Source organism: Engystomops pustulosus, chromosome 4, assembly GCF_040894005.1.
Source record: "Engystomops pustulosus chromosome 4, aEngPut4.maternal, whole genome shotgun sequence".
In the NCBI taxonomy this organism is placed as follows: domain Eukaryota; kingdom Metazoa; phylum Chordata; class Amphibia; order Anura; family Leptodactylidae; genus Engystomops; species Engystomops pustulosus.
This window is the reverse complement of record NC_092414.1, coordinates 14,358,875-14,430,963: the sequence shown is the minus strand read 5'-3', so window position 1 is coordinate 14,430,963 and position 72,089 is coordinate 14,358,875. Positions and strand designations below refer to the sequence as shown.

Genomic DNA, 72,089 nt, shown 5'->3' with positions numbered 1-72,089 from the left:
CGCATTTCAGGAAGTCCAGCACAGATGCTGCCACTCTCAGGGCAGCGCAGCGCCGCCTCCAACTGCCCGCTCACCGACTGTTGTGCGACGTGCCCACGAGGTGGAATTCAACATTAACCATGTTATCCAGAGTTTACCAGCAGCGCAGAGCGATTGTAGACTGCCAGATGTCAACTTCCACCAGAACTGGTAGTCAGGTCAGTCAGCTTCCTCAAGTCTACAATGAGGAGTGGACGTGGATGTCTGATATCTGTCAGGTGCTGAGTAACTTTGAGGAGTCAACACAGATGGTCAGTGGCGATGCCGCCATCATCAGCCTCACCATCCCGCTGCTTGGCCTGTTGAAAAACTCTCTGGTCAGCATGAAGTCGGAAGCTTTGCGCTCCTCACAAGAGACGGGGGAAGAAGATTCCCTTGTTGATAGCCAAAGCACCCTCAGGTCTGTTTCTCAGCGCATATCGGAGGAGGTGGAGGAGGAAGAGGAGGAGAATGTTGGCGAGACAGAAGAGGGGACCATTGTTCAGTCTTTCACTGTTCAGCGTGTATGGGCAGAGGAAGAGGAGTTGGAGGAGGAGGAAATGGGCAGTCAGGCCAGTGAGGGGAGTGAATTCTTGCGAGTTGGGACTCTGGCGCATATGGCAAATTTCATGCTACGCTGCCTATCCCGTGACCCTCGCGTTCAAAGAATTTATTCCAGCACTGATTACTGGGTATTCACTCTCCTGGACCCACGGTACAATCAAAATCTTTCCACTCTCATCCCTGGAGAGGAAAGGAGTGTGAGAATGCATGAATACCAGCAGGCCCTGGTGCACAAGCTGAAACAGTATTTCCCTTCTGACAGCGCTAGCGGCAGAGTGCGTATTTCTGCGGGACAAGTAGCGAGGGAGAGTAGGCGAGCATGCAGCTTGTCCAGCACTGGCAGGGGTACGCTTTACAAGGCTTTTGCCAGCTTTATGTCACCCCAGCAAGACACTGTCACCTGTCCCCAGTCTCGGCAGAGTAGGGCTGATCTTTACAGAAAGATGGTGAGGGAGTACGTAGCTGACCATACCATCGTCCTAAATGATCACAGAGCTCCCTACAACTACTGGGTTTCAAAGCTGGACATGTGGCACGAACTGGCGCTGTACGCCTTGGAGGTTCTTGCCTGCCCTGCCGCTAGCGTCTTGTCCGAGCGGGTTTTCAGTGCAGCTGGTGGCATCATCACCGATAAGCGTACACGCCTGTCGACTGACAGCGCTGACAGGCTGACGCTTATTAAGATGAATAAAGCCTGGATTTCTCATAATTTCCAATCTCCACCAGGTGAAGGAAGCTCAACCTGAATAATTTATGCACTCCTCCTCCTCCTCATTTTCCTCCTTCTCCTCCTCTTTGTACACTAAAGCAGAGGAAACTGGCTATTTTTTGACAGGGCCCACTGGCTCTAGCTATAGTACTTTATGCATTTAATTTTTCTGGAGGGCCACCTACCCGGTCCTCTGTTTTAAACAATTTTTGGGAGTGCCACATACAGGCACTCAATCTATTCAATTTTTCTGGAGGGCCACTTACCTGCTCCTCTGGTTTGAAAACTTTTTTGGACTACCACATACAGGCACTCAATCTATTTCATTTTTCTGGAGGGCCACCTACCTGCTCCTCTGGTTTGAAAACTTTTTTGGACTGCCACATACAGGCACTCAATCTATTCCATTTTTCTGGAGGGCCACCTACTTGCTCCTCTGGTTTGAAAACTTTTTTGGACTGCCACATACAGGCACTCAATCTATTCCATTTTTCTGGAGGGCCACCTACCTGCTCCTCTGGTTTGAAAACTTTTTTGGACTGCCACATACAGGCACTCAATCTATTTCATTTTTCTGGAGGGCCACCTACCTGCTCCTCTGGTTTGAAAACTTTTTTGGACTGCCACATACAGGCACTCAATCTATTCCATTTTTCTGGAGGGCCACCTACCTGCTCCTCTGGTTTGAAAACTTTTTTGGACTGCCACATACAGGCACTCAATCTATTTCATTTTTCTGGAGGGCCACCTACCTGCTCCTCTGGTTTGAAAACTTTTTTGGACTGCCACATACAGGCACTATCCAAATTAAATTGCCTCCATAGCAGCCTCCACACGTTGTCTCCATTGCTACCTCCAAAAGTCGTCCATATAGCTGCCTCCATACAAACGAGGTGTGTCAGGCACAAATTTGGGTTGTTTTCATGGATTCCACATCAAAGTTGTTAACTTTGTCGCCACCCTGCTGTGTTATCCACAAAATATACTGGCAAACTTTTACCATTTAGGGATATTATTTCAGCGCTTCTTGCGCATCTGTTTACATTCTCCTCATCCGCCATATCCCAAACTTATAAGAACGCTACTACACTTAACTTGGTGCAGGCTGGGACCGAGTCTGACCCTGGGGCTGGTCATATACTGCCGACGCCGAGGATTGCGGGGCCTACCTCGGTCCAGGTCTCAAAGGCCTACTATACCTCCTCCTCCTCCCACCCCTCCTCCACCTCCTCCTCCTCCGAATTACCATCCGTGGGCATGGCGCCATCAGTCGGTAGCTCTAGGCACAGCAGCAGTGCCGTCGCTAAGCGACAGCAGGCGGTGCTCAAACTGCTGAGCCTAGGCGATAAAAGGCACACCGCCCAAGAGCTATTACAGGGCATTCCACATCAAACTTGTTAACTTTGTCGCCACCCTGCTGTGTAATCCCCAAAATATACTGGCAAACTTTTATCATTTACCGATATTATTTCAGCGCTTCTTGCGCATCTGTTTACATTCCCCTCACCCGCCATATCCCAAACTTATAAGAACGCTACTACACTTGATCTAAGTGCTGTTTGGGGAGTAGCCTAGAGACAGGGGCTTGGATTGGCGAAAGCTCGCCTGGCAGCGGAGCGCCAGCTCCATGCCAAGATCCAACTAACATAGTTTTAACTGCAGCACCTTTATTCTACTACTAGTTCACTGCCTCCATACATGGTCCCCTTATCAAACGAGCTGTGTCAGGCAGAATTTTGGGTTGTTTTCATGGCTTCCATGTTAACTTTGTCGCCACCCTGCTGTGTAATCCACAAAATATACTGGCAAACTTTTATCATGTACCGATATTATTTGAGCGCTTCTTGCTCACCTCCTTTGGTTCCTCTCTGCCACCCATTGGTTTGAAGCCTGAGTCCATTTAGGGTATGTCGCCATGACACTCTCTAGCCTTCCGCTGCTGCCGCTGCCTCTGCATGCCGTCCCCTATAGTGTCAGGGTCAATTATTGGATGTTTTAGATGCTATCTAGCTTCATTCTGTCACTCTGTCATGGCCATGCTGTTGCCCATAATTTTGGCATAATGGTGCGATTAAGCAGCCTCAGAGGCATCCATGCATGCTGCCCCTGCTGTTTCCTGTCCATTTCCGTGGTGTTTCCATCCTTTTCTGAGGTTCCCAGGTGTTTGGCCAAGCTTCCCTGTGCAGAGCCTTGGTCCCTTTGAAAAATGCTCGAGTCTCCCATTGACTTCAATGGGGCTCGTTATTCGAGACGAGCACTCGAGCATCGGGAAAAGTTCGTCTCGAATAACGAGTACCCGAGCATTTTAGTGCTCGCTCATCTCTAATGGTAACCCCAGTGTTATACTTGCTGAGGTTACACTAGTACATGATGTGTGAGGTGTATGAGGTGACAGCAGATGATATAACATGGTAACCCCGGTGTTATACTTGCTGAGGTTACACTAGTACATGATGTGTGATGTGTATGAGGTGACAGCAGATGATATAACATGGTAACCCCAGTGTTATACTTGCTGAGGTTACACTAGTACATGATGTGTGAGGTGTATGAGGTGACAGCAGATGATATAACATGGTAACCCCAGTGTTATACTTGCTGAGGTTACACTAGTACATGATGTGTGATGTGTATGAGGTGACAGCAGATGATATAACATGGTAACCCCGGTGTTATACTTGCTGAGGTTACACTAGTACATGATGTGTGATGTGTATGAGGTGACAGCAGATGATATAACATGGTAACCCCAGTGTTATACTTGCTGAGGTTACACTAGTACATGATGTGTGATGTGTATGTGGTGACAGCAGATGATATAGCATGGTAACCCCAGTGTTATACTTGCTGAGGTTACACTAGTACATGATGTGTGATGTGTATGAGGTGACAGCAGATGATATAACATGGTAACCCCAGTGTTATACTTGCTGAGGTTACACTAGTACATGATGTGTGATGTGTATGAGGTGACAGCAGATGATATAACATGGTAACCCCAGTGTTATACTTGCTGAGGTTACACTAGTACATGATGTGTGAAGTGTATGAGGTGACAGCAGATTATATAGCATGGTAACCCCAGTGTTATACTTGCTGAGGTTACACTAGTACATGATGTGTGATGTGTATGAGGTGACAGCAGATGATATAACATGGTGACCCCAGTGTTATACTTGCTGAGGTTACACTAGTACATGATGTGTGATGTGTATGAGGTGACAGCAGATGATATAACATGGTGACCCCAGTGTTATACTTGCTGAGGTTACACTAGTACATGATGTGTGATGTGTATGAGGTGACAGCGGATGATATAACATGGTAACCCCAGTGTTATACTTGCTGAGGTTACACTAGTACATGATGTGTGAGGGACTGTAGGGACTTGTAAACTTAGCCCAAAATATTCAGGCTCTTGACCCGGAAATTTTAAATCCTCCAAAATTAAACCAGCCATCAATGGACACCACACCATGTTTCTTGTTGTGGGTATGTGTGTGGGGGGGAGCACAGCATTTATTTTTAGAGAAACAATTAATTAATGAAATAACCAATAGAAAAAATGCTAAATAGTTGGAACAAAATTCATGCCCATCCGGGCCCTTTGCTTCTTCTTGAGCAAAAACCTTTCACCGGAATGGCGTCAGACGTCATGTGGGCACATTCATCTCGCCTTCGGGCATGTGAAAATCCGCCACGGAGCAGCCTCTTAAAATGAACACCGGCTGCGACCCCCCACACAGCCCAAGGTGATGCCTTCCTCAGCCACATTCCAGAAAACCGAGCAAAATCATGTCTGAGCCAATCGTGTCCATATTAACTCCATCCACCATTAAGGGATAACAGTTGTCCCTTTCTCTGCCTATAGAAGCCACATGTGTAGAGATTCTTATATAAAGAATGTTACCAGCTCTTCCGATTGCCTTATGATCTCTGACTCATCACCAAAAGTGCAGACCATGTGACATTGACCTCAAATGTGGTAAAACGAGAGAACTTCCTTCTTGGAGGAGTTCCCCTTCTTTGACCCGACTGAGGTTGTTACCCCCAGCAAAATTATCACAACCAAGTTTTCTTGCCCGATTTGACTGATCTGCACTATTTCTGCCAGGACCTGGTACCATCTTATTATGTGTATACCGCGCCAGAGCACCCGTGCGTATTGACAGTAATAAGTTCACTCCATATGGCCGAACCGACATTTACCGCAACGCCGAGTGTAACAAGAAAAACCCCAACTAACCAAACAGGCTGAAAACCTGGAAAATTAGAAAGTAAAACTATGGGAAAGGAGGGGAAGCTAAATTAAATTAAGGGGTTAAGGTCTGGCCTAATGAAAGATTAAAACAATTGGACTTCCATTTGACCAGGAGATTTTATACCGCAAGAGTGGGCGGTGGTCGCTGCACCGATGTGGAAGGATTGGGTTACAATTCTTGTGGATTAGAACCTAATAAGGTCGGGGTCTTAATTGAACTGGAAATGCATAAGAGGGGGACGCCTGACTCATGTATGAAGAAATTATTACCCGCTGGGAGAGGCCGCGCGCCATAACCGACATGGGACACTGGACCTGGAACACTGGGCTGGGTTAAAAAACGTTGGCAGGACATACCGACAGGTGACCTTCACAAAACATCGGGTCTGAAGTATCTGATTTGGACTTTACCGAGGATTGGAAAGGGATAATATCCGTGCAAAAATCTGACCCGAATTAACCTACTAAAGGGACTAATCCGACAATGTGGAGAGACCGAAAAAGGCTATGAAAAAAAACGCTTTAAATGGGGATGACAAACGCAAAACCAATGGTCTACGGGAATCTGGAGTGTGGTGCAAGACTTCCCAACCCTTTTACCATTTGATTTAAAGGCTAATCCTGCTATGCCAGCTTTTTGCCCTGTGATAAGAAAAAGCCTTGCCTTTTATTAGAGAATAGCCCATCTAGGGTGTAAATAAAGATAGAAGACATCTCCACAGGTTTGGTACCGCCAGGGAAAATTAACCATTAGCTCCAGGCTGCTGCGTATTTCTACCACCTTGACTCCGATAATGAATTATTCATCAGGTGCTCTAGATATTCCCGACCAGATTCCATAAATAGTGTGGGAATTCCCGACCAGATTCCATAACTAGGGCATTCCCGACCAGATTCCATAACTAGGGCATTCCCGACCAGATTCCATAACTAGGGCATTCCCGACCAGATTCCATAAGTACGTGTATCTCTAGAATATCTGGAACTGGGAACGAGACAGGGCATTGGCCATGTCATTCACAGTGTCAGAAACATGTCTTGATATCTGCCAAATGTTGGATTGCGGGTAGCGCTGCACCAAGTGTAGAATCAGCAGTAACACTGTGATATTGTCTGACCAGAAACGGATCTCACAAGTAACATAGGAGGGGTCCCCAAAGTTCAAGAGCTATCACCAGCGGGAATAGTAGCCACAGGGTTAGATTCAGTGTGCCTTTTTGTCTAGGGATAAATCAGTGTGGGAACACGCTGTGCGTAGAATTCAATTAATTAAGGGGAGGGGGGAAGGGAGGGCTGCTGGACTAATTACCAAGGTGAGTGCCAGGGCCTGTCCTATGCTGCGCAGGAATCCATCACCTGCAGCCGGCATTTCTTCTATCAGATGAGGTGAGGATCACTGGGTAGGGTGGAGGGACCGGGTAGCTGGCCGGCTGCTGCTGCTGATGCTGGCCGGCACATGGGATGTGGGGGCCCCCGGGATGCGCTGCAGGAGGGGGGGGGGCTGATGCAGCCGCGTGGCTCTGTAGCAGGGCATTGAGCCATGCAGACTCTTCAGCTGCCACTCTTTCCAGCACCTGGGCCTCCAGGGATTCCATAGTGAGGGTAGGCAAAAAGAGGGGACAGAGGGGGAGATCAAGACTTCTCGCTGCTTGGTCCTGGGGGCAGAAGGAAAGAGGCCCCTCCACATGCCCCCAATGCTTTTAAAACCACGGGGCGGGTCCCAATCCCGCCCCTATTTGGGACCGCCTAAAGAAGGGGCCAGTCGCCTTTTTAGCCGCCTTCTGCACCATCACTGGAAATCCCCAGTCCACCTGTAGGGACCTCCCTGATGAGGATCTGATTGAAGGGGCAGATGTACCAGACGTGGAGCAGGAGGAGAAGGCCCTATTATCAGTGTGTACAGTGCCTGATATAAGGGGTGCTGCCCTGGATCACCCAGAGATGGGTATCACCAAAGAAGACATGGAGGTAGTGAAACAGCCAGTAGAGCAGTCAGTGCCCGTCCCTTCCCCTGCCTCAGCACCTACCACCGGGGATAATAATTATGTTGTTAAAAAGAGAAAGAAGGACAAGAGCACCCGCAAACCCGAGAGTGCATGGACCACTGTTCAAAAACCCTCTAAAATGAGAGTGGAGAGTCAGGCTGATGTCACTGTGACTACTAACTGGTACAGTGTACTATCAGAGTCAGATGAAGATGAGGAATTATAGAGAGAACTGAAGCACATGAGGGAGGAATATGATGATGATGCAGGGGGAGATCCTCCAACAAAAAGGAGACCCTTTCATGCCGAGTATGGGATATGGAAGCCGGTAGTCAGGAAGACAACTCTGACTCTGATTTATGATGATGGAGATGGTCTTTCTTCTTCTTCTCCTGATGGTACACTTTCATCATAATGTGGTCACCAGTAACGTGAATGGCATTAGAGCTAGGGAGACCGGACATGTTGTGTACGAACATCTGAAATATCTCAAGGCTGATCTATTTTTTATACAGGAGAAAGGATTGAACACCTTAGGTCTCATACGAGAGGTGGAGAGAGATTGGCAGTCTGGTCCTTCCTTTTGGTCGCTGGCTGTGGAGCCTTATGCCGGGGTCTCTATCTTGTTTAACACCGACGATGTCACCGTCCACAGGCTCACCGAGATATCGATGGGAAGGTGCCTGCTGCTAGAGGTCACCATCAGAGGTAGAAGACTCCGGCTCATTAAAATCTATGGCCCACAGACAGTGACCGAAAGGACTCAGCTATTTAATTATGTAAAACCATATCTGTTCACACCAATTCCTGTCATCATGGCCGGGGACTTTAATGCCACCACTACCACCAGGGACAGGAACAGTAGGCCCCTTACCAGGGTGTACAGGGTGGTAGGAGTCCTAAGTTCACCTACACTTGTGCAGGACGCAGTAGTAGGATAGATCTTGCTCTGGTGAGACCTACTGAAACCATCAATGAAAGAACAGAAAGAACAGTCCCATATTCGGATCACTTGGCCTTATACTTTTGTTTGGGTGCCAATAAGTATCCTGAGGCTGGTAGAGGGCTATGGAGACTTAATTGTAGTCTACTAGATGATAACTCGGTCCAGGAATACATTTCATCTTTTTTGCAGCATCAACTGGACAGAGTGGATTTTTATGACAACATGGCCGACTGGTGGGAGGACGTCAAGGAGGAGATCCGGTCCCTCTTACAGAGATTGCCAATTAACTTATACCTGTGCAGGACGCATAAGTAGAATAGATCTTGCTCTGGTGAGTCCTACTGAAGGTGAGAGAATGGAAAGGAATCTCCCTTATTCGGATCACTTGCCGTTATATTTTTGTTTGGGTGCTTCTAAGTATCCTGATGCTGGTAGAGGGCTATGGAGACTAAATTCTAGTCTATTAGATGATAATTCTGTACAGGAATACATTTACTCTTTCTTCCAGAATCAACTTGACAGAGTGGATATTTATCGTAACATAGTTGAGTGGTGAGAGGATGTCACGGAGGAGATCCGGTCCCTCTTACAGAGACTGTCAATTAAGAAGGGGAAAAGTAAGTACAGCCAGTATCTGAGACTGCGTAATGAATTGGAGTCACTCTATTCGGCAGGTCAGGATGACCAACAAAGGATTGACCGGCTGAAATCTGAGATTAGACAGCATCAGTACAGTAGGTACACCTCCCTGGTAGTGGAACGTGACTACGGAACCCTTTTTACAAGAGGCTCGGGAAGGAATCCTGGGGGTGGTGAGATCTTACTCTACGGACTTGTTTCAGAGGAAGGCTTTGGATAAGGAAAAAATGACCCAATCCTCGTGGATATTTACAGAAATTTTATAGAAAATCACCTGATGCCTCCATCCATGAGGGTCTCATCGCTAATTCTGCTGTCCAAAGGTAAGGAACCTAGTGACATGAAGAACTGGAGGCCGATCGCCCTCTTGTATATTGACAGGAAGATTCTGGCAAAAATTCTATTCTCTAGATTAGTCTGTTTGTCCCCGGCACTGTTGGCAGGCTCTCAGTACAGCACAGTAAAAGGACGGAACATCTCTGGAGCAGTCATCTCCATAAGATGTAAAGCTCTGAGGTGTGGGAGATATGTAGTAGGTCTGGACCAGGCTAAGGCCTTCGAAGGAGTTGATCATGAGTATCAATGGGCAACTTTATCAAAGTACGGTATTCCGGGAGAATTTGTGGATTGGCTCAGGACTTTGTATAGAGAGGCTGAGAGCTTTCCTCTGATCAATGGTTGGCAGGGGGACACTTTCAGGGTAGAGGCGGGGGTGCGACAAGGTTGTCCTCTGAGTCCACTGCTGTGCTTGCTATCGACCCGTTCCTGAGATCACTGCAGCGGTGTGATTTTCAGGGGGTGCCGGTCCCCCATTGCTTGCCCCTGGATGTTGTTGCCTACGCGGATGATGTGACTGTGGTGATATCTGAGCCTCGTGAGGTGGAGATGTTATCTGCAGCCATCAGAAGCTACTCAGTGACCTCCGGTTCTCTGGTTAACCTTGAGAAAAGTCAATCTTTCTGGACATTGGATACTGCTCCTGACTTTGATCTGCCACAGTTTGCAAAGGCCTCCACCCATATTAAAATCCTTGGGGCCAAATGCGGGAGGGAAGATAATTCCACACTAAATTGGGAGGAGAAGTTGGAAGCCGGAAATGCAAAGGTTCAGCGATGGAAGAACTGGAGGCTGACCTATAGAGAAAGGGTTACCCTGATGAAGACTTACCTGGTCCCTGTCTTCCTCTGTCTCTGTCGTCTTTCCTTTGCCAGAATCTTTCTCCGCTAGGCTCTTTAGCCTGTTCTTCCAACTATTATGGGGGAACAGGTTGAACCCAGTAAAAAGAGGGATCACCTACCTGCAGAGGAGAGAGGGTGGGCTGGATATGGTAAATCCAAGGGTTTTCTTTGACTCCTTGTTTCTGAAAGTTAATTTTGGTTGCCTGGACTCAAATAATGGTCTCCTGTGGGTAAGTAGTGTCAGGGACTGGATATTGCCTTTTGCAGAGTCTTGTGTGCGAGGAGGCAGTCTCAAGAGGGGCCGATGGACTCCTGGCTTCCTCCCCCAGTATCTGGAGTATGGGATACGATGTTTAAGGAAATGGGGCATTGAAAAGTCTTTTATTGAAAGTAAACCAGGAAAGATCTGTACTCCAGAGTCTGTAGGACTTTCTATTGCTTACAGCTGGCACTTCCAGACTGTCCACCACCACCCTACAGGACAGTCTAAAGTTTCTTAATGGTCAGAGGCTGCCCCCCAAGTTCGGTGACATTGCCTGGCTGTCATTACAAGGGAACTGTTTGTGAGGGGGAATCTAAAGTTCCTGAGTGTGGCTGATCGTATCTGTCCCCTCTGGTGTCAGACAGAGGAGACTATAGTTCATTTTATCTCTCAGTGCTGGGGTGGACGGAATATCTGTCATGACATATCCACCAAGATAAGAATCCCATCACTGCAGTCCCTCAGGTACCCAGAGATCCTCTATGGCGTGACACCTACTGTACATAACATCAACCAGGAGACCATGTATATAGAGATCCAGGTCATCAAGTATTACCACTGGCACATGAGAACCAGAGTGTCCATCCATAGTGAGGACTTCTACCATAATACGGCCATAGAATGACTTCTACATAATCTGGTCATTAGACGTCAGGAAAAAGGGGCAGAATATAAGACTTTGCAGGAATATTCATCTGGAGTAAAATCTGTCTGATACATTTGTTTTCTTATGTTTTTCTTTGTTTCCCTTTCAGCCAAAATGGACTCTTAAGTTACATTTAATATAAATTTTATTTTATGAACATGTATGATTTATACTGAATGATCTATGATTTATTTTGAAGGAAAAATTATTTCTGTATTTATGTTTGTTTTATACTAATAAAAATTGCCCCCTATGTACAAGAATAAAACTACCATAATACTACCCCCTAGGTAGGGGAATATAACTACTATAATACTGCCCCCTATGTACAAGAATATAACTACTATAATACTGCCCCCTATGTACAAGAATATAACTACTATAATACTGCCCCCTATGTACAAGAATATAACTACTATAATACTGCCCCCTATGTACAAGAATATAACTACTATAATACTGCCCCCTATGTGCAAGAATATAACTACTATAATACTGCCCCCTATGTACAGGAATATAACTACTATAATACTGCCCCTATGTACAGGAATATAACTACTATAATACTGCCCCCTATGTACAGGAATATAACTACTATAATACTGCCCCCTAGGTACGGGAATATAACTACTATAATACTGCCCCCTATGTACAAGAATATAACTACTATAATACTGCCCCCTTTGTACAAGAGTATAACTACTATAATACTGCCCCCTATGTACAAGAATATAACTACTATAATACTGCCCCCTATGTACAAGAATATAACTACTATAATACTGCCCCCTTTGTACAAGAGTATAACTACTATAATACTGCCCCCTATGTACAAGAATATAACTACTATAATACTGCCCCCTATGTACAAGAATATAACTACTATAATACTACCCTCTATGTACAGGAATATAACTACTATAATCCTGCCTCCTAGAGGTGAGGTTGTGTGTGGTGTGAGCTCCTGAACTCTCTCTATGTCTGGAGCTAGCCCAGGGCGGGGCCACCCTGGGTGGGGAAGCTCCCCATGCAAGGCCCAGGCTCCAAGGCCTAAACCAGCAAACCAGCCAGCTAAAGAAAGGGAAGAAAATCCCAAAGTGAATCAGAATGTAAGCAGTGTCAGCAGTCATGTAAAGAAAGTCTGTGTGGAAAAAGATGAAGCAAAAAGTAAGAACCTGGTGAAACAAGCTGCCAGTGTGGGAACACCTGTGAGCAAAAGCAGGATGTTGGAAAGTCCAAAAGCAAGTACTATGCAGAGTGTGCAGCAGCCTCTATCCCAGGCCTCAGGTGGACAATCCACCTCCACCCCGGGCGGGCAGAGGAGGACATCTCTTGAGAGGCAGACAATCCAGGAGAACCTGAAGCAGCGAGTGATGTTACCAGCTGAGCGCACCAGGTCTGGGGGAATGCAAGCTGTGAAGGAGATGCAAGGCGGCCATGAGGAAAGACCCAAAGGTGCTACCAGTGTGATCTCTGCAAGACATCTGGGACCCAGTCGCCCATCAGGAGATTGTGCCCCAAGAGCAGTGACAGCCACCGTGACACTCCAGGAATCTCAGGACTTTGTGCAAAAATCACAGAGTTCGGTGCAAGGGAAGAGCGGTGGTAGTGCACCTAGAGGAAGCATCACAGTGAGCAAGCCACAACAACATCCCAGCAGCAAACTGCAGCCCCCAGAGCCATCACCAGAGCTCCAGCCCCCAGAGCCATCACCAGAGCTCCAGCCCCCAGAGCCATCACCAGAGCTCCAGCCCCCAGAGCCATCACCAGAGCTACAGCCCCCAGAGCCATCACCAGAGCTCCAGCCCCCAGAGCCATCACCAGAGCTCCAGCCCCCAGAGCCATCACCAGAGCTCCAGCCCCCAGAGCCATCACCGGAGCTCCAGCTGGCCGGGCAGATACCAGCACTGGTGAGAAAGATGCAAGCCTTGAAAAAACAAAAGCTGTACCTGCAAAAACAGATTGATTGATTGTACGTATATGCTAAAGACAGCAAACCCAGGGAAGCAGAACCTGCTGAACAACAAGCTGGACTCCCTGGCCAAACAGCTTTCTGATACTGTGCGGGAGATGGAGGCCACTATTGAGCAGATGGGACCAGTGGGAGAGACCTTCAGGAACCAGCAGAGGTTTGAGGGAGACCAGGCCTCAACATCCAGGTCTGAGACCCCACAGCCCCATGTGAGACCCATTCTGCAACCAGCAACACTGCCTTTTGAGGAGGGAGAAATTTACAAAAAGAGGCAACAACAGCCAAATCCTGCAGCAGCTCCCAGTAAGGTACTACAAGTCCCAGCAGTCCCTAATGAGGTACTACAAGGCCCAGCAGTCCCTAAAGAGGTACTACAAATCCCAGCAGTCAGTAGACCTGATATCAGCAGTGATGTGAAGGAGACACCACAAGTCCCAGGAGACAGCGCACTGCAGGAGGACTCTGGACTCATACCTGAAGGTAACACTGTATCTGTACCCCAAGGTATATCTGAGCAGGACTGTGAGGTGCAGGATACATCTGAGCAGGACTGTGAGGTGCAGGATACATCTGAGCAGGACTGTGAGGTGCAGGATACATCTGAGCAGGACATTCAGGGCTGTGATCAGCAGTCCTGCAGTAATGATGATAAAGTTGCTGATATGCCTGATATTGCTGATGTCTCTGTTGTTGCTATTTCTGATGTTTCTGTGTGTGATAATGTCCCAGCTGAGGAGTCATCCCAGGTACAGTCTATGGCAGCTGGTGACACAGAGAGCCCCGATGTTGTGGAGGGTGCGGGACTGTCAACAGCTGAGGAGTTCCCCCCACTAGTTACACCACAAGCAGCAAAGCCCCATGGTCCGGGTGGTCACCAGCCCCATGGTCCGGGTGGTCAGCAGGGCCCTAGTGCAGATGGTCCACAGCCCACACATCCCCCACAGCAGCACAGGGGTCAGTCATCAGGGAATGCGTGGAGTCGGGGTTCCCCATTTTTCTCCTCCAGCACCCATTACACCGGCCAGGCCTTCAAGAGGAGGAATGTTGTCAGGTTTAGGCATAAGGGGGCTAAAGAGGATCTACCTGACAGGAGACATGTGGTCAGGGAGATGTTGTGCACCCAGATGGGTTTCCAGCCTGCCGACATCCTGGCCGTAATAAATCTGCCTGACAGACAGGGGTATGATATCAGCTTTAAGCTGATGTCTAATCTGGACCGGTTCTGGGCTCAATGTCCCCGATACAGAGATACTGAGGGGTGGAACAAGTTTAGTTTCATTCCCATCTCCAAACCAGATACAGCGGTTGTCACCATCATGTTCTGGAACGAGTCTGTCCCCCCTCAGGACATCATCATATGGCTCAGCAGACATTGTACCCTCATGTCAGACATGACCAAGACCAGGGATGAGGATGGAATATGGACCGGGGGGTGGAGGGTCCTGGTTAAATTACATCAGAACCAGAACATCACCCATCACCTCCCCAACTCCTTCTTTATCGGCAGAGAGAAGGGTGTGTGCTTTTATGTCGGTCAGCCCAGGTTATGCTTTAGGTGTGGGAGATCTGGTCATGTGGCGAGTAACCGCACCACAATGAAGTGCACCCTGTGCGGGGACCTGGGCCATGTGTGCGCCAACTGCCAGACCATAAGATGCAACCTTTGTGGTCAGATCGGTCACCCCCATAGGGACTGTCCTGAAGCCTGGCACAACATCTGTAGGGACCTCCCTGATGAAGAACTGATGGAAGGGGCAGATGTACCAGATGAGGAGCAGGAGGAGGAGGCCCTATTATCAGGGTCAGTGTGTACTGTTCCAGAGACCCCAGATATTAGTGGTACTGCCACGGACCACCCAGACACAGGTAATATTGAGGGGGACATGGAGGTAGTGGAGCAGCCAGTGCCGGTCCCTTCCGTTGCCCCAACACCTGCCACCAAAGAAAATAGTGGTGTTAAAAAGAGAAAAAAGGACAAGAGCACCCGCAAACCTGAGAGTGCATGGACCACTGTTAAAAAACCCTAAAAAATACAAGTGCAGAGTCAGGCGGACGTTACTGTGACCACTAATAGGTACAGTGTACTGTCCGAGTCAGATGGGGAGGAGGAGATAGAGAGAGAGCTGAAACGTATGATGGAGGAGTATGATGACGACCCAGGGGGAGATCCTCCCACAAAAAGGAAACCCCTTCATGCTGAGTCTCAGTCAGTTTGGGATATGGAAACCGGTAGTCAGGAAGACAACTCTGACTCTGACTTATGATGATGGGGATTCTCTTTCTATTTCTTCTCATGATGGCAGGCTTCCATCTTTCTGTGATCACCAGCAATGTGAACAGTATTAGGGCTAGAAGGACCAGACATGTTGGGGGTCATTTACGAAGGGCCCAATTCGCGTTTTCTCGAAGTGTTACCCGAATATTTCCGATTTGCGCCGATTGTACCTGAATTGCCCCGGAATTGTGGCGCACGCGATCCGATTGTGGCGCATCGGCGCCGGCATGCGTGCGACGGAAATCGGGGGCGTGGCCGAACGAAAACCCGACGTATTCGGAAAAACCGCTGCATTTAAAAACCGAAAAAGTGTCGCTTGGGGAGCGCTTACCTTCACCTGGTCCAGCTCGGTGCATTCACGCGCGTTGAGATGCTTTTCAGCGCAGCAGCGCCACCTGGTGGACGGCGGAGGAACTACCTTCATAAATCCCGGCCGGACCCGAATGCAGAGCAGAGAACGCGCCGCTGGATCGCGAATGGGCCGGGTAAGTAAATCTGCCCCGTTGTATATGATCATCTAAAGCAGGGGTCTCAAACTCAATTTACCTGGGGGCCGCTTGAGGTAGATTCTGGGTAAGGCTGGGCCGCATCAAGTTTTCCACACAAAATGCACTTACAAAATAGCATTATTCAGATTCAAATGTCATGGCGTCTCCCAGCGCAAGGAAAGCCCCGAGCTGGGAGACATGTTTTTTCTCTATGAACGCGTCCTGTGCACCGAGGGGTCCCAAGCTCCTACCGCACTGAGCCCAGTCAGGGACACTCCATCGCCCCCCTCCCCCCCGGTACTTGCCTCCCCGTGTCCCTCCCATCGAAGAAGATGAAGTCGCCGCTCTGACCTGCACCAAGTGCGTTCAGAGCGGCGACTTCATCTTCTTCAAGTACCGGAGGGAAGGGGATTAACCGGTTACGGGCCCTTTCCTGTTTTTTCATGTCAATTTTTCACTCCCCACCTTCAAAAATCTATAACTTTTTTATTTTTACACGTAAAGAGCTGTGTGATGGCTTGTTTTCTGCGTAACAAATTGCACTTCATAGTGATGGTATTAAATATTCCATGCCATGTACTCGGAAGCGGGAAAAAAATTCCAAATGCAATGAAAATGGTGAAAAAACGCATTTGCGCCATTTTCTTGTGGGCTTGGATATTACGTCTTTCACTGAGCGCCCCAAATGACATGTCTACTTTATTCTATGGGTCGTTACGATTAAGGGGATACCAAATTTGTTATAGGTTTATAATGTTTTTTACAAAAATTAAAACCTCCTGTACAACAATTATTTTTTTGATTTTGCCAACTTCTGGCGCTAATAACTTTTTTATACGTTGGTGTACGGAGCTGTGGGTGGTGTCATTTTTTGCGAAATTTGATAATATTTTCAATGATATCATTTTTAGGACTGTACGACCTTTTGATCACTTTTGATAGATTTTTTATATTTTTCAAAATGGCAAAAAAGTGCCATTTTCGACTTTGGGCGCTATTTTCTGTTACGGGGTTAAAAGCATTGAAAAAACGTTATCATATTTTGATAGATTGGGCATTTTCGGACGCGTCGATACCTGATGTGTTTATGATTTTTACTGTTTATTTATATTTATGTCAGTTCTAGGGAAAGGGGGGTGATTTGAAATTTTAGGTTTTTTTATTATATATATTTTTTTTTTTAACTTTTTTGTATTTTTATTTATACTATTTTTCAGACTCCCTAGGGTACTTTAACCCCAGGTTGTCTGATCGATCCTATCATATACTGCCATACTACAGTATGGCAGTATATGGGGATTTTCCTCCTCATTCATTACAATGTGCTATCAGCACATTGTAATGAAGGGGTTAAAACGAAATAGCCTCGGGTCTACGGAAGACCCGAGGCTACCATGGAGACGGATCGCCGTCCCCCGATGACGTCACGGGGAGCGGCGATCCCAGGTAAGATGGCGGCGCCGGCAGCTTTGCCGGCAGCCATCGCTGTCAAAACACCCGCGATCGGTACTAGCACCGATCGCGGGTGTTACCGGTAAGCCTTTGCTGCAATATGCAGCAAAGACTTACCGGCTATGGAGAGGGCTCGGCCCGTGGGCCCTCTCCATGCAGCGTGACCTGCCCTCTCCATGCAGGTGGGGGCCGCAAAATATTGTCCCGCGGGCCGCAGTTGGCCCGCGGGCCGCGAGTTTGAGACCCCTGTACTAGAGGCTCCACCCCCAGGTGCATGATAGGCCTGATATACTAGAGGCTCCACCCACAGGTGTATGATGGGCCTGATAATAAAGGCTACGCCCCCAGGTGTATGATAGTTCTGATTACTGTATCCAGCTGTGAACCTGTGTGACATCACATGACCAGGAGCTGGTTTATCCCCTCAGGAAATAAACAATGAGGCTTCTATAGAATGACAGCAAGCAGAGATCTAGAAAACCAACAATATGTTAAGCAACCATCATAATTTTATCTACTTAACTTTTTATTTACCAGTTTTCTCTCAGGAACTTGCTGTGAGGAAGTGATGAAGGACTGGACGATCTTTATACAGAATTTATAGACGTTTATTGATCAACAGGAAAATAAAGGAAATAATGTAGAACCAGAGACACATTTTATGATGGTTTCTCCCACTTCCTGCCTCCCCCTAATATCTTTATAGAACCTTCCCCTACACATAATGCAGCATGAAGGGGCTCGGTGAAGGTGGTGGTGAAGGTGTGTAAGTGTCTGATGGGGTCACACAGCTCATAGAAGGACAACTCCCCCGCCTCATAATCCAGACAGATCCGGAATCTATCACTGGAGATATTGTGAGGTAACTGGATCCCATTACTGTCATGTATCACATAATACTCATTAATAAATCTCTGCAAACCCCAGGACTTGTTATTATCTCCAATACATGACTGATCTCCCCTCCTGTCTATACTGGGATAACACATCCCGACCCTCCACCTCCCTGATCTCCTGCTCTCCACATCCCAGTAATGTCGTCCTGAGGTAAATCTCCGGCTGCTCATCACCTGCTCATAATCCTGGAATCTCTCTGCTGTTTCTGGACGATTCTGCTTCTCTTGTGTCCTGGTTGCAGTTTTCAGGTCGTCTGATATATGGAGATTATTATGAGCCGTGTTTACATCCAGTAATATGTCTGCAGGACCCTCCACATAGATCCTGCGCCTTATACCTGATATTATGTCACATAATGTGTGTAATGTGTCTGAGATCACAGTCACATCCAGACCATCTACATCATGGCGCTGGTTATCATGTCCCCCTGTGTCCTCATCACCTCCCCCCTCCTCAGGATCACACAAGTCACCTGTGTCTGGTTCCTGTAACACAGTCAGTGGATCAGTCATGTTACACAGCTCCTCAATGTGCCTCATCTTCCTGGACAGCTCGTCCTTCTGTATCTCCAGCTTCTGGATCAGAGCAGACAGTGAGAGGGACTTTTCCTTCTCCTGCCTGGAGATGTCACTCAGGACCCTCTTCTCCAGGTCGTCCAGTCGTCTCCTGATGTCTATAAACAGGGCAGTGACTCTCTCAGCTTCTCCAGAGGCTTTTTCTTGAGCTTTTCTCCTGCTCTCCTCCAGACTCTGGACTCTTTCTTCAGTCTCCTCCCTCCTTATGATCAGTTTCTGAAGAACATTTCTCAGTTTCTTCTTCTTCTTCTTAGAGGCCTCATCCAGCATCTCCACCTGGTGTCCCCGATGTTCTCCATCCAGTCTGCAGGACACACAGATACAGATGTTCTCCTTAGTACAGTAATACTTTAACACTTCCTTATGGACAGAACATTTCCGGTTCCCCGGGGACGTGCTGGGGTCAGATAAGACGTGTTCTGGTGACTTGCTGTGGACTTTCAGGTGTTTATCACACAGAGAAGCCTCACAATGTAGACAGGACCTCACAGCAGGTACAGGAGAGTCCACACAGTAAGAGCAGAAGATCCCGGTTTCTCTCGGTGTTGGTTGAGTAGTCAGTAGATTCTCCATTATCTTCCGCAGAGCTAAGTTCCTCATCAGTGCCGGCCTCTCCTGAAACTCTTCTCTACATTCAGGACAGGAATAACCCCCAGACCCGTCCTGTGTATCCAGCACACGATCAATACAGACCCGGCAGAAGTTGTGTCCACATCTCAGCATTACAGGATCTGTATAAGTGGTCAGACAGATGGAGCAGTCCAGCTCCTCTCTCAGGTCGGCAGACGCCATGGCTGACAGCACAAACCAGCATAAACATAACAGAATTGTTCGGCACCAGTTTGGTTTGGTTTGGGCAATGTGGGGGGCTGGTTGACCTCTGATGACCTCTGAAAACTTTCATTAATTTCTTAAAAATGATAGCGGCACAAACGGAAATTGCTGCTGCACAAACCAGTACAAATGTAGCAGAAACGTTTGACACCAATTTTGCTTGATTTGAACAAGGTGGGGGGCCAACTTCACTCAGGTCCTTTCACCACCGCACACATGTGGAGATTCACAAACCATGCTGTAGTGGAGTCTGCACAGTTTCAGGGGCACTTTGAATTTTTTTTCTAACCTCTGCAGCGATATCAGTCCCAGTATCTAACCATTATAATCCTCTCCACTGTCAGAGAGGAGGAGCTGGAGGCTCATCTAGATGCTGTGTTCATACATTGTGCTAACATTCTGCTAATATTCAGTTAACATTTTACACTGTGTTTACAAAAATGCAATGTTACAAATTGTGATGCGATCAGGATACAAACGCTATGGAAACGAAATGCAATGTAAGCGCTAATGTAATGCAAGTGCAATATAAATACAATGTAAACGCTATGTAAATGTAAACGCAAATACAGTTTAACTCTTTCAGGATTACGACCTTTTAGGGCTTTAGGACCAAGCCTGATATTTTTTAACCCTGCCCTGTGTCATTATGAGAGTAATTTGGAACGCTTTAACATATCCAGGGGATTTTGAGATTGTTTTCTCATCACACATTGTACTTCAAAGTAGTTTAAAATTTCGGATGATATCTTTTGTGTTTAGTTATGAAAAAATCTGATATTTTGCAATAAAATCTAAAAATTCTTCATTTTCAAAGTTCAAAATTTTCAGTTTTTCAGGCAGATAGTCATAGCACCCAAACCACTTCATAACTAACATTTCCCCAATGTCTTCTTTATATCGGCCTGGGCTTTTTATTCATCTTTTTTTTTTCTAAGTGGTTGGGTTGTTCAGAATTTTGTGTGCTTTTTTAAAATTTTTTATGAAAATCGCAAAACCCCATATCTAGAGGCACCTGCTCAGCTTTAGGAGACTTCGAGAGGCCTAAATAACAGTAACATTCGGTAAATTATGGCATCATAGAAACTAAACCCCTCAATGTATGAAAAATCAACTTTAATAAGTTTGTTAACCCTTTGTTAACCCCAAAAATGGAGGCGGAAGTTATAAGCTGTAATTTATTTACAATACATTAATTTTGGTCAAGAATTAAACAGTCAACATGTATTAACCCCTTCCCGACATTTGACATAATAATACTGCATGGCGGGAGGTGCGTTCCCGCAAAATGCAGTATTATTACGTCATGCTTCTGGCATTGCAAAATTCTCTAAGGGGTGTGTGTTCAAAAATTAGGGTCACTTTTCGGATTCTTATCTGTTTTATACCACTAGGGTTCTCCAAATGCATGTCAAACATTTCTGTCAAATTTGGCTTCTAAAAGGCAAAACATTCCCCTTCCCTTTTACTGTGCGCCCATACAACATTTTATATACACATGTGGGGTACTTCTACACTTGAGAGAAATAGGTTTACACATTTTAAGGGGTTATTACATTTTTTTTATCCCTTGTGGCTATAAAAAATTAGGGGTACAATGAAAATGTTCACCTTTGTCCTATTTAAGCCCTAATTAAATCAAACACCTATATGGACAAATACTCATATTACACCTTACTAAATTCTCTAAGGGGTGTGCTTTCCAAAATGGTGTCACTTGTTGGGGTTCCGCTCTGTTTTGGTACCACTACGGCTCTCTAAATGCATCTTGACACATGTAAAGGATGTCTGTCAAATTTGGCTTCTAAAAGGCCTACGCCCCTCTTTCCCTTCTGAGCTTCACTGCGTACCCATACAACATTTTATTTGCATGTGTGGGGCAATTTTATACTCGGGAGAAATGCTAGTACACATTTTTTGGGGTTATTTTATCTTTAATGCCTTATGGGATACAAAAATTAGCCGTAAAAGTGACTTTTTTGGGAAAATGTTCATCTTTTTCCTTTTAGGGACCTAATTGAAGCAAACACTTGTGGGGGAAAGTACACATATTACACCTTGCTAAATTCTCCAAAGGGTGCACTTTCCAAAATGGTGACATTTGTTGGGGTTCCCCTCATTTTTGGTACCACTAGGGCTCTCCAAATGCATCCTGACACATGTAATGGATGATTGTCAAATCTGGCTTCTAAAAGGCCAAAGCCCCTCCCTTCCCTTCTGAGCCCTACTGTGTACCCATACAACACTTTATATGCAAAAGTGGTGCAGTTCTGTGCTTAGGAGAAATAGTTTTACACATTTATGGGAGTTGTTTCATCTTTTATCCCTTGTGGCTTACAAAAATTTGGGGTAAAAGTGACTTTTTTGAGAATATTTTCACCTTTTTTCCCTTTTGGGGCCTAATTGAATCAAACACCTGTTTGGGCAAATACACAAATTACACATTGCTAAACTCTCCAAGGGGTGTACTTTCCAGAATGGTGTCTCTTGTTGGGGCTTTCCTCTGTTTTGGTACCATTAGGGCTCTCCAAATTCATCCTGACACATGAAAACTTTTTCAGCCATATAGCCCTGCAAAAACGAAACAACGCTCTTTCCATTCCAAGTGCCCCCCTGTGCCCGTACAGCAGGGTACAGTGACAAAATGGGCATTGGCATGCTCAGGAGGAATTGCCCTAAACATGGTAAAATGCATTTTCCTTTTTAACCCATTGTGAAGGTGCAAATTTTAGTGTTCAATGAATCTATTGTAAGATAAAATTACATTTCTGTAATTTCACTTTCATTTATCTTTCACCCTCATGAAACGCTCAAAGGGTTAACAAAATTCCCAAAGGTTGTTATGAATATTTTGAGGGGTGTAGTTTCTAAAATGGTGTCATTTGTGGGGGTTTTCTATCATGTAGGCCTTATAAAGTCACTTCTAACTAAACTGACCCTCCAAAAGTAGGTTTTGATGATTTTCGTGAAAATCTGAAAAATTGCACCTAAAGTTATAAGCCTCCTAGCATCCTAAAAAAAGGAAAAGATGTTTGAAAAATGATGCCAAGTTAAAGCAGACATATGGAAAATGTTAGTTATCAAGTTATTTTAGTGATATGACTAACTTTCCAAAAAGTAGAAAATTTTGAATTTTGAAAACATTGTTTTTTTCAAAATTTTTGGCAAATTTCCATTTATTTCATAAATAAATACTAAACATATTGATTAAATTTCTCGACCAACATGAAGTACAATGTGTCACGAAAAAACAATCTCAAAATCAACTGGATATGTTAAAGCGTTCCAAAGTTATAACCACTTAAATAGACACATGTCAGATTTTAAAAAATGGGCCGTGTCAGGAAGGTGAAAAGTGGCTTCAGCGTTAAGGGGTTAAAGATATCTCGTTTCGGGGCTCCAAAATCATAGTCCTCCCAGACCTGGCGGGGAGAACCCTACAACTGCGGAGGGCCCTGCGCCCTTTGTTAGCGGAATTACAATCCAGGGACATTCCCTATAGATGGGGCGACCCGTTCCAATTGATTGCAAAGAAAAATGGGAAGTCGGCTGTTTTCAGAACCCTTGGAGACCTTCCGAAGTTTTTGGGGACGTTTGAGCTGCCACAGATAGCCTTATCTGAGTGGCCTATTATCAACTCGGCGCCGGTGCAGCCGCCTTGGGAGAAATGGAAGGAGGCACGCAGAAAAGGCTCAGACAGAGTTACAATCTCATCTTCTGGACCCTGAGCGGTTTACGTATAATCTATTACCTGATATACGATATACGTTATATTTATCTAAGCAATATGCCTTAGCTTCTTTTATTGTGGTTTTATAGTTTTTCCTGTACCTCTTGTATCACCACTGATCTTGCTACCCTCGGGGGCATGTCTGGGGTGATTGTAGTTATTCGTTATCTCAACTTAGTAGCGCTCTATGTATTTTTCCTTGTAATAGGATTACACTTTGTAGGCGGAGATGTGCCGGGAGCAGGGGCGGACTGGGAATTTAAAATGGCCCTGGAAAAAACTATAAAAGTGGCCCCATTTTATGGGCGGAGTCAAAACAAGTGGGTGTGGTCAGATAATGTGGATGGGGTTATAACAGACAAATTGTTGGTAGATGGCATTACTGGAAAAGATGTTCTTGTTTTGCATTAAGTGAATTTAATGTGCAAAGAATGTGACCTGTCGATCAGTAAATGATGCAAACACACGACCCGATAAGCCTTAAATACCTTTCCCCTGTGCCATACATGTACAATTCAGAGAAAGAATATATTGATACTGCCTCCTATGTACAAGAATATTGCTACAGTAACACATTTCGAATAACACATTCAATCCTGCCTTCTATATACAAAATAAAACTACTACAATACCTTCTCCCATATACAAGCCAACTACTATAATACTGCCCCCTATGTACAGGAATATAACTACTATAATACTGCCCCCTATGTACAAGAATATAACTACTATAATACTGCTCTCTATGTACAAGGATATAACTACTATAATACTGCCCCCTATGTACAAGAATATAACTACTATAATACTGCCCCCTATGTACAAGAATATAACTACTATAACACTGCCCCCTATGTACAGGAATATAACTACTATAATACTGCCCCCTATGTACAAGAATATAACTACTATAATACTGCCCCCTATGTACAAGAATATAACTACTATAATACTGCTCTCTATGTACAAGAATATAACTACTATAATACTGCCCCCTATGTACAAGAATATAACTACTATAATACTGCCCCCTATGTACAAGAATATAACTACTATAATACTGCCCCCTATGTACAAGAATATAACTACAATAATACTGCTCTCTATGTACAAGAATATAACTACTATAATACTGCCCCCTATGTACAGGAATATAACTACTATAATACTGCCCCCTATGTACAAGAATATAACTACTATAATACTGCCCCCTATGTACAAGAATATAACTACTATAATACTGCTCTCTATGTACAAGAATATAACTACTATAACACTGCCCCCTATGTACAAGAATATAACTACTATAATACTGCCCCCTATGTACAAGAATATAACTACTATAATACTGCCCCCTATGTACAGGAATATAACTACTATAATACTGCCCCCTATGTACAGGAATATAACTACTATAATACTGCCCCTATGTACAAGAATATAACTACTATAATACTGTCCCCTATGTACAAGAATATAACTACTATAATACTGCTCTCTATGTACAAGAATATAACTACTATAATACTGCCCCTATGTACAAGAATATAACTACTATAATACTGCCCCTATGTACAAGAATATAACTACTATAATACTGCTCTCTATGTACAAGAATATAACTACTATAATACTGCCCCCTATGTACAAGAATATAACTACTATAATACTGCCCTCTATGTACAGGAATATAACTACTATAATACTGCCCCCTATGTACAGGAATATAACTACTATAATACTGTCCCCTATGTACAAGTATATAACTACTATAATACTGCCCCCTATGTACAAGAATATAACTACTATAATACTGCCCCCTATGTACAAGAATATAACTACTATAATACTGCCCCCTATGTACAAGAATATAACTACTATAATACTGCACCCTATGTACAAGAATATGCCTACTATAATACTGCCCCCTATGTACAAGAATCGAACTACTATAATACTGCCCCCTATGTACAAGAATATAACTCACTATAATACTGCCCCCTATGTACAAGAATATAACTACTATAATACTGCCCCCTATGTACAAGAATATAACTACTATAATACTGCCCCCTATGTACAGGAATATAACTACTATAATACTGCCCCTATGTACAAGAATATAACTACTATAATACTGCCCCCTATGTACAGGAATATAACTACTATAATACTGCCCCCTATGTACAAGAATAGAACTACTATAATACTGCCCCCTATGTACAAGAATATGCCTACTATAATACTGCCCCCTATGTACAAGAATCGAACTACTATAATACTGCCCCCTATGTACAAGAATATAACTACTATAATACTGCCCCCTATGTACAGGAATATAACTACTATAATACTGCCCCCTATGTACAAGAATAGAACTACTATAATACTGCCCCATATGTACAAGAATATGCCTACTATAATACTGCCCCCTATGTACAAGAATCGAACTACTATAATACTGCCCCCTATGTACAAGAATATAACTCACTATAATACTGCCCCCTATGTACAAGAATATAACTACTATAATACTACATATATAAACAGAAGCGAACATGAAAAAAATCAGTATTTACCATATACAGCTACAGAAAACACATGAGATCCTCACCTATTGCATCCAGTGACATCAGGTGACGTCTCCTCGGATTGTTCTCGTTCCTCTTCTTCATTAGTTCCGCCATCACCTTGTCTCTTCCTCCAGGTACACAGCATTCCTGCAGAGTTTACCACACAGACGTCTTATGTTCTGCGCTTTCCCATTGTCCCTTCTTCTGCTACCACTAATACTGTGCCCCAAATACTGTAATAGAGCCCCCTGAAATATTAGCACCACACAAATAGTGCCCCATAATGTAACATACTGTAATAGTATAGGATATTTTATTTCTTCTTTCTCTCCTTTAACCCCCTTAACCCCCCCCCCCCCCACCCCAGTATTGATAGAGCTCCGACTATGACCCAGGCGTAATAATAATGGCCCCAGCTTTCCCCAGTCATAAAATGAATGCCCCCAGCCTACCCCAGACATAGAATATATGCCCCCAACCTACCCCAGACATAGAATTAATGGCCCCAACCTACCCCAGACATAGAATTAATGGCCCCAGCCTACCCCAGACATAGAATTAATGGCCCCAGCCTACCCCAGACATAGAATTAATGGCCCCAGCCTACCCCAGACATAGAATTAATGGCCCCAGCCTGCCCCAGACATAGAATTAATGGCCCCAGCCTGCCCCAGACATAGAATTAATGGCCCCAGCCTGCCCCAGACATAGAATTAATGGCCCCAGCCTGCCCCAGAAATAGAATTAATGGCCCCAGCCTGCCCCAGACATAGAATTAATGGCCCCAGCCTGCCCCCGACATAGAATTAATGGCCCCAGCCTGCCCCAGACATAGAATTAATGGCCCCAGCCTGCCCCAGACATAGAATTAATGGCCCCAGCCTGCCCCAGACATAGAATTAATGGCCCCAGCCTGCCCCCGACATAGAATTAATGGCCCCAGCCTGCCCCCGACATAGAATTAATGGCCCCAGCCTGCCCCAGACATAGAATTAATGGCCCCAGCCTGCCCCAGACATAGAATTAATGGACCCAGCCTGCCCCAGACATAGAATTAATGGCCCCAGCCTGCCCCAGACATAGAATTAATGGACCCAGCCTGCCCCAGACATAGAATTAATGGCCCCAGCCTGCCCCAGACATAGAATTAATGGACCCAGCCCGCTCCAGACATAGAATTAATGCCTCCTGACAGCCCCAGATATTGAATAATGCCCCCCCGCACGCCCCAGACATATAATTAATGCCCCCTGCCAGCCCCAAATATAGAATAATGCCCCCCCCCCCGCCAGACATATAATCAATGCCCCTTACTAGCCCCAGATATAGAATAATGCCCCCCCCCCCTCAGACATATAATCAATGCCCCCTGCCAGCCCCAGAAATAGAATAAGGCCCCTCCTTGCACGCCCCAGACATGTAATCAATGCCCCTTGCATGCCCCAGATATAGAATAACGCCCCAGACATATAATTTATGCCCCCTGCCAGCCCCAGATAAAGAATAATGTCCCCCCTGCCCCAGATAAATAATAATGTCCCCCCCCCCGCCCCAGACATATAATTTATGCCCCCTGCCAGCCCCAGATAAAGAATAATGTCCCCCCCCCGCCCCAGATTAAATAATAATGTCCCCCCCGCCCCAGACATATAATTTATGCCCCCTGCCAGCCCCAGATGAAGAATAATGTCGTCCCCCCCCGCCCAGATAAATAATAATGTCCCCCCCCGCCCCAGATAAATAATAATGTCCCCCCCCCCCCCGCCCCAGACATATAATTTATGCCCCCTGCCAGCCCCAGATAAATAATAATGTCCCCCCCCCCCGCCCCAGATAAATAATAATGTCCCCCCCCCCGCCCCAGACATATAATTTATGCCCCCTGCCAGCCCCAGATAAAGAATAATGTCCCCCCCCGCCCCAGATAAATAATAATGTCCCCCCCCGCCCCAGACATATAATTTATGCCCCATGCCAGCCCAGATAAAGAATAATGCCCCCCCCCCCCGCCCCAGACATATAATTTATGCCCCCTGCCAGCCCCACATAAAGAATAATGTCACCCCCCCCCCCCCGCCCCAGATAAAGATTTAATGTCCCAATTCTATAATTTAAACAAAAAAAACCCCATAATACTCACCTCTATGGCGCAGGTTCGTCTCGTCCCGGTCTTCAGCAGCTTGGTGTAGAGGCGCGGGATAGTGACGTCACTGCTCCGCGCCTCTCACATCAAGCCGCGGAGCTACATGGAGGCAGACTGACATCTGGTAAGTGTCAGCGCTCCTCCACTGAGTGTATACACAGACGCAGAAGCAGCAGTGCTGCGCTGCGTCTGTGTACTAATCTATAGTACCTGCATCGTACGATGCAGGTACTATAGATTAGATGAAAAGTTGAAGGGAGGGAGGGAGTGCGGACCGGGCCCCGGACGAGCTCCGCACCGGCCCCACACCGGCCCAGGACCGACCGGCCCACCGGGAAAATTCCCGGTGGGTACTATGGCCAGTCCGCCCCTGGCCGGGAGTCTCGCCCCCCATCGGTCTCCTCATCTCTCCCTTAGGGTTGCGGTGCTGGACACCGCCTTGGCTATTTATGCCTTACCTTAGTTTGACTAGGCCCACTAGGGGCCTGGGTTGTATATTGTATTTTACAAGTTTTGTTTGTTTTGGTCCCCCCCCCCCCCTTTTTTCCTCCCCAGCTCATTCCTGGCCTACCCCCCCCCCCCCCCTTCACTGCATCATCTATTCATGCCTAAGTCCTTATCTACCTAAGCTATGGTTGTACTAACCTTTTGTACATTTAACACCAGGGGTCTCAATAAGCCAGAGAAACGGAGCCAAATACTATATCGTCTTCATAAGCGAAGAGTACTAGTGGCTATGTTTCAAGAGACGCACTTTAGAGCGGATAGCATTCCTAAATGCCAGAGCAAGTACTACCCAACTTGGCATCATTGCCCGCACCCCTCTCGGAAGGCTTGTGGAGTCTCCATAGCCTTCCATAAGTCGTTCCAACCATCCATTATGGCCTGCGAGGTCAACCCGGAAGGCCGTTACTTATTCCTAAAAGTTGACTTACTGGGAAATATTTTCACGTTTGCCAATGTTTATTTTCCCAACCAGGGCCAGGTTCCCTTTGGCTTGGGAGTCCTGAAAAAATTGGCTGCCTTTTCCGGAGGATCCGCACTGAATCTAGGAGGCGATTTCAACGTTCCCCTTGAACCTTCACTGGATTCGTCCACAGGTAGGTCCTCTCTTTCTCACTCGGCATTACGTAGGCTGAGACGCTCTTTATTAAGCCTTAAATTGGTGGATTTATGGAGGGTACTTCACCCCGGGGTCAGAGACTATAGCCATCATTCCCAAACTCATAACAGCTACGGTCGTTTAGACTATCTCTTTGTGTCACATCAATTGCTAGACCGGGGGCCTAAGAGCTCTATTGATTCCACCCTCTGGTCGGATCACGCGCCCGTTTATGGGTGGCTAGGGCACCTGGGTAAACGCTCCAAAGAATTCTCATGGAGATTAAATGATAATTTGTTAAATGATTCCCTGTGTGAAGCTGAGGTACGTAGCGTAATCATGGAATTTATCTCCACACGACAGGCCCAACACCTTCCAATGCCAGTTAGATGGGAGATATTGAAGGGCTCTATCCGAGGGGTGTTTATGGCACATGGGGCGCGACTTAAAAGGAAAATTCATTATTTTCTGAATTAGGCTCCAAAGAAACCACCATAAATCTTCCCCTACCGACTTGTTGAAAATGGAAATTTCAGTCATTAGACACAAGATCCTCCAATTACTAGATCAAAAGAGTCTGTGTTTTAGAGATAAGGTTAAAAAAGACTACTTTGAGTAGGGAGATAAATGTGGGAAATTGCTTGCCAAAACTTTGCATCCTAGGGCTCCGCAGGCGCCAGTTATGTCCTTATATTCATCTCAGGGTACTATAGTAACTCTCCGAATGAGATCCTTCGTGAATTCAGGGGACTTCTACTCTGCTCTATACGATCTGGGTTCATCCTCCAATGTTCCCGCCCAGTTAGAGAGAGAGATTTCAGATTACCTGGAATCACACTTCCCGAAAGCCATCTCCACAGAGGAGGCTTCTGCAATTGATAGTGACTTCACCTCAGAAGAAATTCTGCAGGTAATAAACTGAAAGTGGGCAAAAGTCCAGGGCCAGATGGCTTCACGCCTAGGTTTTATGGAGTATTTGGAGAAGTCCTTGCTACACCTTTAACGGACCTTTTCAATTCTATAGACATAGACAGTCCCTTTGATCCTCAATCCCTTAGAGCCCACATTTCAGTAATACCTAAACCGGGTAAGGACCCCAACCACTGTGGTAATTATAGACCCATCTCCCTGATCAATATTGACCTCAAAATTTATTCTAAGATTTTGGCCATGCGCATATCCCCATTAATTCCAAATTTAATTCACCCTGAACAGGTGGGCTTTGTCCCGGGTCGGGAGGCCAGGGACAACACCCTAAAAACGCTCACCCTGATCTCGTGGGCTCGGCGCTCGGGCACCCCTTTGTGTCTGCTCACTGTGGATGCGGAAAAAGCCTTCGATAGGGTGCATTGGGGGTTCCTGGAGGCCACGCTCACGAGGTTGGGCATGGGAGCAAAGACAAAGACCAGAATAATGGCTCTCTATACAAATCCATCGGCTTGTGTTAGGGTAAACGGCTCGGTTTCATCCCCCTTCCCCATTCGTAATGGCATGAGACAGGGGTGCCCATTATCCCCCCTTTTGTATATTCTGGTAATGGAATCATTGGCATGTGAACTTCGTGATAACCCATCCGTAAGGGGTATAGAGGTCAAGGGGAAACCATATAAGCTCTCACTGTTCGCCGACGATTTACTCATTTATGTTTCTGACCCGGCAGTTAGTTTACCCAATATTATGAGTGAGTTTGAGGCGTACAGTAGAGTAAGTAATTTTAAAGTAAATGTTCAAAAATCTGAGATCCTGAACATCAATATCCCGACTGCCTTGGTCTCCTCCTTGTCCTCCTCCCTTCCTTTTAAGTGGGCAAAAGGCCATATCAAATATCTGGGTGTGTACATACCTTCTGACCCGAACCAAATTTACGCTTTAAACTACGCTCCCCTGCTTAGGAATATAGAAACTGACCTCAAATCATGGAGCTCTCTTTCCCTATCCTGGTTTGGTAGGATGAACACGCTTAAGATGGACACTCTGCCCAAGATCTTATACATTTTTCAGACTGTTCCCATAGACCTAAATACCGTGTTTTTGAATCGCCTTCGTAAACTAGCCACTAAATTTGTTTGGAGGGACTCTCCCCCTAGAATAAAACATAGTGTTTTTACAAGACGTAAAGAAGAAGGGGGGGCAGGTCTCCCAGATTTTTCACGCTACCATAAGGCGACCATAAGTAAAGTAGTAATGGATCTGACAAGCCGCAATAGTGGGAAGTTATGGGTAGATCTGGAGTGTTCCCTCCTCGGCGTGGGTCATCTCCCAGACCTGTTCTGGCTTCCCCCTAAGAATGATTGGGATTCTTACAATATTTCACCATTAATGGTACGCATCTTAAAAGTGTGGGGTAAATTTGCAGCCAGGGTTAAACTTATTAATGTCCCTGGTCCTTGTTCCCCGACTCTGGGACTCCCCGGAATCCCGACAACCTTAAAAAACTGTCCTCTGTTACTAAACGACAATGGCCGTCATAAAACTCTGGGTGAGATACTTTCCTCAACAGGGATACGACCTCTAAATGACATCCTGGGAGACAGGAGACCGTACCCTGGGGTATGGCTACACCAGGGGCGTCGCTAGGTCAAAAGATCCGGGACTCGTGCCCCGGATCTTTTGGCTGGAGCCCCGGATCTCCCCTGCGCATCCTCCTCTCTCTCATCACGATCTCCACAGATGGTGATGAGAAGGAGTGCAGTCACTGCTTTCCCCAGCAGGGGCTGCAGCCTCTGGAGGAATAATACTCTGAAGGACCTGTGATGATGTCATGGATGGTCACATGACCTGCCGGGGAAACACACAGTGAACACATAGACCTGCATCATTGAGGTAAGTGGGGCTGTGTGGGGGACATTACCATACCTCCCAACTTTTGCATAGGAGAAAGAGGGACAAAATGGCGGCGCGCGAAGCGCGCGGCGACGATTTTTTTACCCACAGAAGCCACACCCTAGCCACGCCCACTAACCACACCACTGCTCATACCTCTAACGCATCCACTGACACCAATGTATATATAACAGCAATATACATATATATATATATATATATATACACACTGATTAACCCCACTGGCACCAATGTATATTTATGTATATAATTGGGGGGCATATTCCACTCCCCCTAGACAACGAGCGTTCCCCCCCCCCCCCTAGACAATGAGCTTGTCCCCCCTAGACAACGAGCATATCCCCCCCTAGACAACGAGCTTGTCCCCCCCCAGACAACGAGCATGTCCCCCCCCAGACAATGAGCATGTCCCCCCCCAGACAACGAGCATGTCCCCCCCCTAGACAACGAGCATGTCCCCCCCCTAGAAAACGAGCATGCCCCCCCCATGGCTGCGTACCCTTTTTTGTGTGTTTGTGTTATTTGTGTCTTCCAGGACCGTGCCTGCTGTGGACTACTTCGGATTCGAAGGATTACGTCGATGACCGACATTTCTAACAAATAAAATGGTCAACGAGGGTGTGTCTGCGTCCTTTGTTCAATTAAACTTATATTTGTTAAAAACGGTGTGATTATTTATTTTTTTGCGACACTCTTCATAGTTTGCCATAGTAGTGGTGCCGGCTAGGTGACGGTGCTCATTACTAAGGGCTGGCCTTAGTGTTTGCCTTAATTTTTTTGGCAAATTCACACTAACGCCCATACCATTACCCCGGTACCCACCGCCACCAGGGGTGCCGGGAAGAGCCGGGTACAAACCAGTACCTGACCATCTATAGATGGTCAGGTAGTGGGGCGGCTGCAGACTGTTATTGTTGCGCTGGAATAGCCCCCTAACAGTGGCCTATCCCAGTTCAGTAATGGCAGGCTGCTGCTGCTTTTTTGTATCAGGCTGATTTGAACAATAGGGGGCACCCCATGCCGTTTTTTCTTCAAATTTTTGACAAAAATATGCATGGGGTCCCCCCTTTTAAGGGGGCTCCCAGGCTGTTTCGCTCATTTTTTCAAAAAAATGGGGGGAAAAAAGCGGTGCCCCCTATTGTTCAAATCAGCCTGATACAAAAAAGCAGCAGCAGCCTGCCATTACTGAGCTGGGATAGGCCACTGTTAGGGGGCTATTCCAGCGCAACAATAACATCCTGCGGCCGCCCCACTACCTGACCATCTATAGACGGTCAGGTACTGGTTTGTACCCGGCTCTTCCCGGCACCCCTGGTGACGGTGGGTACCGGGGTAATGGTATGGGCGTTAGTGTGAATTTGCCAAAAAAATTAACGCTAACACTGCCGCGCTGTACACTACAAGCGCCGGACCGCTCTCAAAGTGGCGTATTCATGAGGGGGCGGGATTGTGGGTATGACACGCGGCAGTCACTGCCGGCCTATGGAACGAGCGGGGAAGAGGGACCGCCCCCTCATGAATACGTCGGACCCCTTTGAGAGCGGTCTGGCGTTTCTAGGGTACAGCGCAGCAGTGTTTGTTAGTGTTATCGGAGGTTTCCGGTAACGCTATCAGTATAACACCGCTGCGTCTGTCTTAGCACTAGGAGCTGCTTACTTTAGTAACATCTCTGGGTGCGATCACACGGTGCGTTTTGCCTGCGTTTTCATTGCATACAACATACAACAGCTGAGGAGGCGATTTGCCTAATTACGTTACTGTTTACGTTTGTTAACACATGCGTTGACATTGCGTTTAGAGTGCATTCTGTAAACGGAAATGTTAACAGTAATGTAATTAGGCAAATCGCCTCCTCAGCTGATGTAATGTGTTTCAAACGCAATGAAAACGGAACCAAAGTGCAACATGTGAACGCGCCCTCCTAGTGCCGTCTTTCAGGGTGACAGGTCCTCTTTACACAGCTCCGCACACCGAAGTATAGAAAAGTTATTGGCCCCAAAATATGGCAAAATTAAGAATTTTTTTTTCTACAAAACATTTACAATTTTTAAAAAATCTACTAAAACACAATAATTCTTCTATAAATGTGGTGTCTCTGTGATTGTACTGGCCAAAGAATAAAGCAGAGGTGATATGTGGGGCGCAGTGAAATCTGTAGAAACAGGGAACAAAATAAAGTGGCGCAAATGTGTTTTTTCACCAATATCGCTGCATTTGGATTCTTTCTCGCTTCCCTGTACATGGCGCGGAATATATAATACCGTTACTAGAGAGGACACCGTGTTACACAGAAAACAAGCGCACACAGCTCTGCACATGGAAAAATAACAAGTTATGGACATTGAAAGTGAGGAATGAAAAACGGAAACGCAAAAATAAATAAGGGCCTGGTGGTTAAGGGGTTAAGTCACATCTAGTAAAATAAAGCAGAATAGCAGGCACTGGGGGAGGGGTTTAGTTGGCAGGGGGTCTATGGGAAGTGAAGTACTTCACACAAGAGCTGCCTATGCAGACACAGCAGTCACAGATACCTGACACCATGGCTGCTGCTCCAGCACACTCCCGGCTCTGCTACATGTGTTCTTCCCGGCTGTGAGAGGGGGGAGGAGGGGGAGGGGGCAGGGAGCTGATACACACTCACTGATAAGAGGCATCGCAGCAGGCATATCCTCAGTGGAGGGGGCGGGGCCAAACTCGGACTGATGGGAGGTGCTGGGCTGTGCTCACACACAGAGCCCCATCACAGAAGGCATGTCGTCACACGGAGGGGGGGGGCCAAACTCGGGAAAGGGGCATCATGATGAGGGGGAGGTGTGACTGACTGTGCCGAAGACCAGATCGTCACAGCAGCGGGAAGATGCCTACCCCGCCTCCTGGCTTCACTGCAGCCATCCAGAGAAGGAAGTAGGTGTCGGGGGCGGAACACAGATGGAGGCGGGACATGTCAAGCCAGAGCGGAACACAGCGGGGAAATACGTGACAAACCATCAATTGACCCCCTTACTGGGGGTGGCTGTGTGGGGGACATTAGCTACTGGGGGTGGCTGTGTGGGGGACATTAGCTACTGGGGGTGGCTGTGTGGGGGACATTAGCTACTGGGGGTGGCTGTGTGGGGGACATTAGCTACTGGGGGTGGCTGTGTGGGGGACATTAGCTACTGGGGGTGGCTGTGTGGGGGACATTAGCTACTGGGGGTGGCTGTGTGGGGGACATTAGCTACTGGGGGTGGCTGTGTGGGGCACATTAGCTACTGGGGGTGGCTGTGTGGGGGACATTAGCTACTGGGGGGGCTGTGTGGGGGACATTAGCTACTGGGGGTAGCTGTGTGGGGGGACATTAGCTACTGGGGGTAGCTGTGTGGGGGCACATTAGCTACTGGGGGTAGCTGTGTGGGGGCACATTAGCTACTGAGGGTAGCTGTGTGGGGGCACATTAGCTACTGAGGGTAGCTGTGTGGGGGCACATTAGCTACTGAGGGTAGCTGTGTGGGGGCACATTAGCTACTGAGGGTAGCTGTGTGGGGGCACATTAGCTACTGAGGGTAGCTGTGTGGGGGCACATTAGCTACTGAGGGTAGCTGTGTGGGGGCACATTAGCTACTGAGGGTAGCTGTGTGGGGGCACATTAGCTACTGAGGGTAGCTGTGTGGGGGCACATTAGCTACTGAGGGTAGCTGTGTGGGGGACATTAGCTACTGGGGGTAGCTGTGTGGGGGACATTAGCTACTGAGGGTAGCTGTGTGGGGGACATTAGCTACTGGGGGTAGCTGTGTGGGGGACATTAGCTACTGGGGGTAGCTGTGTGGGGGACATTAGCTACTGGGGGTAGCTGTGTGGGGGACATTAGCTACTGGGGGTAGCTGTGTGGGGGACATTAGCTACTGGGGGTAGCTGTGTGGGGGACATTAGCTACTGGGGGTAGCTGTGTGGGGGACATTAGCTACTGGGGGTAGCTGTGTGGGGGACATTAGCTACTGGGGGGGCTGTGTGGGGGACATTAGCTACTGGGGGTAGCTGTGTGGGGGCACATTAGCTACTGAGGGTAGCTGTGTGGGGAACATTTTGGGTGTGGTAGATGTATGGGGGTCATTGCTTTGTGGCTGTGCGGGGCACGTTACTGGGGGGCTGTGTGGGGGACATTTCTTGGGGCGTGTTCACACGTTCACACTAGGACAGGCCTCAGTTTGATCTCATTTGCGTTTCTAGTGAGACCAGTGTGATGGGTAACAAGCTCCTGGTGTTTAAATGCAGCCTTACAGTATTTGGGGGAGATTGATAGGGGCGGCAGCAGGATAACACTGTCCAAGATGTAGGGACAATGGGGAACATAAGATGTGGTGATGCCTAATGGAGAAGATGGAGGAGACGTCACCTGCAGTCACTGGAGGGAAAAAGTAGGGATTTCTCCTGTGGTTTCTGTAGCTGTATACACTGTCAGGTTGTTATTGGCACAAGCACATGTGAGGGGGTTATGTACAGGGGGGGCATTACTAAAAGTCTGATACACATGCATTGGGGCTCGTGCCCCGGATGTTTTTCCACCCTAGCAACGCCCCTGGGCTACACTATTTACAACTACGAAGTGCTATTCAGGCTCTGACCTCGGGGGGAACCCTGCCATCCACATCTACGGCATTTGAATCTATTTGCAGTTCAGGTAAACCGGTGCCTCATGGAGCGTCTCTAGCCTACGGGATGTTGTCTGGGTGTGAGGGGGAGGACCTGGCACTGCCCTACATGAGGGCCTGGGAAGCGGAGTTGGGCAAATCTTTCACTAAAGAACAGTGGGAAAAGTCCCTCCTCCTAACACATAAGATGTCGGTGTCTAGCAAAATTCAGGAGACTTATTTTAAAATTCTTACCAGGTGGTACAGGACCCCCGTTCGTCTGCACAAAATGTTCCCTTTGGTTTCTCCTACCTGCTGGCGTTGCCACACTGAAATATCTGGTGGGACTGTGGAGTGGTGGCAGCAGTCTGGAATGCCATCTGGGACCTTTAGGGCGCGGTCACACGTTGCGTTTCGTCTGCGTTTGTAATCGTTGCGCTTTGCTGAATGCGTTTCTAAACGCATGCGTTTTGAAAGCAGGATGCGTTTTGTTCATTTGAAACGCAGCCAGTTTAATTCCCTAATTAGATACAGGTGCGTTTCAATAATATATTACAAACGCAGGGAACAGCTTTTTGCCTGGACATCGCTGCGCCCCTTACTGTGTGTACAGTGTATTACATAGTGGTGTTTTCTCTATTCTTTCTGGAATAATGGAGGATATGCCCCGGGTCTCCCAACAAGCTGTTGGAGCTTTTGTTGCTATTTATTTTGGGATGCAAAGTCGGCGAAGGCGTCTGCGTCTGGTAATGGTTTTTTTTAAAAATTTTTTAATTTTTTTGCCTCTTTGTGTATATTTTTATATATATATATATATATGTATATATTTATTTTCTTTTTTAATTAAATTTTTTGGAAAATTGATCAGCTAAATCAGCAGAAAGCACAAAGAAGATACTGGATTCATCCGCTCCTGCAACTTCATGATACTCATGGAATTTTTGTAAAAATATTCAACACACTGGGGGTCATTTATTAAGGGCCCGATTCGCGTTTTCCCGACGTGTTACCCGAATATTTCCGTTTTGCGCCGCTTGTACTTAAATTGCCCCGGGATTTTGGCGCACGCGATCGGATTGTGGCGCATCGGCGCTGGCATGCGCGCGACGGAAATCGGGGGGCGTGGCCGAACGAAAACCCGACGTATTCGGAAAAACCGCCGCATTTAAAAACCGAAAATGTGTCGCATAAGGACCGCTTACCTTCACCTGGTCCAGCTCGGTGCATTCCGGCGCGATGAGTTTACTTTCAGCGCAGCAGCGCCACCTGGTGGACGGCGGAAGAACTACCTTATTAAATCCCGGCCGGACCCGAATCCAGAGCGGAGAAGCCGCCGCTGGAACGCGAATGGACTGGGTAAGTAAATTTGCCCCACTGCGTTGGTAAATAGTTTACTTTATCTCCTTTTTTGATCTAGTTTTTATTTTCCTTAATGTGTACTTATTTTCACTTTTATTCAGCTACCCTGCAAAATTTGTTTCATATACTCGGCTTTCCGTGGAGCAGTTCGATTACCTCCTTGAACTCTGTCGTGCAAAATTAACACGGCAAGATACTGTCATGCGTCAAGCCATTGCACCTGAGGAACGCCTGCTTATAACTTTAAGGCAAGTTCTACTTTTATCATTTTAAATAAATGTGCTAAATGATATATATTCGAAATGTAATTTTTTTTTTTTTTTTGACAGATTTCTGGCAACAGGCGAGAGCTACTCATCTCTCCACTACCTCTTTCTTGTGGGTAGAAGCACAATTTGCAAAATTGTAAAAGAGACAAGTGTGGCTTTGTGGGACATTTTGCAACCTATTGTAATGCCCATTCCAAATCAGGATTTTTTAAAAAAAATTGCACATGATTTTTATGTTTCCACAAAATTTCCCAATTGTATTGGTGCAATTGATGGAAAGCATGTTCGTGTGATCCAGCCTCCAAATTCTGGCTCTCAATTTTATAATTATAAAAAATATTTTTCTTTAGTTTTACTGGCCATTGCAGATAGCAAATTAAATTTCATATGTATTGAGATGGGTTCGTATGGGAGCACAAATGATGCACGAATTCTTGAGAGCAGCCACATGGGTCAGAGTTTTTTGACTTCTCATTTAGAAATTCCCAATCCTCAGCCCCTTTCCCCAAATACACCTCCCTTACCTTTTGTTTTCATTGGTGATGAAGCATTTGGGATTAAGTCGCAGTTGATGCGTCCCTTTTGCAACCGTGGTTTAACTGCAAGCAAAAGAATTTTTAATACACGCTTATCTCGCGCAAGGCGTGTGGTTGAATGTGCATTTGGTCTTTTGACCAATCATTGGCGGATACTACGCACTGCAATGTGTTTAAAAATTAGTACAGTGGACGATGTTGTTAAAGCATGTTGTGTGATGCATAATTTCCTTAACAAACCAATATCAAGTTTTGTAGAAAGTGTGCCCAACCATGAATGTGTTCCTGTAAATACACGATCAACATGTAATTGTTCTGTGGTGTCTGGGTGGCGGGTTAGGGATTGCTTTACAAATTATTTTGTTTCCGAAGATGGATATGTACCATGGCAAGATGAATCTTGAGTTTGATGTTTTTTTAATTTTCTGATTGATGAATCTTTGTATTTATGGTTTGAATAATTTTTTTTTTTTTTTTGAAAATTAAACAACTGTGTTTTTTTTTGAATAGTGAATAAATTTATATATTATTTCAAATTTGTTTGTTTTGTGCTACCATCCATTTTTACTGAATAACCTACAAATGTCGTTAAAAATATAAATAATGTTTGAAAAATGATCCGCAACAAAGACACAAGTCAATATATTGTCCCAGATTTTGTTTGCCCTCCAACTCCTGTATATATGTAATTTTTTATCGTTTCAACAAATCACATTCCTTTGTTTTTAAAATGTTCATTAAAAATTACAACAAATATCAGTTCAATTTTTTAAATGGAGTTTTTTAGAAAATTTTGCCAATTTTGAATAATTTTGGAACATACTGTCCCTCTAGCATCTGTAAATAACATTACTTGTCATATGTTGGCAACCTCAATGGATAGTAAAAGCTGTCTTGCAGGCTTTAACTTTTGAAAGCCGCAACTGCTAATTCACCTTGTTCTTAAAGCATCAGTGAAGCTAATGCGCAAGGCCTTTTGACATCACGCTCTTGTGTGCAAGTTGCTTGGCATATTTTAGCAGCACATGTGCAAGGTTTTTTGGAATCCTTTCTATGTTTTTTTCAAATCATCTTTGCAGACGTATGCAAGGACCCTGTTGCTGTTGTGCGGTGGTGGGCCAATGTTAGGTCAACATTTGGCCGTTGCTAGCGGTGATCAAAGCCTTCTTTTTTTTCAAATTTTTAAACATAATAGTTGAATAATTAAACTGTGGTAAAATTTACAGTATGACTATTGTAAGGCGATGTATATTATTTTTTTTTTGGTCAAAAAAAACGTTTACTCAGTAACGTCCTTTCAACATTTACACTTTGAGCATTTTTTTTTAAAAAAAAGGTAAAAGTTGACAATGCTATGCACGTGCTTGCATATATACACACTCACCTTTAAAAAATCAGTCAGAGCATCAAAAAATTATTCACCAAAAATAATGCATAAAATTTTTATTTAACAAAGGTTTAACAAAACAGTTGTAAACATCAAATGTTGTACAATAAGCAGCTAAATCTGTTTTTCTCTTTTAAAATTTTGGTTTACAGAAATACTGTCAAAGTATCAATATTCGTCTAATGGAAACCAACACTTTTCCATTTTGTCCAATACAAAAAAAAGATTTTTAAAGATTGATAATGCCTGTAAAAGTTATGCATTTTTAATGCAAATTTTTGAACCAATAAAATTTTCAACAATGTATTAACCATAAAACACTTAGATTTGTAAGCAAGACTACAAATGTTGCAAAATATGTCTTTGAAGGCACCAATTTTCATTTTTGGACAAAAAAAAAAAAAAAAAAGGATTCCTTTTAAAAAAGATGCCCAAAGATTAATCAAAATGTGTTTGCCCAAAAAATTGCAGTAAACATTCCACATTGGCGCCGGCCCCTCATATTTCAACTTTCAAAAGGAGACATTAATTTAAATGCTACCAAAACCAGAAAACATCTTTCAACTAAGCAAATGTTCGCCAATTTTGTTTCAAAAAAACTAAATATCAAAAGTAGAGGGTGGTAGAGCAGTTACCGTTTGTAACGGAGAAGGGGGATTTGAAACACTCCAAACCTCTGGCTCATCACGTAGCATCTGCAATAAACTAGGCTGTGTGGTTTTTCCTTGGACATTGGCATACTGCATTGTTTTCCTCTGCTCAAAATGTGTGGCTTGACTTGACTGATGGGATGAATAATGTGGCATATCTCTTTGGACAGGTTGTGTATCAGGAAGTGATGCTACTTCATGTCGTGGAGGTAGAACTGTGCGAATAGTTGTTACTAGTACATCTATCCCTGGAATTACATGACAATCAAGCATTATCTGTGCCAAATTAATAGCAAAAGTCATGTATATGTTGCGTTTATTTTCGGGTAAACGTCTGCACTCTCCAGCAGTTACCCTACCAAAACCATCATAGGCATCCTCCCTGCTCGCCCTTTGTAAGAACGAAACTGCCGCGTTCTCAATGGCTGGTACATTAGTTGTTTTGCGAGTAGTGGGACGTTGTTGACGTCGGGTATTAACATTTTTTGGTCTAGTTAGTGGTTCAACAATGGCTGGTGGAGAGTCTGACATTTCGTCTATAAAAATCCCCTCCATATCTACTTCTTGATTTTCGTCCATTGGATCATCGGAGCTGTGTTCCTAGTCCACATTTTCTTGGCTAGTGCTTGGCTCAGCATGTGGAATGTTTCCTTGGGTCCTATTTTGATTTTGAAGTACAAAAAGATTGATTAAAAATTTAAGGCCTTTTTTTTGTTATAAATTTATGAAAATTTATTAAAATTCACAATCAAAAAAAGAATGTTAAAATTTAAAAATAACAATTACAAATAAAAAAATTTTCAACAGAAGGATTTAATGGACATTTGGGATGTTTCTCAATAAATCATGTTGAAAGGACCATGATTACACATACACATTTCACAAATTCAATGTGTTGCCTTTTTTTGGGGGGATTAAAACATAAAAATTTAATTTGTGGAGGTAGCAGCAACACTGGTAAGCGAATGTCTGAAAGCATTTTTGTCAAAAAGTTGCAAAAAACGAACATTGTGGTTACTTAAATTACCCTGTCCATTCGCGATCCTGTAGCGCATTCTATGTGGTGGATTTGGCTATTCCAGCGCTACACTAAGGCAGTGCGCCCAATGTCCACCATGTGTCGCTGCTGGGCTGAAGTCCGTCTGATTGCATTGGAGTTCAACGCATTGCTTTCCAAAAATCCATTGGGTTTTATTAGGGCAACAATTTGCTTTGCGTGCAACCCTGCGCAGATGAGACACACTCCGAGCGCGTTTGCTGAAAATGCCTCTCATTACCTAGAAAAATTACGTTACTTTGTTTTATTTCTTCTAAATGCTCAAAAATGGTGACTCGGCCCCTTATTAAATGACCCCCAATCTGGGACAAATTTTGAAATTTGTCATATTGCAAAATTTACCAAATTTCAAAATGACAAAAAGAGCTATCTGATCAACGTTAAGCAGCCTATTTTTTTGAAAAAAAATGGTTTTTGGAAATTCCAAAAAATAAAAAGAGGGCAATATAATACAGTGTTGGACAAATCAAAACACCAGCGTATTATGTTTGTTCAGTAAAAAGTAAGTCAATGTGAATATTTGAATAAAAAAACAATTAAAAGTGACGAAAACTTACTTGCGCAATGTACGTGAGGGCGCCAAAAATAGTAATTCATCATAATGAATATATTTTTTAATTTTGCTGGGCGAGGACCCACTTTTCTCATACATGGAGTGATCTTTACGAAAACGATCCCTCATTGAACGCCACCGATTGCGAATATCAGCATCTGTTTCAAGACAAACAAATGTGTTTAAAACATTAATGTATAAACTGTAATTCGAAACCCCTTAAAAAAAAAAGGATATTAGACACGCTATGACATAAAAGAAATGAAAGATACTCACAATGCATGTGTCCGAAGAATTGGAAAAAAAAAAATTACCTACCAGGCACACAATGTATGCACACCTTAAAGTGTAAACAAGGGCATACATTAGAACCATTTTGAAAAGGAACAGGTGGGACGACATGGATCATCCAAGCCCATGTCCATTTGGCAATACATTGCACTGCCCCGTATTGTGATGTCAACAAGGATATGTCCTAACACGTATTATGTAGCGGAACGGTGACGCACGTGTTCAGCACCGTACTGATAATGTATGTCGGTGCACACCCATTGCCCTCTATGGCGGACATATATTGGCCGTATATACGTCCCTTTTTTTAAAAAAAAATTTGTTTTGGTGGGGGTCTGATTCAGCATAATTTTGAAAAATGATTAAATGTGCAACTTACCAAGACGTTTAATTTCACGGGCATCCATAGTTTGCCAATTTGTATGGATCTCTTTAAAAATTTCCATCCACGCTTTGTCTTTCAACTTTGTATTTAAATGGTCTTTATGTTGAAGATCCCAGATTATGGGTCGCTCATGCACCTAAAATAACCAAACACAAATTTGCTTTTTAAACAATTAATGACTTAATTTGCAAGTGTCTAAATGTGCCTGTTTTTACTTAAAAATTAAACCTTGTAATAAATCATGTAAAATATTTAAAAAATGAAAAAAAAAAAAAAGGAAGGCCGCCCATGCAGGCGGAACGCGTTGGAGGGAGAGGAGATGGCCCTTCCTCCATCCATAGTAAACAGCAACGCACGACCGCACACTCACCGAAAGATAGAGCATGCACGTTGTGCGTGCCCGATTGGTACCACACGTGTGGCATCGTATTGCTGGCGTACAGCAAGTGGGGACATACATGCATCTGAAAATATAATGCCGCATGTAGGCCCACGTACACAGCCTTGTAAAGGAGCCCTTACACTGTATATACTCAAGTGAAAGGCAAAAAGATTAAAAGCAGAGCCACATACTGCCCGATGAAATCTTGAAAAAAAAAGTGAATTAGTCTTACCGGTAATTCCATTTCCTTAGTCCACCATGACGGCCCACCTGGAGGATGACCCCTTGACCTCTGTAGGGACAGGAAGCAGAGAAGTTAAAAGGCCCCACCCCGGCATCCGTACTCCAGTGTCTACCAAATAACTACACCGGCTTGGATGCAACCCGATTTATTGCCTGTTAATATGCACAAACAATTAAATCAAGCAAGATTTTTAAATACATTAAATGACATATCTAGGGTGGGAAAAATATATGGGCCGTCATGGTGGACTAAGGAAATGGAATTACCGGTAAGACTAATTCACTTTTTCCCTTACGTCCCCATGACGGCCCACCTGGAGATATACCAGATGAATTATTTTTTAGGGAGGGACTACGGCCTGTAGTATCTTTCTCCCAAAGGAAAGGTCCATGTTATTCGGAATGTCCAATCTGTAATGTTTTGCGAAGGTAAGTGAAGAAGACCAGGTAGCCGCTTTACATATCTGCTCAATTGTGGCTCCTCTTCTTTCAGCCCAGGAGGTAGCCATCGCTCTTGTGGAATGGGCTTTTATGGTATCTGGCACAGCCATTTCCAGAGCCTCATAAGCCTCTTTGATGACGGTTTTTATCCATCTGGATAAGGATGATTTTGAGGCCTTCTTCCCTTTGTTTTTCCCTTGGAATTGGAGAAGAATATTAGAGTCCTTCCGCCAGCTCTTAGAGACTTCTATGTACCTGAGTACTATTCTTCTTACATCCAGGGAATGCCAGCTGATTTCCTTAGCGGCTCTTGGATTCTGGCAAAATGAAGGTAGGACCACTTCCTGGTTTCGGTGGAAAGCTGTGCAAACCTTGGGGACAAAGTTTGGGTCAAGCGTTAAAATGATCCTATCATCTGAAATTAAACAATAAGGTTCATTTATAGATAGAGCCTGAATCTCGCCAATCCTTCTTGCAGTAGTGATTGCAATTAAGAAGGCAGTTTTCAAGGTAAGGTTTCTAAGGCTTACAGATTCAATTGGTTCAAACTGAGGTCCAGTAAGAAAATTTAGCACTAAGGATAAGTCCCAGGGAGCTACTGAAGGTTTCACTGAGGGCCTGATTCGGATAGTCGCTTTTACAAACCTCTTTATCCATCTATGATCCGCCAGGGATGAATCAAAGAACACACTTAGTGCTGCAATCTGGACTTTAAGGGTACTAGTCTTAAGGCCCATGTCGAACCCGGCTTGCAGGAATTCTAAGATCTGTAAGATATTAGGAGAAGATTGATTGGGAACTGCTGGACCACAGAAAGAAATAAACTTCTTCCATATCTTCAGGTATATAGCTGAGGTAACTGGTTTTCTACTGGATTGTAGAGTAGAGATTACCTTGTCCGAAAGGCCTTTTGCCCTCAAAAAGCTCCTTTCAGGATCCAGGCCGAGAGCTTGAGATCCTGTGGCTTTGGATGAAAAAGCGGCCCTTGATGGAGGAGATCTTCCTGAATGGGTAGCATTAGAGGTTCTGCTAGAGCCATCTTCTTTAGGAGCGGAAACCAGCTCTTTTTGGGCCAGAAGGGAACAATGAGAATGACCTTGGATTCGTCTCTTTGAATTTTCCGAAGAACTCTTGCAATTATAGGCAGAGGAGGAAAGGCATATGCCAGAGGAGCGTCCCACTTGTGGCTGAATGCATCTAACTTCGAGGTGGTCTCTGAATGACTGAGAGAGTAGAAAAATTCCGCTTTCGTATTTTCCCTGGTGGCAAACAAATCCACTACAGGTATTCCCCACATCTGGGTTAGAAGCTGGAATACTTTTTGGTTCAGACACCATTCGTTGTGGTCTAGTTTTTTCCTGCTCAGAAAATCTGCCACCTTGTTGTCCTTCCCTCTCAGATGAACTGCTGATAGAGACTTGATGTTCAATTCTGCCCATGAGAATATTTCGCTCGAGAGGTCTGAAAGGTCTGGAGATCTTGTACCCCCTTGATGCTGTAGGTAGGCTATTGTCGTTGAGTTGTCCGATAGGACTTTCACGTGTTGTCCCACCAGAAGATGACTGGCTGTCTTCAGGGTTTCCAGGACTGCCCTCAGTTCTCGATAGTTGGACGACATTCTTTGGATATGAGGAGGCCAACTTCCCTGGAAGAAGGACCCTGCTATGTTCGCACCCCAGCCCTTTTGACTTGCATCTGTCTGGACTATAGATAGGGGCCAAGGATGCCATGGAACTCCCCTCTGTAGGTGTGTAGGAATGGTCCACCACACTAAGGACTGTTTGACCGCAGGAGTAATGCTGATGTAATTGTCCAGACGTAGGGGATCTTTGTCCCATGATTGTAGTATCCAACCTTGCAGGACTCTCGTATGGTTCTGTGCCCACTGGACACACTGGATGCAAGATGTTAACTGCCCCAGGAGCTTCATAGCATCTCTTATCGAGCATCTCTGGCGATGGAGAAAAACGCTGACCTGACCTACCAGGCGTTCTGACTTTTCTCTGGGAAGATAAGATTTCTGGTTCACAGAGTCCAGGAGGGTTCCCAGGAAAAGGATCTGAGTATCCGGATGCAAGGCAGACTTCTCCCAGTTTATAATCCATCCCAGATTCTGTAACGTTTGGATTGTAAAGTCTCGGTGTAGAATAAGTTCTTCTCGATTTTTCGCTATTATGAGTAAGTCGTCCAGGTATGGAACGACCAGGACTTGATGTGTTCTTAAGAAGGCTATGACCTCTATGATGATTTTTGAAAACACTCTTGGCGCTGATGCTATCCCGAAAGGTAGAGACCTGTATTGGAAGCATAGTTTCTTCCCCTGTGGTGAGACTATTGCAAACCTCAAAAACTTTTGAGACGGAAGGTAGATAGGGACGTGGTAATACGCATCCTTCAGGTCTATCGTGCACATGTAGGCTCCTGGATGGATCAGTGTTACTGCAGACTTTATTGACTCCATCTTGAACTTCCTGTACAAGAGATGCTGGTTCAAACCTTTGAGGTTGCAAATCATCCTGTGGGATCCATTTGGCTTTTGGATGAGAAACAAGGGGGAGAAGTGACCGTCCTTCCACTTTTCTTCTGGAACAGGTGTAATTACATCCATCTGCATGAGTTTCTGGACTTCCTGAAAAATTAAAGCAGTCAACTTTTGAGACCCCAGTCTGGTCAGGATAAACTTTTGGGGAGGAAGAGATGTTAATTCTAGCTTGTACCCTTGCTTTATTATGTCCAGAATCCAAGGGTTGGATGTGATCTGGGACCATCGTGCAAGGAACCCTAGTAACCTTCCTCCCACTCTGGCGTCATTGTCTCCCAAATGAGGTTGAATTACTGGAGCTGAGGAGGAAGCCTCTACCTCTACCTCCTTTCGGATGGCTCCAGCGCCCTTGCTTGCCTTTGCCTCTGTATGAATTTTTTCGCTCTCTAAAGTCCTGAAAGGGCTGTTTTCTGGGTGGTTTTTTAACCTCAGGAAACCCTTTCTTTTTGTCCGCCGCCTTCTCCAGAATAGAGTCAAGTTCAGGACCAAACACAAATTCTCCCTCAAATGGAATGCTGCAAAGTTTGGACTTTGACCTGAAATCCCCACACCATTGCCTTAGCCATAGCGCTCTTCTAGTTGCAATGGACAATGCTCCTTCTTTTGCAGAGAACCTGACGGATTCACCAGATGCATCGGCAATAAGGCAGTAGCCGACTTTAAAGTTGGGAGAGTTTCTAACAGGATTTCTCTGGGAGTGCCTTCCCTAATGTGATTTTCCAGCTCAGATAGCCAGAAGTACATCGTACGGGCAACCGAGGTAGTGGCTACATTCGCTTTTAGGTTAAGCATAGCAGACTCCCAAGCTTTTTTAAGTAAACAGTCAGCTTTCCTATCCATAGGATCTTTTAGCTGGATAGAGTCTTCAAAGAGCAGGTCAGTGCGCTTTGTTAATTTTGTTACCTGGACATCAACCTTGGGAGGTGAATTCCAGAATTTAGTATCATTTTCGTCAAATAATAGACGATTCCTGAATTCCTTAGACACAGAAATCCTCTTTTCTGGATCTCTCCACTCTTCCTGAATGAGTTGTTTGAGAGTATCGTTAATGGGGAATACTCTCTTTTTTTGGGATCTAAGGATGCCAAACAGCTCATCCTGAATGGATCTAGCTTCCTCCACTTCTTCAATTTTTAGAGTATCACGAATGGCTTTAAGCAATTGGTCTAAGTCGTCAGAGGAAAACAGATATCTAGATTCCATTTTTGAAGCGGATAGAGAAGTGGACGGCTCCAATTCTAGAGAATCCTTAAAGGAGGAATTATCCTCTGAGTCAGGGTCTGATTCTGAGGCACATATTAAGGCCCTTTTGGGTGGGGGCCCAGGGAGGCTAAGTGAGGCTATGGAGGAGGCTACAGAAGAATGGACTTCTTCTTTAATGAAAGCACGTATCTCATCCCTAAAGCCTGTTCGCTCTTCTTTTAGAAGGTTATCCAGACATTCCTTGCATACTGGTTTTTTATAATTAGAATTAAGCCTTGTATTGCACATGTTGCATTTACGATAGGCTGATTTCTTCCCATCTTTAGAGGGATCTTTGCTCCTCACTTTCTCTTTCGGCTCCTGCCAAGAGATAAGTGACAGCTTAGTATTTACAGGGGATATAACATATATATGAATAGAGCCCCTGCCCCATTAATCTTTAAGACACTCACAGGGCCTGTAGACAGGGGATCTGATACAGAAGATTCCATGGTCAGGACCTCGCTAGAAAAGATAGATACTTCCATGGGTCCTATAATCATAGGTAAGGGGGCTTATTCACATACAGCAGTACAATATATGCAGAATCAAGTACATTAACACATCAGGGTAGTGTACAGTACCTTATCGGCGTAGTGGTAGGCGATCTAGACCTCAGAGTCAGAGTGACTACCTGCGACCAAACTTTTAAATTTTGGCGCCGCCGAGCCCCCAAACGTCACTTCCGGTGCGACCGGAAGTCCTGTAATTCGTGTGCCGCAGCACGTGATCCGGCTTCGGCCAACCAGTGACTCCAATCGGCACTTCCGGTGCGACCGGAAGTTCACCAATGAAGTGTCGGAGCACGTGACCGGAGCCACCACGCGTGCTCCGACTTCCGGGTACCCTGGAACTACGCGGAGTCGGGGGTAGAGCCGGCACAACAGTTCCCCACGGAGCCAGGGAGGACGCGCGATGCGCCGAGGCGAGGTCCGGGAACTGGCAGGGTAAGGGTCGGCCCGTGCCTGCAGACTTGTGCTCCCCCCACTGCCCCCCTGGAGGAGGCCCGTGAGGAGAGATCTATCTCTGCTCCCTGCCCTGTGTAGGGACAGGAAGACACTGGAGTACGGATGCCGGGGTGGGGCCTTTTAACTTCTCTGCTTCCTGTCCCTACAGAGGTCAAGGGGTCATCCTCCAGGTGGGCCGTCATGGGGACGTAAGGGAAAAATGACACAAGGCAACAAAATTGAGGGGAAAAGCATTGTTCACTGTATCACAGTATATAGAAAGCAAAGCCCCTACATGAAATAGCCAGCCTGCCCCCTGGAGAAAATAGACAGCCCCCAATATTATATTCCTTACAATTCCCTGTAGTATATAGACTGCAAGCCCCCTGTAATATCTTGCAAGCCATCCCACATGAGTATATAGCCAGCAACCAATATCCTGCAAGCAAGCCCCCTTAAGTTTCGCACCAACCATGCCACAAAAGTATACAGTCCACCAGACCCCTTTAGTATGAAGTAGGCTGTAAAATTTATGAACCCTTAAAAAGGCTACTTCTGGCATCCATGATGCTCTTCCATGGTCACCATCTGTCTTCTTTTCGCCATCATAGATGCGTACATGCAATTTGCCAATTGACGCATACTATGTAATATGCCGTTGCACGCATACATGGGCGACATCTCCCATTTACGCAGAACAGCCATCTGCTCCGCCCCCCCCTTCCCAAAAAATATAATTTTTAAATAAAAAAAAAAAAAACATGTTATACCCTTGTTAGTGAGAGTACAAAAATTAAGTGTTGGAAAACTAACCACTATGCTACAGTAAGTTAAATTTTCAAGTCAATAAAATAACCAAGCGTTACAAAAAAAAAAAAAAAAAAAACAAAACAAGAAAAAAAAGCAAGTTACTGTTAAAAGAAAAAAAAAAAAACCAGGAACAACAAGATATGAAGGAAAATAGGGAAAAAACACTTACAAGGCAAATAATTTTAGATGCATCCAGCCTGAGACGATGATACGCCGCCATTTTCGATACCACCTCACTGCAGAACGAAAAACCTGCTCCTCTTCAGAGACCCAGCGCATGAGCAGAATTGGGCGGGAAACAAATGCTATGACAGACGAGACGCAACAAAAAAGACATCAAACGCAGCACGTAAGCGCACAGCACACACGCACGCACATAGCGACCGCAAGCTACAAACGCAGCTAATTAAAGAGACCAACGCAGTCATCTAACGCAAACGGAACATGTAAACGCTATGAGCGAACAGCGGATGACAAACACAACCGAAAACCATTACTACATTACTGTGCAACGATCTAAGACGCAAACCAAAACGCAGCTTTCAAACGCAGCAAAACGCAACGTGTGACCGCGCCCTTATAAGCAGTTATGTGGCTCGTTGCCTTGTTGTCGATGCTCCCAGGTAGGCTTAAAGATATCAAAAAGGGTCTCTTATGTCACTTTATTGTGGCAATGAGACTCGGTATTCCTAGGTTGTGGAAATCCACCTCCCCACCTACCAGATTATTATGGGTGGAAGAGATGGATCGTCTCAGACGTATGGAAGAATTGAGAGCATTAGATAACAACCAGTATGATGTTTTCCATAAAACTTGGTACAAATGGGAGACGTTCAGGAATTCACCCGCTCTACTCCCTTGGACTCAGGGGGCTTAACAGTAGGATATAACAACCCAACAACGGTGGGCACCTTCCCACCCTTGAGATGTAGTGATCAAACCTCTGTCCCCCCTCCTCCTTTTTTTTCCTTTTCTTTTCCTTGCCTCCCCCTATTCTTCACCCTCTCCCCTTCTTTTTCACTTTTAACTGGTTGTTCGAATTTTAGGTATGTTTATGTTTGCCTTGCTGAGCTTAAGACCTACATGCATATAAAGTCGTGACATAACTAAATATGGGGCTGCGACCCGAACATGTGCCTGACTTGTAGGCTTTTTGCTTGCATGCAATAAAGTTTATTGAACCTATATAACATAGAGCTACTGTATCTAAGCTGCCATTACATACAGCTGCTGTATCTAAGCTGCCATTACATAGAGCCGCTGTATCTGAGCTGACATTACATAGTTGCTGTATCTAAGCTGCCATTACCTATAGCTGCTGTATCTAAGCTGCCATTACCTAGAGCTGCTGTATCTAAGCTGCCATTACCTAGAGCTGCTGTATCTAAGCTGCCATTACCTAGAGCTGCTGTATCTAAGCTGCCATTACCTAGAGCTGCTGTATCTAAGCTGCCATTACCTAGAGCTGCTGTATCTAAGCTGCCATAACATAGAGCTTAGTTGCTGTATCTAAGCTGCCATTACCTAGAGCTGCTGTATCTAAGCTGCCATAAAATAGAGCTTAGTTGCTGTATCTAGGCTGCCATTACATAGAGCTGCTGTATCTAAGCTGCCATTACACAGAGCTGAGTTGCTATATCTAAGCTGCCATTACATAGAGTTGATGTATCTAAATTGTCATTACAAAGAGCTGCTGTATCTATGCTGCCATTACATAGAGCTGCTGTATCTAAGCTGCCATTACATAGAGCTGCTTTATCTAAGCTGCCATTGCATAGAGCTGAGCTGCTGTATCTAATCTGCCATTACATAGAGCTTTTGTATCTAAGCTGCCAAAACATAGAGCTGCTGTATCTAAGCTGCCATTAAATAGCACTGCTGTATCTCAGCTGACATTACATAGAGCTGCTGTATCTAAGCTTCCATTACATAGAGCTGAGTTGCTGTATCTAAGCTGTCATTACATAGAGCTGAGTTGCTGTATCTAATTTACCATTATATAGAGCTACTGTATCTAAGCTGTCATTACATAGAGCTGACCAGCTGTATCTAAGCTGCCATTACTTAGAAATGCTGTATCTAAGCTGCCATAATATAAAGCTGAACAGCTGTATTGAAGCTGCCATTACATAAAGCTGAGTAGCTGTATCTAAGCTGCCATTACAAAGAGATGTTGTATCTAAGCTGCAATTACATAGAGCTGCTGTACCTAAGCTGCCATTAAATAGAGCTGCTGTATCTAAGCTGCCATTACATAGAGCTGATCTGCTGTATCTAAGCTGTCATTAAATAAAGCTGTGTCGCTGTATCTAAGCTGCCATTACATAAAGCTTCTGTATCAAAGCTGCCATTAAATAGAGCTGCTGTATCTAAGCTGCCATTACATAAAGCTGTGTCGCTGTATCTAAGCTGTCATTACATATAGCCTCTGTATCTAAGCCTCAATTACAAAGAGCTGCTGTATCTAAGCTGCCATTACAAAGAGCTGCTGTATCTATGCTGCCATTACAAAGAGCTGCTGTATCTAAGCTGCCATTGCAAAGAGCTGCTGTATCTAAGCTATCATTACATAGAGCTTCTGTATCTAAGCTGCCATTACATAGATCTGAGCTGCTGTATCTAAGCTTCCATTAAATAGAGCTGTGTCACTGTATCTAAGCTGTCATTACATAGAGTTGCTGTATCTAAGCTGCCATTAAATAGAGCTGCTGTATCTAAGCTGCCATAACATAGAGCTTAGTTGCTGTATCTAAGCTGCCATTACATAGAGCTGCTGTATCTAAGCTGCCATTACAAAAAGCTGCTGTATCTAAGCTACCATTACATAGAGCTGAGCCGCTGTATCTGAGCTGACATTACCTAGAGCTGCTGTATCTAAGCTGCCATTACAAAGAGCTGCTGTATCTAAGCTGCCATTACAAAGAGCTGCTGTATCTATGCTGCCATTACAAAGAGCTGCTGTATCTAAGCATTACAAAGAGCTGCTGTATCTAAGCTGCCATTACAAAAAGCTGCTGTATCTAAGCTGCCATTACATAGAGCTTCTGTATCTAAACTGCCATTACATAGAACTGAGCTGCTGTATCTAAGCTTCCATTAAATAGAGCTGTGTCACTGTATCTAAGCTGTCATTACATAGAGTTGCTGTATCTAAGCTTTTATTACAAAGAGCTGCTGTATCTAAGCTGCCATTATATAGAGCTGCTGTATCTAAGCTGCCATTCTATAGAGCTGAGCTGCTGCATCTAAGCTGCCATTACATAGAGCTGACCTGCTGTATCTAAGCTGCCATTACATAGAACTGAGCTGCTGTATCTAAGCATCCATTACATAGATCTGCTGTATCTAAGCTGTCATTTCATAAAGCTGCTGTATCTGAGCTGCCATTACAACGAGCTGCTGTATCTAAGCTTCCATTAAGAAGATCTGTGTCACTGTATCTAAGCTGCCATTACATACAGTTGCTGTATCTAAGCTGCCATTAAATAGAACTGCTGTATCTAAGCTGCCATCACACACAGCTCAGCAACTGTATGTGAGCTTCCATTACAAAGAGCTGCTGTATCTAAGCTGCCATTCCATAGAGCTGAGCTGCTGTATCTAAACTGTCATTACATAGAGCTGAGTTGCTGTATCTAAGCTGTCATTACATAGAGCTGAGCTGCTGTATCTAAGCTGCCATTACATAGATCTGAGCTGCTGTATCTAAGCTTCCATTACATAGAGCTGAGTTGCTGTATCTAAGCTGTCATTACATAGAGCTGAGCTGCTGTATCTAAGCTTCCATTACATAGAGCTGAGGTGCTGTATATAAGCTGTCATTACATAGAGCTGAGCTCTTCCCCCAGGTGTATGATGAACCTGATATACTAGAGGCTCCGCCCCCAGATGCATGATAGGCCTGATATACTAGAGGCTCCGCCCCCAGATGCATGATAGGCCTGATATACTAGAGGCTCCGCCCCCAGGTGTATGATAGGCCTGATATACTAGACTCGAGGATACGCCCCCAGATGCATGATAGGCCTGATAAACTAGAGGCTCCGCCCCCAGATGCATGATGGGCCTGATATACTAGAGGCTCCACCCCCAGGTGTATGATAGGCCTGTAAACACAACGGAACATGTAAACGCTATGAGCGAACAGCGGATGACAAACACAACCGAAAACCATTACTACATTACTGTGCAACGATCTAAGACGCAAACCAAAACGCAGCTTTCAAACGCAGCAAAACGCAACGTGTGACCGCGCCCTTATAAGCAGTTATGTGGCTCGTTGCCTTGTTGTCGATGCTCCCAGGTAGGCTTAAAGATATCAAAAAGGGTCTCTTATGTCACTTTATTGTGGCAATGAGACTCGGTATTCCTAGGTTGTGGAAATCCACCTCCCCACCTACCAGATTATTATGGGTGGAAGAGATGGATCGTCTTAGACGTATGGAAGAATTGAGAGCATTAGATAACAACCAGTATGATGTTTTCCATAAAACTTGGTACAAATGGGAGACGTTCAGGAATTCACCCGCTCTACTCCCTTGGACTCAGGGGGCTTAACAGTAGGATATAACAACCCAACAACGGTGGGCACCTTCCCACCCTTGAGATGTAGTGATCAAACCTCTGTCCCCCCTCCTCCTTTTTTTTCCTTTTCTTTTCCTTGCCTCCCCCTATTCTTCACCCTCTCCCCTTCTTTTTCACTTTTAACTGGTTGTTCGAATTTTAGGTATGTTTATGTTTGCCTTGCTGAGCTTAAGACCTACATGCATATAAAGTCGTGACATAACTAAATATGGGGCTGCGACCCGAACATGTGCCTGACTTGTAGGCTTTTTGCTTGCATGCAATAAAGTTTATTGAACCTATATAACATAGAGCTACTGTATCTAAGCTACCATTACATAGAGCTGCTGTATCTAAGCTGCCATAACATAGAGCCGCTGTATCTGAGCTGACATTACATAGTTGCTGTATCTAAGCTGCCATTACCTATAGCTGCTGTATCTAAGCTGCCATTACCTAGAGCTGCTGTATCTAAGCTGCCATTACCTAGAGCTGCTGTATCTAAGCTGCCATTACCTAGAGCTGCTGTATCTAAGCTGCCATTACCTAGAGCTGCTGTATCTAAGCTGCCATTACCTAGAGCTGCTGTATCTAAGCTGCCATAACATAGAGCTTAGTTGCTGTATCTAAGCTGCCATTACCTAGAGCTGCTGTATCTAAGCTGCCATAAAATAGAGCTTAGTTGCTGTATCTAGGCTGCCATTACATAGAGCTGCTGTATCTAAGCTGCCATTACACAGAGCTGAGTTGCTATATCTAAGCTGCCATTACATAGAGTTGATGTATCTAAATTGTCATTACAAAGAGCTGCTGTATCTATGCTGCCATTACATAGAGCTGCTGTATCTAAGCTGCCATTACATAGAGCTGCTTTATCTAAGCTGCCATTGCATAGAGCTGAGCTGCTGTATCTAATCTGCCATTACATAGAGCTTTTGTATCTAAGCTGCCAAAACATAGAGCTGCTGTATCTAAGCTGCCATTAAATAGCACTGCTGTATCTCAGCTGACATTACATAGAGCTGCTGTATCTAAGCTTCCATTACATAGAGCTGAGTTGCTGTATCTAAGCTGTCATTACATAGAGCTGAGTTGCTGTATCTAATTTACCATTATATAGAGCTACTGTATCTAAGCTGTCATTACATAGAGCTGACCAGCTGTATCTAAGCTGCCATTACTTAGAAATGCTGTATCTAAGCTGCCATAATATAAAGCTGAACAGCTGTATTGAAGCTGCCATTACATAAAGCTGAGTAGCTGTATCTAAGCTGCCATTACAAAGAGATGTTGTATCTAAGCTGCAATTACATAGAGCTGCTGTACCTAAGCTGCCATTAAATAGAGCTGCTGTATCTAAGCTGCCATTACATAGAGCTGATCTGCTGTATCTAAGCTGTCATTAAATAAAGCTGTGTCGCTGTATCTAAGCTGCCATTACATAAAGCTTCTGTATCAAAGCTGCCATTAAATAGAGCTGCTGTATCTAAGCTGCCATTACATAAAGCTGTGTCGCTGTATCTAAGCTGTCATTACATATAGCCTCTGTATCTAAGCCTCAATTACAAAGAGCTGCTGTATCTAAGCTGCCATTACAAAGAGCTGCTGTATCTATGCTGCCATTACAAAGAGCTGCTGTATCTAAGCTGCCATTGCAAAGAGCTGCTGTATCTAAGCTATCATTACATAGAGCTTCTGTATCTAAGCTGCCATTACATAGATCTGAGCTGCTGTATCTAAGCTTCCATTAAATAGAGCTGTGTCACTGTATCTAAGCTGTCATTACATAGAGTTGCTGTATCTAAGCTGCCATTAAATAGAGCTGCTGTATCTAAGCTGCCATAACATAGAGCTTAGTTGCTGTATCTAAGCTGCCATTACATAGAGCTGCTGTATCTAAGCTGCCATTACAAAAAGCTGCTGTATCTAAGCTACCATTACATAGAGCTGAGCCGCTGTATCTGAGCTGACATTACCTAGAGCTGCTGTATCTAAGCTGCCATTACAAAGAGCTGCTGTATCTAAGCTGCCATTACAAAGAGCTGCTGTATCTATGCTGCCATTACAAAGAGCTGCTGTATCTAAGCATTACAAAGAGCTGCTGTATCTAAGCTGCCATTACAAAAAGCTGCTGTATCTAAGCTGCCATTACATAGAGCTTCTGTATCTAAACTGCCATTACATAGAACTGAGCTGCTGTATCTAAGCTTCCATTAAATAGAGCTGTGTCACTGTATCTAAGCTGTCATTACATAGAGTTGCTGTATCTAAGCTTTTATTACAAAGAGCTGCTGTATCTAAGCTGCCATTATATAGAGCTGCTGTATCTAAGCTGCCATTCTATAGAGCTGAGCTGCTGCATCTAAGCTGCCATTACATAGAGCTGACCTGCTGTATCTAAGCTGCCATTACATAGAACTGAGCTGCTGTATCTAAGCATCCATTACATAGATCTGCTGTATCTAAGCTGTCATTTCATAAAGCTGCTGTATCTGAGCTGCCATTACAACGAGCTGCTGTATCTAAGCTTCCATTAAGAAGATCTGTGTCACTGTATCTAAGCTGCCATTACATACAGTTGCTGTATCTAAGCTGCCATTAAATAGAACTGCTGTATCTAAGCTGCCATCACACACAGCTCAGCAACTGTATGTGAGCTTCCATTACAAAGAGCTGCTGTATCTAAGCTGCCATTCCATAGAGCTGAGCTGCTGTATCTAAACTGTCATTACATAGAGCTGAGTTGCTGTATCTAAGCTGTCATTACATAGAGCTGAGCTGCTGTATCTAAGCTGCCATTACATAGATCTGAGCTGCTGTATCTAAGCTTCCATTACATAGAGCTGAGTTGCTGTATCTAAGCTGTCATTACATAGAGCTGAGCTGCTGTATCTAAGCTTCCATTACATAGAGCTGAGGTGCTGTATATAAGCTGTCATTACATAGAGCTGAGCTCTTCCCCCAGGTGTATGATGAACCTGATATACTAGAGGCTCCGCCCCCAGATGCATGATAGGCCTGATATACTAGAGGCTCCGCCCCCAGATGCATGATAGGCCTGATATACTAGAGGCTCCGCCCCCAGGTGTATGATAGGCCTGATATACTAGACTCGAGGATACGCCCCCAGATGCATGATAGGCCTGATAAACTAGAGGCTCCGCCCCCAGATGCATGATGGGCCTGATATACTAGAGGCTCCACCCCCAGGTGTATGATAGGCCTGATATACTAGAGGATACGCCCCCAGATGCATGATAGGCCTGATATACTAGAGGCTCCGCCCCCAGATGCATGATAGGCCTGATATACTAGAGGCTCCGCCCCCAGATGCATGATAGGCCTGATATACTAGAGGCTCCGCCCCCAGGTGTATGATAGGACCACCCTCCCCCGCAGGCTATAGGACAGTGGTGGCTAACCTATGGCACTGGTGCCAGAGATGGCACTCTGAGGTCTCTCTGTGGGCACACGGGCTGTCTCCCAGGCACAGATTTTGCCAGACATGGCACCTTCCTGCAGTCCAGGTAGTGCCCTGCTATTTTAAAGTGACCCTACCTGTGCTGCTTGGTCCTGTCCTAAGAGTGAAAAGGTGTGGACAGGGTCGGATTGGAGCTCCAAAATTCTGGTAGCAATAAGATTGATACTGTCTAAATTGCTGTGTTTGCACTTTGGGAAAAGCTAGCAGTTTTTGGGTCTCATTTTGGGCACTCGATCTTTAAAAGGTTCGCCATCACTGCTATAGGAAATGCTTCCCAACAAATTTTCAAAACAGAAGGAGAAAAAGTGACAATTAAAAATCCTGGAATTCCTGTCCCTCTCATACTATCTGTATCACTTCTTCATCGTCTTCTAGAACTCTGCTTATGGTCATTCAGTATTCTCGTTATATCCCTGGTCATGTGATGTCATACAGGTGCACAGCTTGTTATATCTCTGGTCATGTGATGTCACAGGTGCACAGCTTGTTATATCCCTGGTCATGTGATGTCACACAGGTGCACAGCTTGTTTTATCTCTGGTCATGTGATGTCACACAGGTGCACAGCTTGTTATATCCCTGGTCATGTGACATCACACAGGTGCACAGCTTGTTATATCTCTGGTCATGTGATGTCAAACAGGTGCACAGCTTGTTATATCCCTGGTCATGTGATGTCACACAGGTGCACGGTTTGTTATATCCCTGGTCATGTGATGTCACACAGGTGCACAGCTCGTTATATCCCTGGTCATGTGATGTCACACAGGTGCACTGCTTGTTATATCCCTGGTCATGTGATGTCACATAGGTGCACGGCTCGTTATAACACACAGTTCTGATTACTGTATTCGAGATGTGCACCTGTGTGACATCACATGACCAGGAACCGGTTTATCCCTACAGGAAATAAACAATGAGGCTTCTATAGAATGACAGCAAGCAGAGATCTATTTTCACCAGTTTTCTCTCAGGAACTTGCTGTGAGGAAGTGATGAAGGACTGGACAATCTTTATACAGAATTTATAGACGTTTATTGATCAACAGGAAAATAAAGGAAATAATGTAGAACCAGAGACACATTTTATGATGGTTTCTCCCACTTCCTGCCTCCCCCTAATATCTTTATAGAACCTCCCACTACCCATAACACAGCATGAAGGGGCTCGGTGAAGGTGGTGGTGAAGGTGTGTAAGTGTCTGATGGGGTCACACAGCTCATAGAAGGACAACTCCCCCGCCTCATAATCCAGACAGATCCGGAATCTATCACTGGAGATATTGTCACATAACCGGGTCCAGTCACTGTCATGTCTCACTGAGTACTGATTATTAAATCTCCACAAACCCCAGGACTTGTTATTATCTCCAATGTATGACTGCCACCCCCTCCTGTCTATACTGGGATAACACATCCCGACCCTCCACCTCTCTGATCTACTGCTCTCCACATCCCAGTAATGTCGTCCTGAGGTAAATCTCCGGCTGCTCATCACTTGAGGACACTGGAATCTCTCTGCTGTTTCTGGACGATTCTGCGTCTCTTGTGTCCAGGTTGCAGTTTTCAGGTCGTCTGATATATGGAGATTATTATGAGCCGTGTTTACATCCAGTAATATGTCTCCAGGACCCTCCACATAGATCCCGCTCCTTATACCTGATATTATGTCACATAATGTGTGTAATGTGTCTGAGATCACAGTCACATCCAGATCATCTACATCATGGCGCTGGTTATCATGTCCCCCTGTGTCCTCATCACCTCCCCCCTCCTCAGGATCACACAAGTCACCTGTGTCTGGTTCCTGTAACACAGTCAGTGGATCAGTCATGTTACACAGCTCCTCAATGTGCCTCATCTTCCTGGACAGCTCGTCCTTCTGTATCTCCAGCTTCTGGATCAGAGCAGACAGAGGGGTGGACTTTTCCTTCTCCTGCCTGGAGATGTCACTCAGGACCCTCTTCTCCAGGTCGTCCAGTCGTCTCCTGATGTCTATAAACAGGGCAGTGACTCTCTCAGCTTCTCCAGATGCTTTTTCTTGAGCTTTTCTCCTGCTCTCCTCCAGACTCTGGACTCTCTCCTCAGTCTCCTTCCTCTTTGTCATCAGTTTCTGGAGAACATTTCTCAGTTTCTTCTTCTTCTTCTCAGAGGCCTCATCCAGCATCTCCACCTGGTGTCCCCGATGTTCTCCGGCCAAACTGCAGGACACACAGATACAGATGTTCTCCTTAGTGCAGTAATATTCCAGAATCTTCTTATGGACAGAACATTTCCTGTTCTCCAGGGAAGTGCTGGGGTCAGATAAGACGTGTTCTGGTGACTTGCTGTGGACTTTCAGGTGTTTATCACACAGAGAAGCCTCACACATCAGACAGGACCTCACAGCAGGTACAGGAGAGTCCACACAGTAAGAGCAGAAGATCCCGGTTTCTCTCGGTGTTGGTTGAGTAGTCAGTAGATTCTCCATTATCTTCCTCAGAGCTAAGTTTCTCATCAGTGCCGGCCGCTCCTGAAACTCTTCTCTACATTCAGGACAGGAATAACCTCCAGACCCGTCCTGTGTATCCAGCACACGATCAATACAGACCCGGCAGAAGTTGTGTCCACATCTCAGCATTACAGGATCTGTATAAGTGGTCAGACAGATGGAGCAGTCCAGCTCCTCTCTCAGATCAGCAGACGCCATGGCTGCAAGAGGAGGAAGAGAGAAACGAAACTACAATTCTTGAGAATGACGCGCAGAGATAAGAGGGCGGGATTAACTCTTTGTATTCAGGGTGCGGCTGAGCAGTAATAAGTTTTTAGTCCTCTGTATGTCATGTTTGGATATTTATATTTTTTCTTTTGATAATTATTTATTTAGAATTTTAAAACTAATTTGGAGATGAGAGAAGAAATAACAAAAACAAAAAGTTCTAGAGCCTGACTAGAAACCTGATCCTCATGGACCTTATACCTACAACAGACCTGCCGGGAACATGAGTCCAAAATGAATAACGTTCATATGCAAAGTCACTTGTATACATGACCTCTGGTATATGATGCAATTCAAAGAGGACCTTTCTTTACCTGAGTGAAGTTGCTCCCCCCCCCCCCACCTTGTTCAAATCAAACAAAATTGGTGTCAAACGTTTGTGCTGGCTTGTGCAGCAAAAATTTTAGTTTGTGCCGCTATCGTTTTTAAGATATTAATGAAAGTTTCCAGAAGTCATCAGAGGTCAACCAGCCCCCCCACATTACCCAAACAAAACTGGTGCCGAACAATTCTGCTACGTTTGTGCTGGTTTTTCGCTGCCCAAATTTTTGTTTGTGCTGCTTTTGTTTTGAATATATGAACACAAAAATTAAAGGTCAAAAGTTCAAGCAGCCCCCCCACATTAACCGAATCGAACAAAACTGGTGTCAAACGTTAGTGCCATTTTTGTGCAGCAAAAATTTTCATTTGTGCCGCTTTCAATTTTTATATTAATATATTCATACTTTTTTCCAGAGTTCAACAGAGTTCATCTCTTCCAAAGTACAATGTGTTTGCTAGCTCCCCCTGGTGATCAAACCAGGGAAGTGTCACTAGGTTTGTTTTTTACAAGTTCATCCTAAGCACCATTACCCTATGTAAACAATTGAACATACCTTAAAAATAATAGCGGCACAAATGAAAATTTTTTCTGCCCAAACCAGCACAAATGTAGAACTAACGTTTGACACCAGTTTTGTTTGATTCAGTTAATGTGGGGGGGCTAGTTGAACTTTTGACCTTTAATTTTTTGTTCATTTATTCAAAAGCAGCACAAACAAAAATTTGAGCAGCACAAACCAGCATAAACATAGCAGAATTCTTTGCCACCAGTTTGGTTTGGGTAATGTGGGGGGCTGGTTAATCTCTGATGACCTCTGAAAACTTTCATTAATTTCTTAAACATGATAGCGGCACAAACGGAAATTGCTGCTGCACAAACCAGTACAAATGTAGCAGAAACGTTTGACACCAATTTTGCTTGATTTGAACAAGGTGGGGGGCCAACTTCACTCAGGTCCTTTCACCACCTCACACATGTGGAGATTCACAAACCATTCTGTAGTGGAGGCTGCACAGTTTCAGGGGCACTTTGAATTTTTTTTCTAACCTCTGCAGAGATATCAGTCCCAGTATCTAACCATTATAATCCTCTCCACTGTCAGAGAGGAGGAGCTGGAGGCTCATCTAGATGCTGTGTTCATACATTTTGCTAACATTCTTCTAATATTCAGTTAACATTTTGTTTACACTGTGTTTACAAAAATGCAATGTTACAAATTGTGATGCGATCAGGATACAAACGCTATGGAAACGCAAATGCAATGTAAGCGCTAATGTAATGCAAGTGCAATATAAATACAATGTAAACGCTATGTAAATGTAAACGCAAATACAGTTTAACTCTTTCAGGATTACGACCTTTTAGGGCTTTAGGACCAAGCCTGATATTTTTTAACCCTGCCCTGTGTCATTATGAGAGTAATTTGGAACGCTTTAACACATCCAGGGGATTTTGAGATTGTTTTCTCGTCACACATTGTACTTCAAAGTAGTTTAAAATTTCGGATGATATCTTTTGTGTTTAGTTATGAAAAAATCTGATATTTTGCAATAAAATCTAAAAATTCTTCATTTTCAAAGTTCAAAATTTTCTGTTTTTCAGGCAGATAGTCATAGCACCCAAACCACTTCATAACTAACATTTCCCCAATGTCTTCTTTATATCGGCCTGGGCTTTTTATTGATATTTTTTTTTTCTAAGTGGTTGGGTTGTTCAGAATTTTGTGTGCTTTTTTAAAATTTTTTATGAAAATCGCAAAACCCCATATCTAGAGGCACCTGCTCAGCTTTAGGAGACTTTGAGAGGCCTAAATAACAGTAACATTCGGTAAATTATGGCATCATAGAAACTAAACCCCTCAATGTATGAAAAATCAACTTTAAGAAGTTTGTTAACCCTTTGTTAACCCCAAAAATGGAGGCGGAAGTTATAAGCTGTAATTTATTTACAATACATTCATTTTGGTCAAGAATTAAACAGTCAACATGTATTAACCCCTTCCCGACATTTGACGTAATAATACTGCATGGCGGGAGGTTATATTATAGCCGACACCTGCCTCTAACACCCGCGATCGATCGGAGATGCCGGTGCCCAGGGCTGCGAGATCTTCATCCGGAAGCCGGGTCCTGCCTTCTGGCAGGACCCGGCTGTAAGACACTGGGCATGCGCAGCATGCTCAGTGTCTTACATTACACAGTGCAATACTTCTGTATTGCACTGTGTAACCTGTAAAATAGCTTGAACAAGTGATCAGAAGATCACTTGTTCAAGCTTAGATGTCATTACCTGTAAAAAAAGTTAAAACAATAAATAAAGGTTTTTAAAAATAAAAATAAATAATAAAAGAAAGTGAAAGTCCCCCCAAACACCACATTTCCCTTTACACAAGTAATAAAGTATAAAATACACTAAATCACAAAAAAACCCCACTTATTTGGTATCGCCGCGTCCGTAACAATTTGTACAATAAATCCTAATCATAATTGGACCCGCTCGGTGAACGTGGTAAAAAAAAACCCCCAAAAACTTGCCAAAAATTAAAACTTTTTATCAAATTGCTTTACAAAAAATGTTCTAAAAAGTGATCCGAAAAAGTTACAAGCGCCAAAATGATACCACTGAAAAGAACAACTTATCACGCAAAAAATAAGCTCACAACCAGCTCCGTCAACCAAAAAATACTATAGTTATGCTGCTATAAAGATGGCAATACTAAAACAAATGCAATTTTTTCTATTCTAGTTTTCCTTCAATAAAATTGGACAAATATAAATAAAACTATATAAATGAGGTATCACCGTAATCGTAGTGATCCGTAGAATAAAGATAATATATTATTGTTATGCTACAGCGAACCCCCCCCTCAAAAATGCTAAAAATCCAAAACAAGAATTGATGATTTTATTTTCCTCCACACGAAAAAAGTTAATAAAATTGCTTCAATAAGCTAAACACCCTCTAAAATAAAGTTTTTTTTACAGTGCATCGCGTCTCGCAAAAAATAAGCCCTTATTTGTCTAAATTGCTTAAAAAATAAAGATTGTATAGCCTATTCCCAACGCGCGTTGTAATAGAACGGTGCGGCGGGTAGTGACTTGCCAACACGGTTCAGACACAGTGATCGGGGTAAGATGGCGGCTGTTCCTGACAGCCATCCATCCTGCCCCATGGACCAGAAGGGTTATGTCCCCCCCACACACCCCCAGTTTATTATCGCTGCTATTGGCTCATCAATTCAGACGAGCCAATAGCAGCGAATTTACTTATGACGTCAGTAATACCGGTCACCATGTCTGTAGACACGGTGATCGGGGCAGAGTGGCGGCTGTTCCTGACAGCCACCAATTGTGCCTTGTGGTTCAGAGGGGTTTTGTTGCCCCCCTCTGTCCATGTTTGCCGCTATTGGCTGGTCGATTTGGTCCAGCTAAAAGCAGCAATATTCGTCACAATGGGCATCGCTAGGGTGAATAAGAGCAACACTTGGCGATAATTTCCCTACTAAAACGAAGATATGGTACAAAAGCGCTGGCCGTGTACATTGTACAGATTATGGTGTACAACTCTTACGTGCTGTTCCAATGTGCAGGTCCTGCCGTATCATTTCTCCGTTTTCAAGAGGAAGATATTAGGAAACTAATATTGGGACAAGAAGGACGGGGCCCCTGTACCTCTGGTTTAGATGTTCCTGTATTTTGTCAGGGCAGCATTTTCCCGGTAAATTCTGCTGCTTCTAAAGGTAGGACTCACTAAAGAGTCCGTTCCAAAAGAGGAGTTAGGATGGACACTATATACTAAGGATGGACACTATATACTAAGGATGGACACTATATACTACTAAGAGACCTGCGACAACTCCAAGTGTGACAAAAGTTTAGATGGTCCCCTGTTCTATTCTACCTCCTTATACGCAACACATTCAAAATTCACGCCCAACCTGTTGTGAATTCAGTAAAATGAATAATTGTAACAACTGGTAGGTCACGTTGCTCCCTATACCCCTCCACATTATTTCATAAGGGGCGCCACATAACGGGCACTGAACGTTCCAGAAATAATTGCAATTTCCATCTTGGACTCCATCGCACATCGTATTTGGAAACCACCTGTATGTTCAAATGCTCATTTCACCACGTGTATTACACTACACCACATATTACACCTTGCTAAATTCCCCAAGGGGTGTACATTCAACAATTAGGGTCACTTTTCGGGTTTTCCTCCGCTTTGGTACCACTACGGCTCTCCAAATGTATCCTGACACATGTGAAGGATTTCTTGCAAATTTGGCCTCTAAAAGACAAACATCCCTCTTTTCCTCTACTGTGCGCCCATAAAGCATTTTATATGCACATGTGGGGTACTTCTACACTCAGGAGAAATAGTTTTACACCTTTTTAGGGGTTATTTAATATATTATCCCTTGTGGCTTACAAAAATTAGGGGTAAAGTGACATTTATAGGAAAATTTTCACCTTTTTAATGTTTAGGGCCTAATTGGATCATTCACCTGTAGGGGCAAATACATATATTACACATTGCAAAATTCTCTAAGGGGTGTGTGTTCAAAAATTAGGGTCACTTTTCGGATTCTTATCTGTTTTATACCACTAGGGTTCTCCAAATGCATGTCAAACATTTCTGTCAAATTTGGCTTCTAAAAGGCAAACATTCCCCTTCCCTTTTACTGTGCGCCCATACAACATTTTATATGCACATGTGGGGTACTTCTACACTTGAGAGAAATAGATTTACACATTTTAAGGGGTTATTACATTTTTTTTTATCCCTTGTGGCTATAAAAAATTAGGGGTACAATGAAAATGTTCACCTTTGTCCTATTTAAGCCCTAATTAAATCAAACACCTATATGGACAAATACTCATATTACACCTTACTAAATTCTCTAAGGGGTGTGCTTTCCAAAATGGTGACACTTGTTGGGGTTCCGCTCTGTTTTGGTACCACTACGGCTCTCTAAATGCATCTTGACACATGTAAAGGATGTTTGTCAAATTTGGCTTCTAAAAGGCCAACGCCCCTCTTTCCCTTCTGAGCTTCACTGCGTACCCATACAACATTTTATTTGCATGTGTGGGGCAATTTTATACTCGGGAGAAATGCTAGTACACATTTTTTGGGGTTATTTTATCTTTAATGCCTTATGGGATACAAAAATTAGCCGTAAAAGTGACTTTTTTGGGAAAATGTTCATCTTTTTCCTTTTAGGGACCTAATTGAAGCAAACACCTGTGGGGGAAAGTACACATATTACACCTTGCTAAATTCTCCAAAGGGTGCACTTTCCAAAATGGTGACATTTGTTGGGGTTCCCCTCATTTTTGGTACCACTAGGGCTCTCCAAATGCATCCTGACACATGTAATGGATGATTGTCAAATCTGGCTTCTAAAAGGCCAAAGCCCCTCCTTCCCTTCTGAGCCCTACTGTGTACCCATACAACACTTTATATGCAAAAGTGGTGCAGTTCTGTGCTTAGGAGAAATAGTTTTACACATTTATGGGAGTTGTTTCATCTTTTATCCCTTGTGGCTTACAAAAATTTGGGGTAAAAGTGACTTTTTTGAGAATATTTTCACCTTTTTTCCCTTTTGGGGCCTAATTGAATCAAACACCTGTTTGGGCAAATACACAAGTTACACATTGCTAAACTCTCCAAGTGGTGTACGTTCCAGAATGGTGTCTCTTGTTGGGGCTTTCCTCTGTTTTGGTACCATTAGGGCTCTCCAAATGCATCCTGACACATGTAATGGATGATTGTCAAATCTGGCTTCTAAAAGGCCAAAGCCCCTCCTTCCCTTCTGAGCCCTACTGTGTACCCATACAACACTTTATATGCAAAAGTGGTGCAGTTCTGTGCTTAGGAGAAATAGTTTTACACATTTATGGGAGTTGTTTCATCTTTTATCCCTTGTGGCTTACAAAAATTTGGGGTAAAAGTGACTTTTTTGAGAATATTTTCACCTTTTTTCCCTTTTGGGGCCTAATTGAATCAAACACCTGTTTGGGCAAATACACAAGTTACACATTGCTAAACTCTCCAAGGGGTGTACTTTCCAGAATGGTGTCTCTTGTTGGGGCTTTCCTCTGTTTTGGTACCATTAGGGCTCTCCAAATTCATCCTGACACATGAAAACTTTTTCAGCCATATTTGCCCTGCAAAAACGAAACAACGCTCTTTCCATTCCAAGTGCCCCCCTGTGCCCGTACAGCAGGGTACAGTGACAAAATGGGCATTGGCATGCTCAGGAGGAATTGCCCTGATTCCATGATTACGCTACGTACCTCAGCTTCACACAGGGAATCATTTAACAAATTATCATTTAATCTCCATGATGTCATGGATGGTCACATGACCTGCCGGGGAAACACACAGTGAACACATAGACCTGCATCATTGAGGTAAGTGGGGCTGTGTGGGGGACATTACCATACCTCCAAACTTTTGCATAGGAGAAAGAGGGACAAAATGGCGGCGCGGCAACGATTTTTTTACCCACAGAAGCCACACCCTAGCCACGCCCACTAACCACACCCCCTGGCCACACCACTGCTCATACCTCTAACGCATCCACTGACACCAATGTATATATAACAGCAATATATATATATATATATATATATATATATATATATATATATATATATATATATATATATATATACACTGATTAACCCCACTGGCACCAATGTATATTTATGCATATAATTGGGGGGCATATTCCACTCCCCCTAGACAACGAGCGTTCCCCCCCCCTAGACAATGAGCGTGTCCCCCCTAGACAACGAGCATATCCCCCCCTAGACAATGAGCTTGTCCCCCCTTAAACAACGAGCATGCTCCCCCCCTAGACAACAAGCATGTCCCCCCCCCAGACAACGAGCATGTCCCCCCCCAGACAATGAGCATGTCCCCCCCCAGACAACGAGCATGTCCCCCCCCAGACAATGAGCATGTCCCCCCCCCAGACAACGAGCATGTCCCCCCCCTAGACAACGAGCATGTCCCCCCCCTAGACAACGAGCATGCCCCCCCCTAGAAAACGAGCATGCCCCCCCCATGGCTGCGTACCCTTTTTTGTGTGTTTGTGTTATTTGTGTCTTCCAGGACCGTACCTGCTGTGGACTACTTCGGATTCGAAGGATTACGTCGATGACCGACATTTCTAACAAATAAAATGGTCAACGAGGGTGTGTCTGCGTCCTTTGTTCAATTAAACTTATATTTGTTAAAAACGGTGTGATTATTTATTTTTTTGCGACACTCTTCATAGTTTGCCGTAGTAGTGGTGCCGGCTAGGTGATGGTGCTCATTACTAAGGGCTGGCCTTAGTGTTTGCCTTAATTTTTTTGGCAAATTCACACTAACGCCCATACCATTACCCCGCTACCCACCGCCACCAGGGGTGCCGGGAAGAGCCGGGTACAAACCAGTACCTGACCGACTATAGATGGTCAGGTAGTGGGGCGGCTGCAGGCTGTTATTGTTGCGCTGGAATAGCCCCCTAACAGTGGCCTATCCCAGCTCAGTAATGGCAGGCTGCTGCTGCTTTATTGTATCTGGCTGATTTGAACAATAGGGGGCACCCCATGCCGTTTTTTCTTCAAATTTTTGACAAAAATATGCATGGGGTCCCCCCTTACAAGGGGGCTCCCAGGCTGTTTCTCTCATTTTTTCAAAAAAATGGGGGAAAAAAAGCGGCATGGGGTGCCCCCTATTGTTCAAATCAGCCTGATACAAAAAAGCAGCAGCAGCCTGCCATTACTGCGCTGGGATAGGCCACTGTTAGGGGGCTATTCCAGCGCAACAATAACAGCCTGCAGCCGCCCCAACACCTGACCATCTATAGACGGTCACGTACTGGTTTGTACCCGGCTCTTCCCGGCACCCCTGGTGACGGTGGGTACCGGGGTAATGGTATGGGCGTTAGTGTTTGCCTTAATTTTGGCAAATTCACACTAAGGCCAGCCCTTAGTAATGAGCACCGTCACCTAGCCGGCACCACTACTATGGCGAACTATGAAGAGTGTCGCAAAAAAATAAATCACCCTGGTTTTAACAAATATAAATTTAATTGAACAAAGAACGCAGACACACCCTCGTTGACCATTTTATTTGTTAGAAATGCCAGTCATCGACGTAATCCTTCGAATCCGAAGCAGTCCACAGCAGGCACGGTCCTGGAAGACACAAATAACACACACTGTGGCAGATGCACTGGATTATTGTGACATGCAAAATGGTATTAATGTAAGTGTCATCTCATACCGCAAAAATGACACCTTAAAGAGGAGCTGTCACCCAGAAATTCGGCACTAGATGTTACTAAAGTAATCAGCTCCTAGTGCTAAACCAAACGCAGCGGTGTTACACAGAAACCTCTGATAACGCTAACACTGCCGCGCTGTACACTACAAGCGCCGGACCGCTCTCAAAGTGGCGTATTCATGAGGGGGCGGGATTGTGGGTATGACACGCGGCAGTCACTGCCGGCCTATGGAACGAGCGGGGAAGAGGGACCGCCCCCTCATGAATACGTCGGACCCCTTTGAGAGCGGTCTGGCGTTTCTAGGGTACAGCGCAGCAGTGTTTGTTAGTGTTATCGGAGGTTTCCGGTAACGCTATCAGTATAACACCGCTGCGTCTGTCTTAGCACTAGGAGCTGCTTACTTTAGTAACATCTCTGGGTGCGATCACACGGTGCGTTTTGCCTGCGTTTTCATTGCGTTTGAAATGCATTACAACAGCTGAGAGGCGATTTGCCTAATTACGTTACTGTTTACGTTTGTTAACACATGCGTTGACATTGCGTTTAGAGTGCATTCTGTAAACGGAAATGTTAACAGTGATGTAATTAGGCAAATCGCCTCCTCAGCTGTTGTTATGTGTTTCAAACGCAATGAAAACGGAACCAAAGTGCAACATGTGAACGCTCCCTCCTAGTGCCGTCTTTCAGGGTGACAGGTCCTCTTTACACAGCTCCGCACACCGAAGTATAGAAAAGTTATTGGCCCCAAAATATGGCAAAATTAAGAATTTTGTTTTCTACAAAACATTTACAATTTTTAAAAATCTACTAAAACACAATAATTCTTCTATAAATGTGGTGTCTCTGTGATTGTACTGGCCAAAGAATAGAGCAGAGGTGACATGTGGGGCGCAGTGAAATCTGTAGAAACAGGGAACAAAAGAAAGTGGCGCAAATGTGTTTTTTCACCAATATCGCTGCATTTGGATTCTTTCTCGTTTCCTTGTACATGGCGCGGAATATATAATACCGTTACTAGAGAGGACACCGTGTTACACAGAAAACAAGCGCACACAGCTCTGCACATGGAAAAATAACAAGTTATGGACATTGAAAGTGAGGAATGAAAAACGGAAACGCAAAAATAAATAAGGGCCTGGTAGTTAAGGGGTTAAGTCACATCTAGTAAAATAAAGCAGAATAGCAGGCACTGGGGGAGGGGTTTAGTTGGCAGGGGGTCTATGGGAAGTGAAGTACTTCACACAAGAGCTGCCTATGCAGACACAGCAGTCACAGATACCTGACACCATGGCTGCTGCTCCAGCACACTCCCGGCTCTGCTACATGTGTTCTTCCCGGCTGTGAGAGGGGGGAGGAGGGGGAGGGGGCAGGGAGCTGATACACACTCACTGATAAGAGGCATCGCAGCAGGCATATCCTCAGTGGAGGGGGCGGGGCCAAACTCGGACTGATGGGAGTGTCCCTGTGCCCCATCACAGAAGGCATGTCGTCACACGGGGGGGGGCCAAACTCGGACTGATGGGAGTGTCCCTGTGCCCCATCACAGAATGCATGTCGTCACACGGGAAAGGGGCATCATGATGAGGGGGAGGTATGACTGACTGTGCCGAAGACCAGATCGTCACAGCAGCGGGAAGATGCCTACCCCGCCTCCTGGCTTCACTGCAGCCATCCAGAGAAGGAAGTAGGTGTCGGGGGCGGAACACAGAAGGAGGCGGGACATGGAGGCGGGACATGTCAAGCCAGAGCGGAACACAGCGGGGAAATACGTGACAAACCATCAATTGACCGGGGAGGCGGGACAGGGGTTAAAAAACGTGACAGTCCCGCTAAAAGCGGGACAGTTGGGAGCTATTACATTACTTACAGGGGGGGCTGTGTGGGGGACATTAGCTACTGTGGGGGCTGTGTGGGAGACATTACTTACTGGGGGGGGGGGGGGGGGGGGCTGTGTGGGGGACATTACTTACTGTGGGTCCTGTGTGGGAGACATTACTTACTGGGGGTGGCTGTGTGGGGGACATTAGCTACTGGGGGTGGCTGTGTGGGGGACGTTAGCTACTGGGGGGGCTGTGTGGGGGACATTAGCTACTGGGGGGGGCTGTGTGGGGGACATTAGCTACTGAGGGTAGCTGTGTGGGGGACATTAGCTACTGGGGGTGGCTGTGTGGGGGACATTAGCTACTGGGGGTGGCTGTGTGGGGGACATTAGCTACTGGGGGTGGCTGTGTGGGGGACATTAGCTACTGGGGGTGGCTGTGTGGGGGACATTAGCTACTGGGGGTGGCTGTGTGGGGGACATTAGCTACTGGGGGGGCTGTGTGGGGGCACATTAGCTACTGGGGGTGGCTGTGTGGGGGACATTAGCTACTGGGGGTGGCTGTGTGGGGGACATTAGCTACTGGGGGTAGCTGTGTGGGGGACATTAGCTACTGGGGGGGGCTGTGTGGGGGCACATTAGTTACGGGGGGGCTGTGTGGGGGCACATTAGCTACTGGGGGGCTGTGTGGGGGCACATTAGCTACTGGGGGGGCTGTGTGGGGGACATTAGCTACTGGGGGTAGCTGTGTGGGGGGACATTAGCTACTGGGGGTAGCTGTGTGGGGGCACATTAGCTACTGAGGGTAGCTGTGTGGGGGACATTAGCTACTGAGGGTAGCTGTGTGGGGGGACATTAGCTACTGAGGGTAGCTGTGTGGGGGCACATTAGCTACTGAGGGTAGCTGTGTGGGGGGACATTAGCTACTGAGGGTAGCTGTGTGGGGGCACATTAGCTACTGAGGGTAGCTGTGTGGGGGACATTAGCTACTGGGGGTAGCTGTGTGGGGGACATTAGCTACTGGGGGTAGCTGTGTGGGGGACATTAGCTACTGGGGGTAGCTG

The 72,089-nt window shown here is 45.0% G+C and overlaps 3 protein-coding genes across 4 annotated transcripts; 1 reads left to right on the top strand and 2 right to left on the bottom strand.

Moving 5' to 3' along the window:
- Positions 1–17,981: 17,981 nt before the first annotated feature.
- On the bottom strand, positions 17,982–19,668 carry LOC140126116 (E3 ubiquitin-protein ligase TRIM39-like). Its single transcript, XM_072145230.1, has one exon. It carries the CDS (start codon positions 19,657–19,659, stop codon positions 18,055–18,057), a length of 1,605 nt encoding a protein of 534 aa, XP_072001331.1. The 5' UTR covers positions 19,660–19,668; the 3' UTR covers positions 17,982–18,054.
- Positions 19,669–34,906: 15,238 nt separating this feature from the next.
- On the top strand, positions 34,907–39,534 carry LOC140128859 (uncharacterized). Of its 2 annotated transcripts, none has more exons than XM_072150562.1 (3): positions 34,907–34,997; positions 38,161–38,307; positions 38,389–39,534. In XM_072150562.1, exons 1-3 carry the CDS (start codon positions 34,951–34,953, stop codon positions 39,266–39,268), a joined length of 1,074 nt encoding a protein of 357 aa, XP_072006663.1. In that variant the 5' UTR covers positions 34,907–34,950; the 3' UTR covers positions 39,269–39,534. The 2 variants fall into 2 exon arrangements, with proteins under 2 accessions (XP_072006663.1, XP_072006665.1); XM_072150564.1 differs by lacking the exon at positions 34,907–34,997 and adding an exon at positions 36,232–36,750.
- Positions 39,535–58,850: 19,316 nt separating this feature from the next.
- LOC140126115 (E3 ubiquitin/ISG15 ligase TRIM25-like) lies at positions 58,851–60,555 on the bottom strand. Its single transcript, XM_072145229.1, has one exon. The coding sequence runs from the start codon at positions 60,523–60,525 to the stop codon at positions 58,924–58,926; it is 1,602 nt and encodes a 533-aa protein (XP_072001330.1). The 5' UTR covers positions 60,526–60,555; the 3' UTR covers positions 58,851–58,923.
- Positions 60,556–72,089: the final 11,534 nt, after the last annotated feature.

Bases quoted from the DNA above. Each gene is read 5' to 3' on its own strand.
- LOC140126116 (XM_072145230.1), bottom strand. From the start codon at position 19,659: ATGGCGTCTGCCGACCTGAGAGAGGAGCTGGACTGCTCCATCTGTCTG.
- LOC140128859 (XM_072150562.1), top strand. From the start codon at position 34,951: ATGCCTACCCCGCCTCCTGGCTTCACTGCAGCCATCCAGAGAAGGAA. The intron at 34,998-38,160 runs GTAGGTGTCGGG...ACTTTTATTCAG, and splicing joins GCAGCCATCCAGAGAAGGAA to CTACCCTGCAAAATTTGTTT. The intron at 38,308-38,388 runs GCAAGTTCTACT...TTTTTTTGACAG, and splicing joins CGCCTGCTTATAACTTTAAG to ATTTCTGGCAACAGGCGAGA.
- LOC140126115 (XM_072145229.1), bottom strand. From the start codon at position 60,525: ATGGCGTCTGCTGATCTGAGAGAGGAGCTGGACTGCTCCATCTGTCTG.